The 65,614-nt window shown below is 36.4% G+C and overlaps 4 protein-coding genes and 1 pseudogene across 5 annotated transcripts; all 5 read left to right on the forward strand.

Moving 5' to 3' along the window:
- LOC143619285 (UDP-glucuronate 4-epimerase 5 pseudogene) overlaps positions 1-319 on the forward strand; it is a 968-nt pseudogene extending 649 nt beyond the window's left edge.
- Positions 320-13,256: 12,937 nt separating this feature from the next.
- On the forward strand, positions 13,257-16,706 carry LOC143619286 (uncharacterized). The gene is made up of 8 exons (XM_077091249.1): positions 13,257-13,555; positions 14,224-14,349; positions 14,681-14,779; positions 14,953-15,095; positions 15,197-15,305; positions 15,390-15,497; positions 15,583-15,723; positions 16,082-16,706. The coding sequence occupies exons 1-8, from the start codon at positions 13,484-13,486 to the stop codon at positions 16,526-16,528; spliced, it is 1,245 nt and encodes a 414-aa protein (XP_076947364.1). The 5' UTR covers positions 13,257-13,483; the 3' UTR covers positions 16,529-16,706.
- Positions 16,707-20,004: 3,298 nt separating this feature from the next.
- LOC143619287 (SNARE-interacting protein KEULE-like) lies at positions 20,005-26,316 on the forward strand. Of its 2 annotated transcripts, XM_077091250.1 has the most exons (21): positions 20,005-20,289; positions 22,089-22,147; positions 22,268-22,349; positions 22,471-22,549; positions 22,669-22,719; positions 22,784-22,880; positions 22,963-22,995; positions 23,126-23,251; positions 23,323-23,511; positions 23,643-23,726; positions 24,025-24,123; positions 24,208-24,284; positions 24,483-24,582; positions 24,679-24,804; positions 24,881-24,976; positions 25,102-25,221; positions 25,359-25,439; positions 25,525-25,709; positions 25,780-25,870; positions 25,946-26,035; positions 26,143-26,316. In XM_077091250.1, exons 1-21 carry the CDS (start codon positions 20,211-20,213, stop codon positions 26,200-26,202), a joined length of 2,004 nt encoding a protein of 667 aa, XP_076947365.1. In that variant the 5' UTR covers positions 20,005-20,210; the 3' UTR covers positions 26,203-26,316. The 2 variants fall into 2 exon arrangements, with proteins under 2 accessions (XP_076947365.1, XP_076947366.1); XM_077091251.1 differs by lacking the exon at positions 20,005-20,289 and having other exon boundaries at positions 22,097-22,147; positions 22,268-22,520.
- Positions 26,317-28,101: 1,785 nt separating this feature from the next.
- Positions 28,102-30,698, forward strand: LOC143619288 (protein cornichon homolog 4-like). The gene is made up of 4 exons (XM_077091252.1): positions 28,102-28,228; positions 29,596-29,777; positions 30,291-30,413; positions 30,495-30,698. Exons 1-4 carry the CDS (start codon positions 28,157-28,159, stop codon positions 30,529-30,531), a joined length of 414 nt encoding a protein of 137 aa, XP_076947367.1. The 5' UTR covers positions 28,102-28,156; the 3' UTR covers positions 30,532-30,698.
- Positions 30,699-34,211: 3,513 nt separating this feature from the next.
- On the forward strand, positions 34,212-35,534 carry LOC143619290 (general transcription and DNA repair factor IIH subunit TFB5-like). The gene is made up of 3 exons (XM_077091253.1): positions 34,212-34,281; positions 34,998-35,067; positions 35,160-35,534. The coding sequence occupies exons 2-3, from the start codon at positions 35,033-35,035 to the stop codon at positions 35,335-35,337; spliced, it is 213 nt and encodes a 70-aa protein (XP_076947368.1). The 5' UTR covers positions 34,212-34,281; positions 34,998-35,032; the 3' UTR covers positions 35,338-35,534.
- The last annotated feature ends 30,080 nt before the right edge of the window (positions 35,535-65,614 follow it).

A 65,614-nucleotide genomic window follows, 5' to 3' on the forward strand; every position in this document is an offset into this window, starting at 1 on the left:
CGTCGCCGGTTTCGGTTAATAAGTTGGTTAGGATATTGGAGAAGTTGTTGAAGGTGAAGGCGAAGAAGAAGGTAATGTTAATGCCTCGGAATGGTGACGTGCCTTTGACACATGCAGATATTAGTTTAGCGCGGAGGGAGCTTGGGTATAAGCCGAGTGTCGATTTAGAGACCGGTTTGAGGAGGTTTGTCAAGTGGTATCTTGAGTATTATGGTGTTAAGAAGAAGAGTTCATGGTGAAGATGAATAATAGTTGAAGGAAACTTAAGTTTATGCATGGATTATTTGTTTGTCATAAACTTATAATTGTCATGGTGTTTTAGTTTTTAAACTAAAGTGGTTGTATGGTTGAACTAAAGTTTTATTATCATTGTGTCAAGTTATTTGTTTCATTTTACTTGCACTTTGATTTAAACTATAAAAAAATCAGGAAAGCAATCATTTTGTAGGTTGTACACGTCTAGAGATCTATTTTAAGTATATAGTCATGACTTGCAAGCCAATTTGATGCATCAATTTTGACGCGTGTATTATTTAAGATAAGTTGATGTATTAGTTTTTACTTTTGACACGGGTATTATTTAAAATGGGAAACCAAAAGTTGTGGAGACACCAAACTTATGAAGAACGATGTGGGTTGTTACTTGTTTTCAATGCAATGTTACGTGAATTTGATTTTGATAGAACATTAATCATGGATGGACGAAAATGTATTTTGATAATAGGCTAGTGAAAATATATGGAGTCATGTGTGATGATGAGTAAGAGTAAGACCTTCCTCATGGCTACTTCAATCTAGTAAATATGTATAAAGTTATGTTTCACGAACTCATGTGGCTAGTGTAACTGTGGCTCGTGCCACGTCACGCTCATACCCTCTCTTCACGTATCATAACATCCTATCGGAACAAAAAAAATTTAAGTATTAACTACATGTATAAATTTTTCTAAGACGACGCACACGCACACTAAGAAAAATTTTCTAGAAGTAACATCTCTATTCTTTGTGATAGAGTCTATATCTACCATTCTTAGATCATATTTATAGCTTCTTATTGATGAAATTCAATAGGCATGGTTGTTGTATAGTTTTTATAGCTCATGAAAACGCCTATAGCCTTGTTGACTGACCATTTCCATAATTTGTACTGATTTGTGGTAAACCTATAAAATAGCAACTTACGCTTTCAAATGTTCTTAGTACGACCACTCTAAATAAATCTTAATTTTTTAACATGTCATTAGTTTTTTTTTAATAATGACTTTCTTGTATTTAGGCTACTGCACGCTTTAAATTTAGAGTAATTTTCAAAAAAGAAAAAAACTTATAAATGTTTAACATTCTTTTATCATTATTTTGTCTTCCTAACATTGGTCTTTGGAATCGGAACAACTCAGATATTCGGTATTCATAGAAATATTCAAAATCATTATCAATTATTGTCACATATGTTTGAAAATGTTATAGCCCATGGGCTACGTGTCTACGTGGGCATTTGAAAAGTGGGCTTGAGTTGGTTTAGAGATACGGTGAACGTTGCTATTTCCTAATGTTATATTTCATTACATGTGGCAGTGGTTCACTTTATGCAACTGCTTAACTTAATTACAAAATGCATATAATAATCAATCTTTATGTTATTGTATATATTAGTTTCGGATTTTAGTTATGATATGCATGCGATAGTTATTTCTTATTAGTGATCTTGTATATTATTGTTTGTTCTTGATATAATATACTCGACTTTGTTGAACGTTTAAAAAAAGATTTCCCTTATGTGTCCTTCATGAGTATGTATCCGTTTGGTCATGACGTTGTCAACATTTTCTATAGTAACCCATGTGTGTAAATAAATGAAAAGGACTTGAATAAAAATTATATCAAAACATATAAAAAATCTATACGTGTTCGGTTAATTATGATGGTTCCCCGGCTATGCACACATATAAAAATCTACACATGTTCGGTTTATTATTATTTTTCTTGTTTACTTTTTAACTAAATAGCAAATAAAAAAAACATATAAATTATCAAAAATAGACAAAAGTGAAACATGAAAAAAGTAGAAAGAATTTTTTTTAATAATAATAATAATAATATCATTTCATGGTAGAAATTTAGATATTACATCAACATAGCAGGTAGGCGGGCAACAAGCTGCGCCGTCACCCCTTTCTGAATTGCAAACCCTAACCTGCTAAAGACATACCCCTGCCCCTTTGGAGTCGACACATTGCTATGCACAACCCGTTGGACCCTGGTTAGGAAACGGATAGCTTCCGGTGCCAAGGAGCCAAAGGTATCAAAAGCCAGAGGGACAAAAACATGTTGGTTCTCTTCGCAGGCTTTAGCATGTTTCTCAACCTTCTTCGTTTCAGCCCTTTTCATTGCTTGCCCAGCTACAAACCCATTATCCCTCAAACCAGCTAAAGGAGATACCCCTGTGAGGTCAACACCAGCGTGTTTTCCCCCGGCCCAACCAAAGACGAGCAAATCTGCCGGTCGTAGAGTGGATCTCCCTTCCGTGGGGTCTGTAAGGAAGTTTACGGGGGCTTCCTTTTTAGTTGATATCCCAGCTCGCCTTAAGATGTCTCAAAGAATGTCACGCACCCAATCATGTCGGTATTTGAACCCAGGCATCTCCTTGCAATGAACCGCATGCTCTTCGAATTTATCCAGGCAAGCCTTACGGAAGATCGGACATGTTTCGTCTTCTGGGTACATTGAGACCATCAAACGGTACTTAAGAATGGCCCTATACTCGACCGCAGACATGCTTTGGCCCAAACCACCAATCGGGATAACGGTCAGAAAATCTTGGGCATGAGAACCTTGTAAGCATTCAATAACCGCCTTCTGTCGGGGGGACAATTCAAAAACTTCTCCCAGGCTCTGAGCGATTTTGCCAAAAAGGGTATTCACCAAAGTTTTTTGAGGCTTTGGTGGGGCGGTGTCCTCATTAGAGAAAAAGATATGAAGAAAAGATGAGAGGAAAGGGGGATCAAACTCACAAGTCACAACCCTAGTCATATGATGGTCGTGTGGTTTTTTAGTTGTTAACTTGCTTGTGTGTCACTTTTTATTTAGTTTATGTTTAGAACTTTGGTGCATAAAATATGTTAAATAATTTCATATTTAAAGGCATTAAAGATGCACGTTTTGAGCACTAAAATGAGTTTGGATGAAAACCTCAAGAACGAGACATTAATCGAGCATGATGGGCTGACAAAAAAGAGTCAAAGCTCGACACGGGTATCTCTTGGGCTAGAAAATGAGTCACGAGAAACATAATATATGAATCTTGAGTTTCTTGGTGAGAGAGTTCCAAACATGGGCTTTTTAAAGGATATAAAATTGGCATCTCGTTCCTGACGCCAAAAGTGGTGTCGCTGATGGCGTTTTAAGCAGGTGAATTCTAGCGTCTGGCAGCCAAAGTTGGCGTCCCAAACCTGGTGGTGGCATCCTCGAGGCTGTTGACGTGTTTTAAGTATGGAATAAAGGGAAACAACTACTTTGACCGAAATTAATTAGGGGTTTCAAATCCTATTCAATTATATTCAATTCTAGGGTCTTTTTGGGAGTGTACACACTATTATAGACTGATTTTTGAAAGACCAATTAAAGATCCTAAACCGAAGTTGAAGATGATTTCCACAACCATGAGCGGCTAGTCCATTCATAATCATTCCCGAATGTAGAGTTTTGTAAGTTCTAGGGTTTATTTTATATCTATGAACTGAGACAATATTTTATGTAATCATTGGGTTTGAAAAATACGAATCATGTAATCTTGTATTGTTATGAACTTGTGTTGTTGGGATTTTCTTGGATTATTTACGTCGTAAGATGATATTTATTATGATTCTTGAATTGTGCTAGCGTTTGTGAATGTTCTTAATCTATATTGCATATATTTGTCCATAATTCATATTGTGGAGTATTTTTTGCACCATTTACTTGTGATAAACGAATATTGATGCATTTCGTTATGATTTGTTTTGCTAAACCTAAATGACCATTATGATTATATGAACTCATTTACATAGCATGCTATTACCCAAAGTGCTTACGCAACTTGAAACCCGGGTGTGATTCATTCCTAGTTATTGCTTACAACCTAAATTTATTGGCGGGTTCCATTTATATACCCTACGCGATGGTGATTGTTTATGTCAGTGCCAGATTTGTCTATGTTACAGTAGGCGACGGTGTTGGTGGTGATTGTTTATGGCGGTAACGGATTTGTTTGTGTTGTAATCGGCTCTCTATGGTGGTAGTAGTTGCCTGCTTCGTGGGCAATTGTGAAACGTCTATTGTTGTCGAGTTCCGATTCGTAACACCAGGTGATAATGGAGTTGTGGAATTTGTCTGTTGTGGTTGTTGTTGTTATTATTATTATTATTATCATACAGTTTGATGAATCCACATATAACCGCATGGACATGCTACAATTAATTATCGAAAAGTGCATGTTTTATCTCTAGAGTTGCGTTAAGGATATTGATAATTTGCTTTTAGATCTCGAAGAACTGAGACACAGAAAATATTTATAGTTGTTTTGTTCCAATACAGCCTCCAAAGCAATTATAAGGTGAAATCACGTCCTCATTTGGTCATTTACCATACTAACGTACATGCTATTTGTTTGATTTTGATGAGTAGGAAAGCATATTACTTTATATTGAAGATGTCAAGCAAAGAATTAGAGGAGTCCAAGAAAAGGTTTAGTTATTAAACTTTGTTTTCCTTTATAGTTGTGTTACTAACTTTCACTTTTTCAACTGCATGATGAATGACACGATATGGACTAGGAGTATGAAGGATGCTTAGAGGGTTTTAGTTGACTGTTTGATCATCTTTCATATACAGGATTTGGGCACTAAAGAGTAAAGAAATTTGTGCCTAAATTATCATAAGGGAAGGATAAAGAGAAGAACAGAGCTAAAGCAGTTTTAAGTTTTTAAGCGGGCTGCATGTCGGAAGATTTAATTGAGTGCAACACAAGTTTTGTAAAATGCAAGAAAACAACATATGATGGACATCATGAAGCCTCAAGTTCTAGCTGTTTTTGTCATACAAGAATGCAAGGCTCCAGAAACTAAATATCCGTTAACGACTTGACTGATTTGAAGTTTTATGAATATCAACCTGCTGGCAACGTAGGAATTTTCAAGTTTTTGGTGCATTTTATATCAATGTACTTAACACTATGTCTAAATAGCCATAACTGAAACCTTAACGATTTTTGTGGTAACGTTTCAAAGTTGTTGATTTTGGTTTTATGATTTGAACTCCCTCCAGTTTTCGGTTATGACTTAAAAACCCCACCCCCGTAACGCGGGAGGTTTAAAATAATAGTATATATCTAATAACATGCAAGTAAGAACGCAAACTCCAAAAATGGAAGGTTGACATATTAATGATGTAAATCTAACAAACTCACACCCTAGGTGTTCCTAAAAGATATTATATATATATATATATATATATATATATATATATATATATATATATATATATATATATATTAATTTGTAAGTAATCGTTTTTTTAACAACATATTTCATAAACCACAAACTAGCAAGAAGCTAGCAAACATACAACAAAGAAAGCTTATAGCTTAAATTTACACCAATCTTTCCAAAGCAAATTTTTAAAGGATGACCGATTTTTAATCCAAAGAAAACCCGTAGATTTGATTTCCTCCATCGTTTTGGAGATGCTAGCCGTCTTGTTTTGAAAAATCGCCTCGTTCCGGGTCTTCCATATACACCAACACGCTGTAAGAATTACACCGTAAAGCACCTTATTTTTCTTGAGCCCCAAGTTGCTGTATTCATGAATGGTAAGTAAATCCCGGACCGAGAAAGCGAAAATCAGAGGAATATTACACCAATTACTAACTAATTGCCAAATTAACGTGGCAAAATAACACGAGGTGAGAAGGTGGTCACTAGTCTCCTCGTAATCGCCACAAAGACGACAAGTCGATCCCACGTCAACATTTCTTTTAACGAGAGCCACATAAGTCGGAAGCCTATCCATTTCCGCCTTCCAAGCAAGAATGTTGACCTTAATCGGAACCCAACTATTCCACTTTATAGTAAATGGGACAGACATGTTGGAGTTTTTGAAAAGAATTTGTTTCATGGAAGCAACCGTGAGAACACCCGCTAAATCGTTATCCCAAATCCAACGGTCCGGGGTGTTATTAACAATAACCAACTGCAACATATTTAAACAAACCGACAACTCGTTGGTCTCAGTTTTATTTAGGCTCGAACGTTTCCACCTCCATTTCCAAACTATATTCTCATCAACAACCTCAAAACAAGACTGAATTAAACAAACTTTATCCTTTACGATCAAAAACAGATTTGGGAAGACTTCTCTTAAAGGGACGGGAGTGAGCCACGGGTCTATCCAAAATCTGATTTTATCTCCCATACCCAAAACTCCTTTAATGAGACCGGTCAAATTGAGGTTGGAAAAAGCAAGATGATTTTCCATTTTTGCAATTGTGTTCCAAGTACCTGGCAGTTTGCTTGAGTGCGGTAAAATAGGACAAGACCTATTGGAAGAGTGTAATGAAATGACCACCTTTCTCCATAAAGCAAGCGGTTCGGTCTTGAATCTCCACCACCACTTGGTGAGGAGAGCAATATTAGCGTCTCTAAGCGGGGTAAGACCTAAACCGCCAGCCTTTTTGGGAATAGTAACTCGATTCCAACCAACCCAACAAATTTTATTTTTATCTTCGCTCCCTCCCCAAAAGAATCTTCTTCTTTTCGCTTCTAACAGTTCAATTATCTTACACGGAGCTTTGAAGAGAGAGAAAAATAAGTGGGGAGAGTTTCCATCACCGACTTAAGAAGCGTTAATCTTTCTCCAATAGATAAAACAGAAGCCTTCCAAAGAGAGAGCCTCTTATCAAAAGCTTCAAGAACCGAATTCCAGTTGGAAATTCGATTCATATTAGCACCGATGAGGATACCAAGATAATTACAAGGGAAGGTACTCGGGCTGCATCCAATCAACTTAGAAAAATACGAAACCTCATCTGCGTTCACCTTTATACCCAAAAGATTAGATTTTGAGTAGTTTATTTGAAGGCCGGAAACCAAGTGAAAACATCTTAACAAGCGAGCCATGTTTAAAACATTGTCCTTAGACCACTCACCCACAAGAATGGCGTCATCGGCATAAAGAAGATGCGAAACGGTGGGCCCATTGTTTGGTAAAGACACGCCACGAAAGATACCCAAGTCATTAGCTTTATTTAGCATGCAAGAAAAAGCTTCCATCCCGATTACGAAGAGAAAAGGCGAGAGAAGATCGCCTTGTCTCACACCTCTTTGAAACTGGAATTCAAAAGAGGGTGAGCCATTAACAAGAACCGAGGATCTTGCCGACGCTAGAATACTACTAATCCAGCCCCGCCATTTCACCGGAAAATTCATCTGCTCATGTACAGAAAGTAAGAACGACCAATTGATATGCTCATGTAAGTAATCGTTACTCACATTTTCTTACTGTTCACAAACTGTCCAAATAAGGCTGAGGGGTGTGGGGCTTCAACGGGGGCGCTAGAGCCCCTCCGCTCGCGCCCCCAGGCGCTAACACCACACCACCGGGGCGCTAACGGGGGCGCTAACGGGGCGCTAACGCGAAAAACAATGCAGGCGTGAGCTGGTTAGCGGGAGAAGAGAGAGAGGAGCACACCTTTTGAGGTATTTTGGACCGTTGGGAGCCGAAAAAAACAAAAAAAAAATATATTTTCTATATAGGTTTACGGAAAAGAGCCGTTGAGCTCATATTAAATTAAAAAAAAATATTTTCTTAAACTATAAATATATACCTTTATAAAATATACTTCATTTCACAATTATACACCTTTCCTCCTAAAATCCTCTCAAAACTAACACAAAAAAAATGTCGTGGTACTCGTCTGATTCCGACTCCTCAGAAGAGGATGATTTGCTTCTTCATGTAGGGGGGTTTTGACCGCAACCGTGGTGGATCTCTTGCAAAATCAAGCCCATCAACCTCGAGTCCCGAGAGTTAGAGCACCACCTCGTGATCGTGATCGATCGGGTGCTAACGATACTTTGATTAGGCATTATTTTAGCCCTCAACCAGTATACGAGGAGTCGGATTTTCGAACTCGTTTCCGAATAAGCAGACAATTGTTCATGCGTATAGCAAGTGATTTAGAGGCACAGTATCCCTTTTTTCTAAATTTGAATTTTAGATATTAATGTGTTTTTTTATTAATGTGTGTTTTTTTAATAATTTATGAGTTTTTTTAATAATACGTTGTTTGAATATATTTATAAAAAAATAAAAATAAAAATTTTCGCTAGAGCCCCTCCACACCAGGGGCCAGGGCTCCAACGGGGGCTCCAACAACCCCCTTATCCAGTTTCTCTTTCTGCCACACGTTATAATATTATTGGTTGGAGCCCCACTAAAGCCCCCCACACCCCTCAGCCCCTAATGAAGCTTGGTGTACAACATGCTATCTGACACGTTCGTAACTGAAACGTCTTCACTTTCTACGCGCCTTTCTTCGGCGTGTCTTCCACCTCAAATCTGAACCATCATCACAATCTTTCTTGCCTTCTTCCTCTTAAACCACTATGGCCATCATCTGAATCACAATCATCATTTTGGGACCCTTATGAAATCAGATTTCAAGCACTCTGTAGATACTAACCTTCGTCCCCATAGAGGCTGATCCCGAAATCGACGAAGACGTATGGTAATTTCTTCTCTTTGTTGGTTATTAAATGGGTCAATTAGATTATAATTTCTTATCGTCTTGCCCTAATTCCTTCATTTACTGCTCACTTAGGTTATAAATTCTTGCGGTGCTGCCATTTTTGTCAATAAATTGACTAAATTAGGTGAAAAGTTGTTGCCGTTTACTGCAATTGGTATTTTGCATTTGACTCAGACAAGGTATTTGTTTTCTCTGCACTTTTGGCTATGAAATTATTTATTTGTGTTGACATCTTTTGAGTTTTGGAGGTTAAAAGATATGACACAATAATTGATAATTTGTATTACTTGTGACTTATGTGCACCTGATATGTTGTTATGCAATTAGATGCATAATAGTAGAATGTTTCTTATTAATAGTTAGACATTATATGTGATAAAAGTTTATATCAGTACTTTTGAGTTCAAAATTCAATATGTGTTATCTTGCAGGTCTACCGTGTGTACTCAAATCTACTTGCAAGAATGCCATGTGTCGCACTTATAAGGCCCCGTTACCGGTAGCCCTACTTTCGTGTTGGATTTACTCATAAACACAGTTCTAAATATCAGAGTTAATTAAAACTTTCGCGGAATATAAAAGCTTTCATAAAACATTTCATAACAAAACACTTCTTGTCTTAAAACATCATTTTGTCTTTCAAAATAAACGAAACATTAAACTTAAACGTCTTGAGTCTTCCGATGCCAGCCTCTTATTCAGTGCCACGTGTCTCCTCAAGCGAGCTGCCTCATCCTACTCACCTGCGTGCATACTAAAAGTCAGCTACGCTGAGTGAGTTCTAGTTAATCATACACTATACAATACACATAAACTTATTTTCTTTCAATCATACTTTCATACTTTCTGTTGTATTAACTTACTTTCATATCTTACGTTATAAAAAGCATTACGCCCTACATTCCTCGAGTATTATTAGGGCTCGGTACCCTCCTTCCTCGAGTATTATTAGGGCTCGGTTCCCTAGTTCTCGAATATTAGTAGGGTTCGATTCCCTCTTCGTTACCATACAACCATACATCATACCTCGAGTATTATTAGGGCTTGGTACCCTCTTTCCTCGAATATTAGTAGGGTTCGGTTCCCTAGTTCTCGAATATTAGTAGGGTTCGATTCCCTCTTCGTTACCATACAACCATACATCATACCTCGAGTATTATTAGGGCCCGGTACCCTCTTCGTAACCATACAACCATCCTTTCCTTCTTTTATTAACTTTATCACATTCATACACATAAGCATACATATAATACTTACCTTATACTTAGCGTTACAACCTGACAGTACGTGCAATATCCGAAGATCGTTCACGTACCGTCAAGCCATCATTCATACATATCACATTATTCACATAAGGCATACACTTATCTCTTAGGATAAGCATATTAACAAACATATCGAGTATGCACACAGCCCCGAAAACATAACACATAAATGGGGCTAGAAACTCACCTGAATCCTGTTACGCTCTCCGTTAATAGTTATTCCCTTCTTGAGCTGTGCACGGCTAACTGTATAATATTTACACGTATCAATTAACTACTACTACTCAAGTTGTATTTCTATCTTTATATGACCCACAACGAACGGGGGTCCGGGGGCAGCGCCCCTGGCAGCGGGGTCTAGGGGCGGCAGCCCCTAGCAGGGTCCAAGGGGCAGAGCCCCTGGCTGGGGTCGAGCTGCCAGGTCAGCTTGGAAAAATTTTATTTACATTAACTGTCTTAACACATTTTCCATTAGGTTTTTAATTTATTTTCTAAGCGAACTTAACTTTAGGCGAAGTTAAACCTTAAGCGAACTTAGCTTTAGGCGAAGTTATCAGTTAGGCGAACTTGGCCTTAGGCGAAGTTATCAATTAGGCGAACTTGGCCGTAGGCGAAGTTATCAATTAGGCGAACTTGGCCGTAGGCGAAGTTAAGCTTTGAAGGCGAAGTTAAGCTTTGAAGGCGAAGTTGCCCAGTTCGCAGGCGAAGTTGCCCAGTTCAGCTACGGGTTTGGTTTTTATCAAGCATTTTGGTGATTTTAATACCCTTGTTATGGTTCGACATCACCCACTAATGTTCCCTAACCATTTTCGGTCGTATATATATCCCGTATATACTATAAAGCTTGGATCTTTAAGCTTAAGGACATTCAAAAGGCTAAACGTTAATAAAACGTAAACTTTAAAGGTTAAGAACATACCTTTTATACGTTCGGTGTGGTCGCGGTTTGCTTGGTTATCTCGTATATAGAAGATCTAATAATGGTTGGCTCGATTTTGGTCTTGGACGTCTCTCTCTCTCTCGGCCGAAATATGGTGTGTGTGTGTGTTTGGAGTGTGTTAGAGAATAAGATGGAAATGAAATGAGGGTTTAGGGTTTTAGCTTGGTTTAGGGGATATTTATATCCCTTAAAGCCCATGGACCTAAGGCCCATTCTCATTTAACCCATCTCAATTAATCTAAGTCCATGATCCGTTCTTTACTCGATATTAATTAATTAATAACGCGAAATCACTAAACGTAACTTTCTTTATTCAACATTATAAATTTTAGGATGTTACACATTATATGTGATAAAAGTTTATATCAGTACTTTTGAGTTCAAAATTCAATATGTGTTATCTTGCAGGTCTACCGTGTGTACTCAAATCTACTTGCAGTAGGAGTTCGTCTTTGACAAGGTATCTTGTTTTTGAGGTGTGCTTCCTTTATGTATAACTCTTTCTACTTGCAGTAGGAGTTCGTCTTTGACAAGGTATTTTGTTTTTGAGGTGTGCTTCCTTTATGTTTAACTCTTTCTTAGTCAATTACGTATACTGCTCTTTAGACATTACTTGTTTGCCTGTTAAATTACTTTTACACACAAATCCTTCAGCACTAAAAGTTTTGATTGTTCCTACTTACCATAACAGATTAACAGGGAAAACGAAACTACATTGTTGTCTACGAGACTTCATGGAAATAGACTCTCAATAATTGTGAATATGAAACTGTAACAACAAATTAAAGCACACGCATATATGATTGATTATGCTTATAATATGATGCATGATTTGCTTAAGTGAATCTTCCAAACACTCTAGGGGACTTGAAATATTATGTGGGACTTGAACGAACTTTACGCTTATGAACTTTAATGAATTAACGAACATTAGAACTGACATAAGCGTAAAGTAAGCAAAGCAATTCACATGCGATTAAATTTCTTGTACCACTTGATTTGCTTACTTTACGCTTATGAAAATTTCTGTCTATTTTTTTTCTCATCATGAAAGTGATATCAGTTGAAAGGTAAGGGCTGCAATGGATTTAGGCATTTGGCTCATCAATTCTGCATCAATGGGCTGCAGTGAATTTATGTTTTTTGTTCATCAATTTTGCATCAATACTTAATAGGCTTCAATGACTCGAGGCATATTTTAGATAAGAAGTATGTAGATATCCTTTATGTAAAACCACGTATGTAATTGTTATGACTTATGACTAACATTGCTTATTTTCAACTACAATCTGTATCATTTACCGCTAACAAACAAAATCAATAACTCGCATTTACTTGCCCGCGTCGCGAAGCGCGGGTACACCCCTAGTTTAGTTTAAAGTTCCTTTTTTCTTTATATTTTAGAACACATGCTTACATTAAAACTTAAATTTGTTGAAATGTGAAGGTAAATTTTTTAGAAGACGATCTATAGTATGATTGATTGTCGCAGGTCGGTTTTTGATTGACCTTGATTTGAAACCTTAGAGAGTTTCTCTTAAAAAACATAACCCTTGAAACCCAGGTCCTCTCGGCATCTTCAGAGAAACCTTCTCCACTGATACCACTTGACACCAGTTGTGCCGTCACAAGAATAGAAACCCTTTGGCATTACAAAATTAGGATAAAACTCTTATTTTGGCTCAGATTCGAACTGGTGAACTCCCGAAAAAAAAACCTAGTTCTTATATTCATTGTCGTGACCAACCGAGCTAGCACATAAGATTTAAATGTGTGTGTGAGGGTAAATGGGTTATTTTTTTTAAGTTGGAAAACTGGATCTCAATAATTCAAGCTATAACATATTAGTTGATGATAATCTCTACTTACACTTTAACAAATAAAAATTCATAACTTTTACTTTAGTTACCAATACCAATAATAGTAACATAATAATCATAGATTTATACCCGATATTACAATTCAAGTAATAATTTATATGTTTATACTTAAATAAAAAGTTTAGGTGATTCGAAATGAGTAAACTAATTCTTTTATTGAACAACACTTAATATCACGTGTACGCCTTTTCTTTCGGGGCTATATTCAAGGTTAACTCCTCGACTGTACCCCTGATGTACTAGAATCGGATAGAATCCGTAAACTTTCGCCTCTTGTCAAGTTCAAACCCGAGATTAAAGACTTGATTCTTCTATTCACACATATGTCCTTCGACTTACCCGATACGAACTTTTGAAGAATAAATTAATTAATATTAGAAAAAGAAATATCCAACTAATTATCTGTCAGCTGCATTCATATTCGGGGCCCCGACCACGTGGTTCACCTTTTCCATCCTCAATCATACGATTCGATTCGATTCGATTCGATACAATAAGAAGATTCTCCGACGAAAAACGATGACCAAAACAACCCCTCGATCAACCTTCAATCTCAATCTTTGTTAATGGCCACCAAATCTACTTACACTCTTCACAATCTTCATCAAATTCTGCAATGAAAGGTGGGTTTTCTGCCCCTGGTGATTACATCTACTTCAAGTCTCAGATTCCTCTTCACAAGATCCCTGTAAGTCTATCGGATTCTCAATTCCTTCCATCTTTTACTTAATTGGTCGATTACAGAGACACCCAATTCGCCAGATCACTGGTTTAGTTCGAATCGATTAGTAATTGAGTTATGTCAAAACCCTATGTTAAGATTTGATCAATTGCACACCAGGTGTTTGATGTATTGTCTCAATGAGCTTGATTATATGTGGGTATGTTTTAGATGCTAATTTCACACATCAGATGGGGTAATTTGCGTATTTGAATTGGTTGTAGAGAAACTACAGATGTTAAACCTTATAACATGAGCTGTAGTTATTGCACACCAAGTGTTCTACGGGTTGTGGCAATAAGCTTAATGTTATGTGGGTATGGTTTAGATGTTGATTTTACTCATCAAATCGGCTAATTTGCGTAATTGAATTGGTTGTACGGTAATCATAGATGTTAAACCTAATAACATGAGCTGTAGCTATTGCCCACCAATTGCTTGATTTATTGTCTCAATGAGCCTAATTTTATGTGGGTATGGTTTAGATGTTAATTTTACACATCTTTGATTTGGTTATAGTAATCATAGATGTTAAATCTTATAACATGAGCTGTAATTGTAAAATGTTGGTGTTAGGGTTAGATCAAAATCTATAACACATTATCAATCTTAAATTGGAGAACTTTGTTTTTCAGATTGGTACAAAGCAATGGAGATATTATGATTTTGGTCCTAAAGTCGTGCCTCCGTTAATATGTCTTCCGGGCACCGCTGGTACAGCTGATGTGTATTATAAACAAATCATGGCACTCTCGATCAAGGTCAGGCTCAACTGATTAGTATGATATATAATAATGTTTGTGCTATACATGGTAACTCTTAACAACTGTTATTATCTTTGGTTGTTGAGATTTTGGAGATGTAACGGGGGTGTTTAAAGTTGTAATAATCAGATACGTTGCAGTGTTGTTTGTTTGAAAAATTCTTATTATTTAATAAATCAGTGCATAGAAATATGGAATGACTGAAACAAACATTCTTAAAAAGAAAAGAAATAAATAATCATTTTTAAAGCACAAATTTAAAAACTTGGAAAAACGGGCTCAATATTTAATTCAAGTGTATCATTTTGTTAAAGTTTTTCTTTTTCAGGGTTATCGAGTGATTTCTGTTGATATTCCCCGCGTATGGGACAGCCATGAGTGGGTTCAAGCATTTGAGAAGTTTTTGGATGTTATTGATGTCCACCATGTAAGATTACCACTCACTATATATATGATAAATCTATTTGATTTTTCCACCATAATATTAGAAGTTTTTGCTGTTACTGTTATTATTATTATTATTATTATTGTATTATTATTATTATTATTATTTTAGCATAAATATTATAGCAATATGTTAAACGAGCCTTTTTGTAACAGATACATCTTTACGGTACGTCCCTAGGGGGGTTCTTAGCACTATTATTTGCACAACACCGACCAAGGCGAGTAAAGTCATTGGTACTCTCGAACGCGTTTTTGGAGACCAAATATTTTGCAGCTGCCATGCCTTGGGCTCCAGTGTATGTACTCATATTATCTAAAATATTTAACTAAAGTAATAAGGTCAAATATATTTGTTATTATTATTGTAATAATATAGTTTTTGATTTTTTTGTTGCAGTGTTAGTTGGACCCCTTCATTTTTGCTGAAACGATACGTGTTAACGGGAATCCCGAGCGGTCCACATGAACCGTTTATTGCTGATTCTGTGGACTTTGTGGTTGCACAGGTGACACTATATAACTCTTTTCTAATCCTCCTTCCCCCAACCCCCCTCTCCCTTCAAGTTGTTTTGAAAGTACAAAACATGCAGGTTGAGACCCTTTCAAGGGAGGATTTGGCTTCAAGGTTGACTTTAACGAGTGATGCTGCATCGGTTGGACCACTTTTGATTTCAGATACAATGATCACCATAATTGACGTATGCTTTATGCATCTTTTGTACAAATATATTGATTGTGTTTATCAGTACAAATTCACTTATGTTATTTTTTTTTATTTTGAAGACTAACGACAAATGTGCAATCCCTCAACAACTCAAAGATGAAGTGAGCGAACGGTTTCCCGGTGCAAGAAAAGCTTACATTAAAAGTGGTGGTGATTTTCCATTTCTTTCGCGTCCGGATGAAATAAATCTTCATCTCAAGGTACATACATATTATATTTATTATATTATTATTAGAGTTGGTTATACGGTGGTTCTTGTGGTTCATCCATTCTGCTGGTTTAGTCCCTATTCCCTAACATTAAAAGTTATTATGGTAGGCTAGTCCTTACTGTTTGAAAAAAGTTTCGTTTGAGTGACATTAGGGATCACCAATGTAATTTCTCAAAGTTAGGGATTAAACCTGCAATATGGGTAAACCAAACCAAATCACTATCTGTGTAATTAACTCTAATTATTATTGTTATAATAATAATAATTATTATTATTATTATTTTTATAGCAATAGGATTTGATGATTTACAAAAGGTCTCTAAAACTTGTAATAAACATGGTGACAGTTACACTTGAGACGGGTCGGTGTAGAACCTCGGGAAGATCTAGTTCCAGGAATCCCAAAACCTGCTGACGATGCTGGTGGCAATGGCGGTGGTGGCTCTAGTGAACCAAAAGATGATAAAGAAGATACCGATGATGCTCCTAATGGGGACGGGTCAAAGTCAAACCCTGGCGGCTCTTCCAGTAACAATGGCAAGCCGCCACTTATTCCCGAGAACCACAATTCTCATGGCTTAGACAACCAGCTGCCTGGCGGCACCACCATGGAAGGCGATGACACTTTTGAGCCTCTTCTTCTAGAAGCATTCTGTGAGGAAAAAGTTGTCTTGGTTACAAGTTTTTTGCATATCTTGTTTAAGGTTTTAGGTATTTATTATCAGGTTCCGTTTAGTTTGTTGAATTTGTATATCAGCAATAAGCATCATCCCAAGATTTGGTTGTCCATGTAAATGGCAACCTTTTTTGTTTGTAAAATATTGTTTGGTCATTGTTTTTATACAACCTTTTCATTTAGTTTTGTTGGTTTTGTTTTTGTCAGAGAACATGTTTACTGTATTTTGTTGATTTTATTGGTTTATGATATTTGATTATAATGTTGATTAGATAAGTAAGTTATAATTTTACCAATGCATTATGTCTCACATCATTATATCATTTCATCCTTTTCTTTTTATCATTATTATTTTTATTTTCTTTTTATGTAAAAACTATTGTATCCAACTGACCGTCTGATTTCAGCAATGCCAACTAACGATGGCTAGATGAGTGGATTAGGTAAGTTATGATTTCAGCAATGCCAACTAGCGATGGCTAAATTACTGTGATTCGGTGAAGGAGCTACTCTTATATCCCACCCAGTACACTTCGAACAAGGAGGAACGTCTTGCTATTCAATCCATCTCGGCGGTCACGTGTTGGATGATTTGGATTTCACGAAATGAGGTTATATTTGAGGGTGCCCCATTTTCGGTGTCTAAGGTGGTGCATGATATCAAAGCGGCTTCTTTCCTATGGGTTAAGCATAGAAGTAATCGCTCTAGCTTGGATTGGGAGAAATGGTATAAATTTAATTTTGTGAATTTTCCGCTTTAAGTCTTTTTCTGGATAGCTGTTTTTATTTGTTCTTTCCTTGTACTTTTCGGGCCTTTTGCTTCTCGTAAATGGTCCTCTTTTTTTTCAATGATATTGGCTTTTCAAAAAAAAAAGGGTAAGTCTTCTGTTGTATTTGTGCAAATCCAACCAAAGTCACACGCTAGGGTTTGGGGTGTGACAGTGGATTTCATTCAGGGCTAAGGCGATGCTAGTGCTAATGGCAAGGTATTTAAATATCGAGATTCGAGAAGACCAATTCTAACAAATCGGTAACACCATATTATCTTACACAACATATTCAAAGCCACATTTGCCAAGTTTGGGATATTAAATCCGAAATAAAATAACAAATGAGATTGTCACGCCATTTTTTAACATTAAAAAGATTTATAGAATATCAAATCATTTTTCACCGGCACAACCATATTTACGATACAAGAATAATATTTACGAATATCTGAACTATTAAGGTATTAAAACAGATACGTGTAATCTTGTATCGTCATGATATAAACATACATGTATGATTATGACATTAAGACTTTTATATCTATCCAATTGATCACATTTATGAAATTATGGTTTTATCAACTCAATATATTTTTAGTTCACGACATGACACACAATTAGTTTGTCTAGTTCCTTTTCCTACCTTCTTTAAGCTTATTCTTTGTCATTAAAATAATATTGTATAAATAAGGCAATGTGGGCGACTGGCCGGGCACTTAATTTTCGGGGGTACAATTTTTTATGTATATTTATATGAAAAAGAAATATGTATATTTAATGTTTTACTCTAATTATACAATAATTGGGTTGGTCTAGTGGTAATCAAAATGTTGTAAGTTTGAGTCTCACTTGAGACATTTTTAAGTTTATTTTTATACACAACCTAAATCATAAAAAAGTAAGCTTATTTAAAAATTTAATTGTTTAAACCAAACAAAAAACCCCTTTACATAAGGCCTAATTTTTTTTTTTTGCTTACAATATTTCGTTACTTGTTAGAGTCTACGGGCTTTTTTATTTCGACTCGGCCGAGGCATTTAAATTCTTAGAGAAGGCCTTGTATATATAACATTATTTTCCAATTGTCACATTGAAAGAAACTTCCATAGTAAGTACTAAAGTATACAAATTGATACTTTGATTTAAAATATTAGCTACTGGATTTTTATTTATTTTTGTTTGCGAACCACCAATTAACTTCTAGAATGGCAACATATATAGATGTTGACCAAATTCAGTTTTAAGTCTCCACGCGCAATATACTTTTCTTTTTATGGTATTTCACTTCACTCTTAGAAATAAAAGCATCATTGTATTAACGGATTAACCATTAACAAAAAAATACAAATGATACTTATAGAGACCAATTATTATAAAAAAATATATTTTTCAAGGGTAAGCATAAATATGACAGGATGCCATAACTAGGATAGGGTAGCCTCCATCGTAACAATAATCGTGCCCTCCAAAAGTCCCATAGCATATCTACACCTTATACTGATATGTGTATTCTAAAATTCAGCTTTGCTATTTGATTTCTAACTATCACAAATCATAGAAAATGTGTTATTAGCATAAAACAAGGAAACATAGTAAATGCACACCATAAGGATAAATATCCTTTAAGAATAACATAGTACTTTAAACATACATTATAATTCAAACATTCTAATTTTAATGCTTAGATCTATCAACATAATATTGTGGCCGTTATCGTCTCGTGAAGATCGTCATCACTCCATAGTGTTAAGTCATGGATACCGAATTGTAACTCAATTGTACAACTGTTGGTAAGCCACCAAGGCACTACCGAACCCATGACCGGAACAATAATCACTCGTCCATAGAGGACCGTACATCCTAAAAAGGACCAAGCAGATTTTTGGCAATGTATTAACTTATTAAACCATTACCCTTTTCTTTACCATATCATTTCATACTTCAAACACTAGATTGGTTTTGAAAGCATATCAACGTTTAAGGATTTAGTATTGAGTATGCACACCACCCCAAAGAAGGTTAACGAGTGGTTCCTAGACCTCATCTAAGCAAATAAAGTTTCTAACAAACAAGAGTCTTGATGATCATGTCCCACTTAGAACACTTGGGCAAACCGTTCAAAGTTTCACATGTGAAATAGGTAAACTTTTTCATGTACACATGCTGATCCAAAAGTGTTAACTTTCGATGAAATCCATAGACTCTTGTGTGAGTCCTGGGTACGTCTTTCGTGTTACTCTACATTCGAAAGTTCATAACTTTCTGGTCAAATCTTATATTATCCGGGAGTTCAAGACTTTCATGTGGATATTAATACAAAAGTTTGAGACATTCTTGTGAACTTTTCATGCGAAAGTTAGGAACTTTCGTTCAACCCAAAAGTACGGAAGTTCCGGTGGTCATGAAACTTACCTACAGAACCCTAGCAAGCTTTAACAATGACGATACTTCTTTTTAATCAAAGCACATCAAGAACCTAAGTCTACGGTTCAAAACACATTAATATCTTCGCATAATCATTCCAAGCAAAACCCTTATAAACTAACACGTTAAAAAGAACGTAAAGTTGTCACCCTTTCTTGGGTAAACCGAAAACCGAGCTTGATAACAAATAATATATTAAGCAAAACTAAAAAGTAAAAACATAACTAAGTTGAATTCTTTGCCTTCAAAAACGATTAATGTAACACGAAAATAGCCATTTCATATTTAAGGAAAAAAAATTCAAATTATCTCATATAAATAAATATATTTTTAAAGTAAAACCATGAATTCCTTAAAAAAAAAAAAATAAAAAAATAATCCAATGGATGCCTAATTACCTAGCTGTCGTATCAAACAACTATGACCGTTATTCAAACCGAAGAATAAATATGAAATTTCTGGTAAGATTCGGGTTACCCACTGGTCAGCCATTTACACCCTCTTATAAATTAAATACACCTAGCTAGCTCCTTGTCCTTAATTAATCTTATTCCTTCCACCAAACTCTTGAATTCTGAGGTTTCATTCTCTTCGATCAAATCAAACATGTCGATGTTGGATTCTGACACGTCTTCCCAAAGAGCTGGCAATGATCATAAAAACTTCAAACAAATCACTCGCCATCGTGAGTTTTTCTCTAAAACTCCACTCCTATGCTTTTGTTGTATATCTAAGTTCATGTGCATGCTTATGTTTTTCAATTTATTTTGCCTTGAAAGATGGAGGTGTTTTATAAGTTGGCATATCACCATGATACATTCCTCCTCTTTAGGATGATAAGAAGGTTTAGAATTTTACTTTTAATTACTTGAAAGCCACTTGTCAGCGTAACCTATGATGTACGTGATATTGATTTCAGTTGGTTAACAGGACAGGCCTATGAGTTTTCCGGTAGCGGGTTTTCATGGTTAAAAAAGAAAAATAACCTTGTATACCAAACTGGATTGTGTAGACCATACCCTAATGTTGAAATCAATAGGTTTAGATGTATTAACTAAACATATAATAGTTTTGCTTTCACAATATTCAGTGATCTAGATTGAATATATAGCTAAGAAAGAAAATAGTTAAAGAGAGACTGCGATTGTGACACACGGGTGAAATTATTAAACGAACCGCAACAGCCACTCAATGTGTTTTAGTGGATATAAATGGAATTGTGTATGATTAGTTTTGTGAAAGAAACTAAGAAGGCAAAGAAGTGTACAAAATGGATAGGTGAACCGCATAGAAAGAAGTCAAAAGAATTAAGCATTCCTCTAGTATATATCTTAATCTTAAATACATATATAAACGAAATCGATTTCCTTAAATTCTCTCAAGCAACCGGATTGCTTTATTTGTAAATGAAAGTTTCTCATGCATTTGACCCGAATTCGCGAGTATGGGTCTCATCAAACCAAAATAGCTCTTAAACGGGTTAAGCATCTCATTATATTAAAAATTAATCCATCAAATATCTGATATGAAAATCCATAAAATATGGATATACTAAAAATTAAATACGATTTTTGTTAAAGAAAGATATAATTTATAATTAAGAAATAATTTATAGTAAAAAAAAGCGGGTTATGGGTCTCAACAAACTCATATATCTCTTAAACCATGTTATAACATCATATTTATTTGTGAAACATTTTCATCATCAAATCCTAAGTATATTATTAACTTCCTTACAATAGATAAAATTAAAATTCTAAAAAGTATATAAATATTAAAAACGAATAATGTAAAACAACCCCGTAATACATGAGTTAAAAGCTAGTATAGTATATATAATCTCGGTAAACATAATACTTGAAAAGATCTGTAAGTACATGTATAACATTTCACTTAAATAATAAAATTCACACTGTATATATATGATATTAAGTAAATATTATTTTATTTAAAAATAACTTAAATATAATTCATGTAAGATTACTTGAGATGAACAAGTATATTATTCAACTTACAATATTTTTGGATACTAGCATATTTAAATCACATTTAATTATTGTATGTCTGTTCCTTGTGCATGCAAGAGTACTGTATGTAATGTGTTACGAGCCATATCAAGTTTGAATGCAACCTGTTGGCTACATTCATCATCAATGAAGTTAAACCAACTATCATTTATTAGTATTAGTTCATAACAGTTATCTTAATTTTTAGAATAACTTACTGATCATGAACTTAATCAAAAATGTCCAACTAAGAACTTCTATTTACACTATTGATCGATTTTTAATGAATTTTTTTAAAAAAAGGAAAAGACTTTCTATTTACCAATGCAAATATAAATCAATTTCTTTGCTTTTGAACATCTATAATATACATGGGTTCATAATACAGTTGTTAGTTATACATCTATAATCATACATACATGGGCTCTTTTGTTACTATGCTCATAATTAGCTTTGTTATTTTTCGTACATTGCACAGGATTATTATATGAAATGATCAGATCAGCCAAAAGACCCGACTCAAAATCAAATTGGAAGGTATAACCTTTATGACCATACAATTTTCTTAGATCATTAACTATAATAAAGTGGTCATGTAACAAATTTTTTGATCAAAGGTCCTCTTTATTTTGTTAGTATCTGACATCAGTTCTTTAGGTACTCGTAACGGACAAAGTTACTCGTAAAATTCTGTCACACTCATGCACGATGTCTGAATTAACAGAAGAAGGAGTTTCATGTAAGATAGAAATTAACATCAGTCTCAGAAAATGTCACTATTGTTTATATAATAGTCACATTTTCTGGTCATATTTCTAATTTTTTGGACACACAAAAATGTTATAAAATCTCTTTTTCAGTGGTGGAAGAAATAAACAAGCGAAGACAACCATTGCCAAACTTGGATGCAGTATATTTCATCCAGCCAACAATAGAGAAGTAAATATTATTATTATTATTATTATTATTATTATTATTATTATTAGTTTTATAAAAGGATTAAGTGATATGCAACTAGGAAGTATGTTTATATGATATTTTCATGCTTCTGTTTGCAGTGTTATCATCCTGTTATCCGACATGGCCGGCAAGACTCCGCTATATAGAGAGTATGTCAAAAGTTAAATATATATTTTTCATTTTACTATTGATCAACTGTCTCTTTGATTTCAGGGCTTACATCTTCTTTAGTTCAACAGTTCCAAAAGAACTCGTTGCTCGTATCAAAAGGGAGCCAACCATAAGGTCCCGCTTCCGTGCCATGAAGGAGGTTAAACTATTTTTCCTTGCTCCTTTTTTCGATTTATATAAATAAATTTGTTATTTTATTAACTTCTTATGGGGATTTACAGTTGAACTTGGAGTATGTTGTCATTGATAGCCAGGTATATGATGTTGATTATACAAATTGGACTCATTATATAATAATCTTAAGTTTAGTTCATTGTTTGTCATTATTAAATAATGTAACTATTTAATAACAATATTCTGACTTGTGAAATTAATTCGATACAGTGTTTCATTACTGATTATGATAAGGCCTTGGAAGACCTTTATGTGGATAAAGAGATTAACCAAAAAGGAGATGAATGTCTAACTGCAATGGCCAACCGAATTGCAACTGCTTTTGCTTCAATGTCGGTAGGTAATTCTGCCATATTCACTTATTTCCAAATACATTTGTAGCCTATAAGCGCGCTTTTATGTTTCAGGAGTTCCCATTTGTTCGTTACCGAGCAGCCAAATCCCTTGAACTTACAACAATGACAACATTTAGTGATCTTATCCCAACAAAACTTGCTTCTGAGGTTTGGCATTGTCTTATGACATATAAAACTCTCGACAGCTTTCCACAGACCGAAACATGCGAGTTGCTTATCGTAGATAGATCAATAGATCAGGTTTTTTTTTTCTAAATAAGTTACTTTTGTTTTTTTTTCTTTGCTAATGAAATAAAAAGTTTGAATACAGAGTGGTTTCAACTTTTAATATACACTCTGCAGCCTCTTATATTTAAATTTGTTCTTTGTAGATTGCACCTATCATTCATGAATGGACATATGATGCCATGTGCCATGATTTATTAGAAATGGATGGGAATAAGTATGTTCATGAGGTTAGTCAGACTGCAGGGTAATGTGTCATAATAAGCTCGGGTTAAAACACGTCACTTTTTAGTACCGCTTAGATTTAAGACGACCCGTAAACACTTCTTTCTTCATTTCTACTTCTTTACGAATATTTAATGCATTAAATTTGATTAAAAAAACATCTTATGCATCTTAAATCTAACCTGTTAGACTCATTTGAGCTTTAGAATAACCCAAATCGCGCATTCATAATTAAGTATGTGATTTGAAATTTCCATAAGATTTCTTGACCAAGCTTATGCTAGTTTGCTATTGTATGCTTAGGTTCCAAACGGAACGGGTGGTTTTGAAAGGAAAGAGGTCCTTCTTGATCAGGAACATGATCCAGTATGGCTAGAGCTCCGCCATTCACACATAGCAGATGTAATATGTTATGTCTATACAACATTTTACTTTAGTTTTTAAAATTACAATTATATGGTTTTTAGATTAAGGGTACCTTGACAGGCAACTGATCGGTTACATGACAAATTAACAAATTTCATGTCAAAGAATAAAGCTGCACAGATGCATCAAGGTTCAAGGTATGTTTGCATATTCTTATGGCGAAACCAAACATTTTATGGTTTACAAAATTATAGTTTGTTAATTGTTTTTAAGTGTCCTGTTAACATGAGAAACTTGATAGCGTGAAATTACCCTTCTTTTTATTGCATATAAATCTGACTTGGTTACTATTGTTATTTGCTAATTGTTTTATTCTTTTTTTTTGTCCTCTGCAGAGAAGGCGATCACGAGTTATCTACTCATGATTTGCAAAAGCTTGTTCAATCATTGCCACAATATAGTGAACAAAAGGAGAAACTATCCCTGCATGCTGATGTAAGTCTTGAAACAGCTCATCTTTCCTAACAATGCCATTTTTTATTTTATTTTTTGATTTCTAAGATGACACAAAATCTGGTTCGACTGAAATAGATCGCTGCGAAGATTCACAATATTCGTCGTAAGACAGCACTTATCGATGTGGGGAAACTGGAGCAGGATCTAGTATTTGGAGATGCAGGAACCAAAGATGTCATTAACTTTCTTAAAGAACAAACGGTGGGAAAATGTTATTACTGCGTCTAGTGTTTCAGGGGCTGATGTTCTTACTTGTTTAAGATGCCTATTCATGCAGGATATAACACATGAATGCAAGGTGAGATTATTAATGATCTATGCAGCAACTCGTCCCCGGAAGTTTGAGAGTGAAAAACTTAGAAAGTTAATGGATGTAAGGATTTCTTTCATCATTTTAATTTCATAATCTGGGTACTTTTTGTGTTAAATGTATACAACATTTTCACTTGTATATTTAGTTTTTTTAAAATTTATTTTTGGTCATTTTTTGGTTTTCAGTTAGCAAACCTATCACCTGATGATATGAATGCTGTTTACAATATGAGATTTCTCGCTGCAGCACCCGAATCCAAGATGACAGCCTTCACCAATGCCTTCTCTTTAAAAATTCATCATAAGGTATATACATGACGCAATTCGATGTATCGGTGGTAAAATGGGCTTGGTATTGGGTTTGGGTCAAATAAGCGGGTCAAAACCGCCACCTCTAACTCCACGTGCGGTTTGTTGACTTCCATTTTTTAATATGAATTCAGAAGAAGAAGCATAGTCTTAGAACCGATCGTCCCGGTGAAGAACCAGCTTTGCAATTATCGCGCTTTCGTCCCATGATTGAGGTATGGTGTGACAAACCAATCTCCAAATAAATGAAACAAGTCTTACAAATATTATTAAAAACCATATTAATAATTAACTTTTCAGGAACTGATTGAAAAACTTAGCAAAAATGAACTTCCAATGAATGAATATCCATGCATAAATGACCCAACTCCAACTAACTTGAATGGGGCTCCGCATTCTGCCTCAGCACGTGTACATGATATCCCTGGTCGGTCAATGAGATCGAGACCATCAACATGGGCTAGACCCCGCTCTTCTGATGAAAGGTATACATAGTTTGTATATATGATTTCTTCCATTATTATTGTTACTGAAAGTGAAGTGAGTTTTATGCAGTGATCCAGTCCTGAGTCGCACGACTCGTGAGGTCAAGAAGATGGGTAAACGTATTTTTGTTTTCATTGTTGGTGGTGCAACTAGATCAGAGGTGAGAATTATCATCTTTTTTTTTTGAAAGTAGCAAATGTTTGTATTTTTTTTCTAACATTTTCATTTCTTTCAGCTGCGGGTTTGTCACGAGTTAACAACAAAACTAAGAAGAGAAATCATTTTAGGTTCATCTAGTCTTGATGATCCTGCTCAATTTGTTGAGGTAGCGTGTGATTCTTTATTTACTTATTTATTTAGTTATTAATGGAACTAATAATAATGATGATGGTAATATATACAACATTGCTGGGTCTCTGTTTTTCCTTGCAGAAAGTGAAGTCGCTGACTCCAAACGACAACGAGATCTCGTTGGATGATCTTGGAATCTAGAGATTGAAATTTGAATATATTCAGTTTTGGAACATAAACAGTTGTCATTATTTGATTCTTTTTCCCATCATTTAAGTTAAAAATCATCTATGTAAAGCTGTTTTCTTATGTATATTTGTACTTTGTAGCATATGGACATGGATTCAAATATTTGTATGTGTTTATGGATAATATAATTAAAGATGAACAAAAATTAAAGATAATATGTCTACACGAGGATCACTACGCACGATTAAAAATACACAATTCGAGCCACAATAGGTGAAATGCAACCCTCGTTGTGATCTATGGAGGATGTCTACCAACAATGGCGGATGGCTTTAGGCTCGTTCACTACCCAACACATCTTCATGTAGTTATCTGACTGTTCCCATGACTCCATGAGGGTTATAATTATGGAGAGTGAAATATATATATATATATATATTTTTTGAACGGCCAACTAAGTAACGCCGGGTACTCCGTACGCGGCTTCCATTGGCTAAAGGTAGCTCGAGCCGGCCACTAGTCCGGACGGACAGAGCCCCTAGCGGTCCACCTGTTGAGGGATTCACCGGATAAAACTTGACCCCCACGCCCGCCAAATGGCACGACAACGAGGAGCCGGTAAAACCGAGTGAGATCAGGACTCGAACCCTGGCAAGCCAGGGTCATCCCTCATATCTCCCATATAAATTGGTGATAGTGAGGTTTGAATCCTTTACCTCTCACTAGTAAAGTGAGTGCTCTACCATTGAGCCACATCCAATTTGATAGAGAGAAATATATGAATAAAGCATCTTACACATGTATAAAGATAAAAGAAATATATGCAAAAATAAAGATGATATTATGTAAAGACAATATAAATATATTCTTTCACAACAATTTATAATTAACTTTTATTTGTGTTATTGCTAATTCAACTATAAGAAACAAAGGAGATGATTTGAAAAATGTTTTTGATAAGATTTGTTATTTAAAGGGTACCAAACATGATTAAACAACTATAATAGACATGAGGAATTTATCTTATTCATATGCTTTATATGATAGAATGGGTTTTATTATTATTATTTAACAAATGAGTTGTCTTATCTCCAATAGTTTATTCATAACATTTTATCATCAATGATAATTAAATTAGATGAGTGCCCGCATGATGTAACGGGTCTTTGAACGCAAATCTATTAATCACGTAACAATTATGAGTGTTCATTGTTTGGTTTAAAACCTTGAAACTGGTCATCGGTTGGGTTGTTTACTTTCAGTCGCTTTTTTTTGCTTCTTTTGTCCTTTCAAGTATCATATTTTGACTTAGTTGGAATTGATTATACAATTATATTAATAATTATTTTAAACAAATTTTATTATCAAAGCTTAAACTCTTAAACCAAACAAGAACCAGGCCGTTAATAACAGTTTGGTTACAATTTTTAATGGTTTAGTTTTCGTTTAAAAACAATCAAAACCGGCATTGAACACCCATACGTAACATATTAATTTTTACAATTGAAAAAATTATAATAATATTATATACAAATTAAAGAGAATAAAATACTCGTTTTTAAGGTGCAATATTTTTACAAAAATATTAACATATGAAAAACTTATTGTCGTTTAAAAATCATGGGTGAAAAGTTGGTTTAAAGTTGAAACTAAAAACATGATATGATTAAAGATGAGGGAGCAAACTTGTTAGTTGAGTGAATTGTGTTTAAATGACAAGTTTATCCTTAATTACATATGTACTTAATGATTTAAGTGTCGTAAATTACTTAAAAATGAATGTCTTAATTTGCCTTGTTTGGTATATTATATATATAGTACAGATAAAATAAAATAAAAAGCGCACACAAACAAACTTTGTTAAAACATAGAGCTTTATGAAACATTAACATAGTATAGATCTGTATTTATTTGTATATAGAAAGAAAGAAGCAAGTAAAAGCCAGCCCAGAAGAAGAAGAGAGAGATGGGTGAGATACTGACATGGCTGCTGTTCTTCTTCATCCTCATAGCTCTCCTGGTTGTCGTCATCTATCAGGTTCTTCATTCTCCAAATTACAACTTTACCCTTTCTATTTCTACTCTTAATCATTTAATATGATTGCTGCAATTCGCCATCTATTTTATTTTCATCAATTGAAATCAATCACGCCCCTTGATCTCCTCAATTTTAATCTAATTGGGCAAATTAGGGTTCTTGGTGAATTAATATGATTCAGAATTACCCATCTGTTGTAATTAATTAATTCGATTGAGATTTCGATAATTTGGTTATTATGAAATTTGTTGTTATGTTTATGTTTATGTTTTGTGCTCTAATCATTGGTTGACCTTTTGAACCATTGTTATTGCTTTTATTTCAACATTTTTTGTAAGATAAAATTATGCATTCTTGCAAGCAAGCAAGATGGTTGGTTTGTTGGAAGTCAAAACTGAAATGTCAAGTATCCAAAACAACTGTTCTGTATAAAAACCGGTTCGGTTTGCAGTTTCAGTTGGAACCAATTTTGTATCAAAATATATTTTTTTCAAATATAATAACTATATACAACATAAAATTCATATTAACAAAAGCATAAGTTTATCGCGACCAAACCGCTTCCAATGTAAATGGTTCCAAACCAGTTTAGGTTTGGTCTCTTCTGGTTTTGGTTCGGGATTCGGGAAACTGGTTCCTCTGTGCACCTCTGCACGACATGCTTGATCCATTTATCTGATCAAACGGGTTGGTGGGTTTAAATGGATTGTAAACTTGTAATCAAGTTTTAAACTTGTTAAATGGGTCGTAATCAAGTTTTAAGCTTGTTAAATGGGTTGTAATAAGTGATTAAAACTTAGGTGGTGGGTTGACGTGTTTAAATGGATTGCCTTGTAATCAAGTTATAAACTTGTTAAATGGGTTGTAATAATTGATTTAAACTTGTTGGTGGGTTGACGGGTCAACGTGTCTAATTTAATGTAAAACATGTCAACCCAAACACAACATGTTTAAACCGGTTGTCATAAGCAAAAACCTAATAATTTTCGTATCGTGTCATGAACTGCCACCCCTAAGTTTAACTATTTGGGAAGATGGTAACTCAAAGAACAACCTTTAATAAGGATTAGACATTGAAGAAGATTATATGTTCTTGTCCACTTGAAAGTCAAAACTCTTGCGAAAACGAAAATATAGAAGTAAAATCTTTATATGATGTTTCTTTTAAACAAAGTTGAGGTATTAGAGGTAAAATCTTTATATGATGTTTGTCGTAAACAAAGTTGTGATGTTAGAAATAAATCTCTAGGTTGAGCATATTTCAATTAATCTATAAATCAACATCTATTTTTGTGTTTTGGATCATAATTTTTTAATATTAATGGCTCAAAACAATTGTGACTTTGAATTTTTATTTGTTTATGCAGCTTATGTGCTTAGCAGATTTAGAGTTTGATTACATTAACCCTTATGACTCTGCATCTCGGATAAACTTTGTGATATTACCAGAATTTATAACACACGGCGTGTTATGTTTGATATATCTTATCACGGGTCATTGGGTGATGTTTCTTCTTGCATTACCATACCTTTACTACAACGTGAGATTGTAAGTCTTGTTTACCTTCTACTCATTACAAATGCTAATGAATATAAATACTTTGTGCTCGTTCGTTTTTGTTTATGTTTGTTTATTTACAATATTAACGAACGTAACTGAACATAGATGAAGGAACATAAATGAGCTAAAACCAATTAAAAGCATATGTTAATGTGCTGGGTCTAAAAAGTTACTTAAACTAGACTAGGCTGTAATGAGCCTAACAAATTTAAATGAATATATTAATGAATGTACGCGAATGAACATAAACAGACGTAAATAAACATAAAAAAAAAATAAATGAACTAACAAGACATATGTTCATGTTCATTCGTTTAACTGAATGAAGAAATTTTTTTGTTCATGTTTGTTCGTTTATTAAATAAGCGAACATAAACAAACTTCCCATTGAACAGTTCATTGAGCGATCGGTTCGTTTACAGGCCTAACTGTGTCACCCTGAAAGTTTATGTAAACTTTATTCCGCGTGTGTAATGATCATATCTAAACTTATATTATTAGGTACACTCGAAAACAACACCTTGTGGATGTGACTGAGATCTTTAATCAACTCAACTGGGAAAAGAAGCAACGGCTTTTCAAGCTTGGATATCTTGTGTTTCTTCTCTTTATTACGTTATTTTGGTAATACATTTTTTCATTAATTATTTATAACATGGTTAGTGCTCAATTGGGATTGTTATAACTAGTGTTTGCTGATTGCAGGATGATCTATAATGCGTTGGACGACGATGAAATGTAGGTTTTGAAAGTGAACTAAGGCATTGAAGTTTGAATTATTGATACTTAGGTTTAGATTGTTTGGGTAGATTCTAAGTTATAAAATCATTTGTTGTTGTATCATTTTCTTTTTACTTGTGTTTCAGATTTATAATGGTATTCATTTCTCATGGTTTTTCACTTTTTTGTATTGCAAGTTTGCAACACTTGATTTTTGATTTTATGTTCATCTTAGTTATTTCATTTTTATATACTTTTATGCAGACTTTTGGTCATATTTTTGCAGTACTGTTTTCTTTATGTAAATTCACTTTCTTTAAGATGTAATTTCTTATTAATTATTTTACATGAATCAAAAGTAATAGCATCGGTGCTTCTGAGAGTCGAGTTTTGATATCTAATATTCTTTTGTTTACTGTACCCAAAGGTAAGTTAGTTGTTTCAGTATATGTTGGTGTTTGTTTGGATTTCTTTCAGTGTGTTGTCATTTTTTTGGGGTCTAACTTTAATTCAGATGTAAAAAAAATTAGAATTTTCTTCTATGATATATTATTTTCCTCTCTAGATTTTTTAACACACCCTTACATTTTGATGTTATTAGTAACATTGAAAACAAAAACAATTTTGTAACTGTTTAATGTAACTGGTTTAACAACCCATTTTTCTTCTCTACTAACAAACATTTTTTAGATGAACATGTGTGTAATATATAACCTCTAGATCTTGCATAAAAAACAAGAATAAAGCCGAAACAACAAAATATAACCCAGTGCAAAAAAATGAAGCATTCGAGCCAGTTATTCAGGCTTGGAGCAAGTTTACAATTTCATACAGTTTATTTCGACATGATATTGTGTAATACTAAGTAACTAACCCAATGGCCAGAACCATCATAAACCCAAATGTATTAATATATTATTAAGGGAAAATTCTCAAAATAATTTAAAGTATGAGAGAGAATAAAAAAAGATTCTAAATTTGTCCACATTCCAAAACTAACCCATTAAATATGTACTGAAACGACGCTTTGGTAAAATAAACGACGTGATTTTTAAACCAATCAAAATTTAACATGTGGAAAGCATCTGACACATCCGACGAGATTTTTAAAAATCTCGTGGTTGCCGTCCATATTTTAAAGGGAAAATTCTCTAAATGACCTTTTTGAAGAGAGAGAAAAATAAAAAGATCCAAAAATTCATAACTTTCCCAAAATGACTCAAGTTTTTGTACCGAGGAGACACATTGGAAATATAACCGACGAGATTGATGAACCATTTAAAAGCTGACACGTGGCAAAAAGCTGACAATTCCGATCGTATTTTTGAAAATCTTGGGGGGGTCGTCCAAATTTTTTCTTTAAATCTTTTGGTAAAAAACAGTCTCTCCAGACGGTTTTTTTTATGTTTCCTACCTTATCCGTTCAAATTATGATTATCCCTAACTTCTTCATCTTCATCTTCATTATGTACGTAAAATTACAGTAAAATGACTCCAATAAAACCAAGAATTATAATATCCTGGCAATAACCAAAAAAACTAAGATGTATCATTTTGTTCTAAAATATCCATAATTTGAACACGGGTATGTGAGAAATCAGGATGCAGTTCATGAATACTAAAAATCCACATCATGAAACCACTGATCCAATAATCTAACCATGAACAATAATTAGTTATAGACGGAGGTGGAGGTGCCGGCGCCCTGTGTGTGTGACATATTTGGCTTACATTACATTAATAAATTAAGGGAAAATTCCCAAAATGACCCAAAAGTAGAGAGAGAAAAAAGGATCCTATTTAAGTCAAGATTCTCAAAACAACCCAACAAATATGAACTGAGGCGACGGGTTGGAAAAATAAACGACGAGATTTTTTAACCAATCAAAAGTTGACAAGTGTAAAGGTTCTGACACACCAGACGAGATTTTTAAAAATCTCGTCTGTTCCGTCCCTATTTTTAACTTAATTAACTTTTTAAAAAACCGTCTTTCCAGACGGTTTTTTATGTTTCTCGTCTGGTCCGTTCATATTATTATTATTCCCAACTTCATCTTCATCATCTTCATCTTCTTCATTTTCATCTATATCTTCTTCATCTTCTTCTCGTCTGATAACAATGATGATCAAAATGTTTATAAAAATCAAAGCTTTATCAAGAATCTTGAAACAGAGTGTTGTTTTCTTGATTTTCCTGTGCAAAGTGATGAGTGTTTGGGCTTATTGATTGAAAAAGAATGTCAGCAGTTTGTGGGGTTTCATTATTTGGAGAAAATAAGAAATGGGAACTTGGATTTGGCTGCAAGACAGCAAGCTGTTGACTGGTTTAGAAAGGTTTGCTCATTCTTGAAGATATAGATGAATATGAAGAAGATGAAGATGAAGATGAAGAAGACAGAAGATGAAGTTGGGAATAATAATAATTTGAACGGACCAAACGAGAGAAACATAAAAAAACTGTCTGGAGGGATGGTTTTTTAAAAAGTTAATTAAGTTAAAAATATGGACGGAACAGACGAGATTTTTAAAAATCTTGTATGGTGTGTCAGAACCTTTACACTTGTCAACTTTTGATTGGTTAAAAAATCTCGTCGTTTATTTTCCCAACCCATCGCTTCAGTACAATATTTGTTGGGTTGTTTTGGGAATCTTGACTTAAATAAGATCTTTTTTTTTTCTCTCTCTACTTTTGGGTCATTTTGGGAATTTTCCCATAAATTAAAGATATAGATGATGAAGATGAAGATGAAGATGAAGATGAAGATGAAGATGAAGATGAAGATGAAGAATGTAAAGTTAAGAATAATAATAATTTGAACGGACCGGACAAGAAACATAAAAAACCGTCTGGATAGACTGTTTTTTAAAAAGTGAGTTAACTTTAAAATATGGACGGAAACCACGAGATTTTTAAAAATCTCGTCGGATGTGTCAGATGCTTTCCACATGTCAAATTTTGATTGGTTTAAAAATCCCGTCGTTTATTTTACCAAAGCGTCGTCTCAATACATATTTAATGAGTTAGTTTGAGAATGTGAAAAAATTTAGAATCTTTTTTTTATTCTCTCATACTTTGGATCATTTGGGAATTTTCCCTATTACTAATCTTACTTATATAAAAAAATAGTATGTTAAAGTTTTCGGTAACTTCAAATCATCAAACTTTAAATATTTGATATTTCAATGAGTCTACTTTCAAACCAGATGAATTATGACAACAGGTACCCGACGTCGTGAGACTAGATATAAGACACGGTTATATAATCAAGTATGAAACTGAAGTTATCACAAACGGAGCCCTAATAAAAAACAACAATTCTTAGTGCTGCGAACGGACCGAACGAACACGAACAAGACCGTGTTCGTGTTCGTTTGTTAAGGAAATAATGTGTTCACGAACACTTACCGAACGAGATTTTATGTTCATGTTCGTTCATTAAGAAAATGAATGTGTTCGTGAAGGGTTCACGAACATAAATAAATGATGTATTCATCAACGTGAATAACGATAAAGGAAATAAGAACAATAAAAAAAACAATGTGGGAATGTGATTGACTGGTTTCTTATTTTATGTTAGAAGTAATTTATGTTAGAAGTAATAAAGTAACGTTCATAAAATATTTAAATAAAATAAATAAATATAAAAAAACTTTTATACATGTATACAAACACAACTAAACGAGCAGGAGCAATGTTCATATTGTTCATATAACGGAGAATCGCCAGAACGTACGTACCATCGTCACCTTCAACCCTCAGACAAAAAACGCAGTAAGTTTTGCTTATTAGATACTATCCGTTGAGTTGATTCAAGCATATGAGGTCTCTCTTTCGATCTCGATTCGTAAATTTGGGTGATTGATTTATTTAATTGCTGTTAATTGTTAATCAGTAATATCACTGTCAATTCTTAATTTCTTATAGTAATCAGTAATTTAGAAATCTAGGGTTTCTAATTGAGCACAGTCAATTTTTTGTTATTTGCTCTTGCTTTGAATCTGGCATCAACTTCTTCCATTTTTGATATCAAATTTATAGAATTAGTTGCTACCTACCTTGTTCATTTTAATTCATTTAGCCATTCTTCAGTAAATCCAAAACAAATTCAGGTTTTGCTACTCATTTCTAATCCGTTTAATAAACTGCCGTGTTCGTGTTTGACTTGTTTTGCCTGTTTAATCAAGCGCGTCACCTGTCAACCCATTTAAAATAAAAAGGTATGCATTTTTTTACATGGTCAATGATGTATTAGTTAAACGTTTGGTTGGTTACAAGACGATTTTTAAGTTTGTCCAGTTTTGGGCTGATGTCTTTGGCATGGGTAAATATACGGGTTATGTTTTAATTCATCAATGAATAAATTGTACCATCAAATTATCAAACCTTTATAGGTTGATGATTTTGACTAATTTCTTTATTTATTATTTATACAACAATGTTCGTGTGTTAATCTTATTAAACCGAGTTTGCATACGTTGTTATTGCAGTTAACTACTAAAACATTGTTTCTGCCTTCAGCATCATGGTACATGCAGCCAAAGGAATCTTTATTTCATGGTAAGCCACTTTATTGTCCAAATCTATGTTTTAATTACAATTTTGTACGAATCGTAAGAGAGCCCGTCTGTTTCTTTGTTTTCTCGATGCAGCGACATACCAATGGCGCAATTCATAATTAATTACAACGCTTCGTTACCGCAATCACAGAAGTTCATTATACACATTTTGGATGGTACGCATCTTTTTGTTAGTAGCAATGTAGAGGGTATGATAAGAAGTGCCATTCAAGAGTTTAGAGAGAAGAACACCTATGAGAAACCTGCTTGATTTGCAGTCCAAATGAGTAAAACTTTTGGCATTTAAAAGTGAATTCTGATATTGTTTTTGTGTTTTGTGCTTCTACATGTGGTTATGACCTTTCAGTTCTAATTTACATGTGTGAATTTGAATCTTATGTTTATGTGATTTGTGCTTCTACATCGCCACATTTACGGATTTCATCTATCAACGTCTCATAGATGATGCTGTCAATCATTTGTGATTTTAGCTTCACGCTGATCTCAAATTTAGATTTAACTGGATCAATCCTCAGTCAGAATCTGTTTTGGTTGGTCAGTAACATCGATGTGCTCTGATCGGAAACAACCGCTCCGTCTCCGCCGCCCAGTTCAGCCATCTCTAACTAACCTTCAAACCACATCAGGTACTTTCGTATCTCCGGTTTTATGTTGTAATTTGTTAGTTGATTGCCAGAGATTTCTATGTGGTACACTGTAACCGATCATATTAGCATGTCTAAGTGTTCGTGAAAATGTCTAGGTGAGTTTTTGTTTCTTTATAGACAAAACTTTTTCTGAAGTGTTAAATCGATTTGGTTTTAGCATGGCAGTGCTCTTAGTGATAAAATTGTAGAAGTGGAAGTTCACGCTATTATTATAATATATAATAATTAAGAAATTTGGCGACGCAATCATGTGATTTGTCGTCAAACTTCTTATTTGCTTTAGTTTATTTATATTTTCAAATTCGTGTCGGTTTGCTACCAGAAAATGTGGGGTTTTATTTTATCGTTGATACCGTCAAATGATTCCGGTCAAATTCACGTCAGCTCGCGGTCGCAAATCAAGGTTTTTTCCCTGTGAGTTATTTTTAGTCCATCGATTCTAGAGTCTGGGTGAATCCGCGTCAGGTTAAGGCCATAACGCTCCTATATTTTGGTTTACGCCATGGTCTTTTTTATGTAAATATATGTTAATCTGTTGTATTTTGAGTGTGGACGAATTAACTTATTGCTTTAATTTCGGGAGTCATAACCTGATACCAACCGAACCCGTGTCGGTTCACCAGCACAACACATGGTTTTCTATTTATGATTTAGTCTTGACAACGTCGATTCTGACTGAATTCGCGTTAGTTCGCAAACGCAATGCGTGGGGTTTTTTCATAATTTTTTTTATCGCTCGATTCCATAATCAACGAATTCGTATCAGTTCGCAACTGCAACAGGCATGTTTTTTTTCCGCCACATTTTTTAAAATTTTTAAATATGTTAAATTGTTGTATATAGAGTGGACGAATTTATGGTTTGCTTTATTTTTTGGGTCGTAACCAGATACCAATCGAAGTGTCATCGGTTCGTAACCGCAACACATGTTTTGTTAGGTTAATTTGTTGTATTTTTGCGTTAACAAAGTTTTTTTTTTTTTTTTTTTGGTGGGGGGTTTAATTACTGGTTTCGTAACCTGACACCGATCGAATTCATATCGACTTGCAAACGCACTGCACGATTTGATAAGTTGTACGAGTACGACTATAAATATCATTAACCCGGCGCAACGCGCCGAGAATCTTCCTAGTTGATTATATAGAGTACTTTTAATGACATAAATATGCATACAGAGATATGCCTTACAACAGCTCAAACATATATCATATGAATCACTAAATAAATTCTCTTTCTGTCACCCGAAATGTGCACACAGAGATATCAAGATATTAAAAATCAGAACATTAAAGGGTTTGCCTTGAGAGTCTAATAACAACAATTTATCATTAAAAGTAAATCACAACCTATAACGTGAGCAAATTGCAGCACTCTTCAAACCTGTGTGCATTTAATCGAACTGTTAGCGCGCAACTCAGTTCATACAATTCCAAATTGAAATCAACTTACGAACCATGAAATAGTGCACCGAGAATATGCATTGCCAACTTTAGCCCGCGGAAACATGTTTACTTTATCTAAGTTTTAGTAATAATAAATTCCGATACCGATCTATTTTCTATCGCTTTTACACGTCAACACACTACTTACTGATACGACACGGGCCTGGCGCAATGGCGGGTCTACAATTCTAGTTTTCATATAAAGTGTTGAAATAAAAGTATATAAAGTGTGTTGAAGTGGGTGTGAATTCAATTTTTTGCATTCTCAACTTGATCAGCAAAGTTCTCAACTTGAAAGCGTTACTGGCTAAGCATCCCAATTTGCCCCCGCCGGTTATGCCTGCTTCATTGCTTTCTGAGCCTCCTCTTGTTGTTGATGAGGATTGTGTGCTTGGATGCATTAAATCCTTCCCTAAAGGGACGTCATGCGGACGAGAAAGATTGAGGGCACAACATATTTTGGATGCATTTTGTGGAGAGGGGTCTCCGATCGCTGTTGGGTTATTAAAGGCTACTACTGCGATGGTTAATTTATGTTTGGGGGGGAGATGCCCAAGGGTTTTGGCAGAGTTCATTGCGTCGGCTCCTCTCACACCGTTGCTCAAACCGGACAATGGGATTAGACCCATTGCCGTAGGTGCCATTTGGAGAAGATTGATATCTAAGGTGGCTATGAGGGGTGTTGGGAAAGACATTACTAAATACCTGTGCGACTTTCAGTTTGGGGTGGGAGTCCCTAGTGGTGCAGAGGCCGTTCTTCATAGCGCGAACAGGTTTTTAAGTAAGTTCCAATCTGATGGGTCATTGGCTATGCTTACTATTGATTTTTGTAATGCCTTCAACTTGGTGGACAGGACTGCCCTTCTGAATGAGGTTCGAGCCCGATGCCCATCTATTTCCTTATGGGTAAACTTTTTATATGGGCAACCAGCCAGGCTATATGTGGGGGATGGCCACATTTGGTCCACCACTGGGGTTCAGCAGGGGGACCCTTTGGAACCTCTTCTTTTCGCCTTAGTTCTGCACCCACTTATTCATCTAGTCCAGAGTTCCTGTAAGCTTCTCTTTCATGCTTGGTACCTAGATGATGGTACAATTATTGGGGACTCTAAAGAGGTTGCTAAAGCTTTAGATATTATCAGGTCGGAGGGTCCCCGCCTGGGCCTTGAACTTAATATTAAGAAAACCGAAGTATTTTGGCCGTCATGCAATGGGGTTAAAGTGCAGGAGGGGGTGTTTCCCTGTGAGATTGGAAGACCGGTACTAGGTGTGAAACTCCTCGGGGGAGCCGTTAGCCGGGATGCCGAGTTCATCAGTGAACTTGCTATGAAAAGGGCTTCGCGAGCTGTGGAGTTGATGAGCTATCTCCCGCGTTTGCGGGACCCTCAATGCGAGCTCCTTTTGCTCCGCTCATGTATGGGAGTTGGAAAGTTGTTGTTTGGTCTCAGAACATGCCAACCTGTGTATGTAGGGGAAGCAGTTTCTGTGTTTGACAATGGCCTTCGGGGGGCGATTGAGGACATCGTGGTTTGTGGTGGTCCCTTCTTTGGAGATTTTCAATGGAGGTTGGCATCACTTCCGACTCGTTTTGGAGGTTTGGGTTTATGTTCTGCTTCAGACGTTTCTACTTATGCGTTTGTGGCCTCGAGGGCGCAATCTTGGGAATTGCAAGACCACATTCTTCGAGGTTGTGGTATTGATGGGTTTGACTCCGATTATGGGAGTGCGATAGATCGGTTGCACATTTCACTTCCCGATTTTGACATTAGCGGTTTCTCTAATAAAGACACCCCCCCTTAAAGCCCAACATTCTTTGGCGAGTGCCCTTTATAGTGGAATCATCAAGAGTTTGGAAATGAAGTTTGTTTTATCCCCTCGTCAGAAAGCGGTGTTTGAGTGTCTTCGGGCTCCTCGAGCTCAAGATTTCTTAAGTGTTCTCCCTATTGAAGGATTGGGCCAACATATGTCGGCTTTGGAGTACCGGGCAATCCTGAAGTATTGGTTAATGATCCCTTTGTTTCCGGTAGATGAGCCGTCCCCAGTTTTCCTTAAGGTTTGTTTGGATTCTTTTGGCGAGCATGCGGTTCACTGCAAAGAGTTGTCTGGGTTTAAGTACAGGCATGATTTGGTGAGGGATGTTCTATGCGATGTTCTTAAACGAGCCGGAATTTCGGCTAAAAAGGAAGCCCCCGTAAACTTTCTTAAGAATCCTCAAGAAGGAAGATCTACATTACGACCGGCCGATATTCTTGTTTTTGGGTGGGTAGGGGGAAAACACACTTGTGTCGACCTCACAGGAGTGTCCCCTCTTGTTGGGATTAGGGACACTGGATTTGTAGCAGGCCAGACAGCATTGAAGGCGGCATCGGGCAAGGTTGCTAAACACGAGAGAGCTTGTTTGGAGAATCAACACGTGTTTATCCCTTTCGCCTTTGACACTTTTGGTTTCTTAGCTCCGGATGCCTTGGACCTTTTGAATATGGTTCAGAAAGTTGTGTATAATAACGTATCAGCCCATAAGAATCAAAACTTTGTTTTTAGTCGGATTGAGTTTGCTATCCAAAAGGGGGTTGTGGCACAGCTAGTTGTCCGCTTACCTGCCACTTCATTGTAAATCGTTTGGATCTTTCTATGAAGTCACTAATAGTTTTACTAAAAAAAAAAAAATCGCTTATTTAAGCATTAAGCCAAGAACATTCTATTTCATCAAAGCAAGTACGTGGACTAACACATCCAATTACTTCAGATATGTTTTGTCCAGCCCTTTAAATAGAGTTATGTGTATTGTTTTGTATTATAAACGTAATTTGTTATTCAATATAAACTCTATATTCAAAGCTCGTATATAGAAATTAAGCTTTTATCTTTAATATTTAGCACATTTTTTTAACTTATAACTATTATTACTCAATAGTTATTAATTCTTGTTTTATAATTAATTACAATTTTTGTAAGAGTATCTAGCGGTAAACAAGGTTATATGAAAAATATGTTTGGAGCCCCCCCCCCCCCCCCCGTCTTTTTTTTTTTTTTTTTGCTTTTTTTTCTGTATATATATTTTAGTAGATTGATTTTAAATGATCAAATGCTATTACTAATTCATATGTCTACTATCAAACAATTTCTTATGAGTTATACTAGGTTATATCGAAACTTCATAAATAATTAGTTCAACTAAATACCCTTAGAGAATACATAAGAATTTAGTCATTTATTCCATAGAAATATAAATAATTTGTGATTGTACAAACGAAAATAAATATATATATTACTTAATAATTAAGTTTATATACATGTCATGTTTTTATGTAACTAGTTTAACAACCCATTTTCTACTCTACTAACTGTTAGGATCATTTTATCCCTGTCATTATTCTGGCAATTATCCCGGTCACTTGGATTCCCAGCTAGTTGTAGGATCCTGAACTAACAGACTATATATTATACTTATGTTATGTTTGCAGGTTACTCCAAGAGTCAAAGCTATAACGGCCTACAACGGCTATATGACTAATTGTCACCTAAAAGCTCGGAGTACCAGTTGAAATGCATGTGGACTAAAGAATAAGTCTTCAAACGGTCATGGTGGCTAGGGTTCCCAGATTTATGGGACTTATACCAAAACTAGTCTTATACAGAGCCATTGACATCTCTGAGAATAAGCGGAGTGCCCTTAGGGGTTGGCTCGGTTAGGTTTCGGGAATGTCGGGAATACCACCTAATATCCCTCGGGCACAATAAAAAAACATCATGGCTCGTGTCACCACACCAATTCAGGATTGAGACAAAGAAGAAAAAGGGTGGAAAGCAAATTGGGGCCGAATGGCTTGGGTGTGGGCAGGAACATCCCCAAGCAAATCAAATCATATCAAGATGATTACGTTCACCCTGAGGGTGTTTAGGATTCCTTATCATGCCTCCTTATAACTTATTCAAAAAGCTGATAAGTCACAAAAAGTATAACTTTTCCTCTTCATGCAAAAAGCAATCACAAACACCCCTAATTTTACACCATCTTACAATTTACCACCGTCACCTCTGATACGTCCAAATCTGTAATACTGAATCCATCATCGGTCCAGGAAGTGCAGGCCAAACTCATGTATCATCAGCCCAAGTCATACAATGTAACACCCTAACCAGGAACAGGCTGGCGTGTCACCAAAGATATAATAAACCAAACACAATCCATTTAAAAGAAAGGGGCAATTTCATATATACCATTGTAAAAATTGAAAATATCATGTATACCCTTACAAAAACAAATATATCATGTATACCCTTACAAAATAATTAAAATATCATATATGACCAACCTAATAAAAATAAATTCTTAAATTACCATTCTATCCTTGGTTTTAATTAAAATCTTTTCTTTTCCAATTGGATCAAGCCAGACCAAAATTTAGTCTCCATAATCTCTGATTGATTCGAATCAGTTCAAATGAGAAGCATTTCTGTTAGAGACAAACTAAGTGATTGTAATTTACAGTAGTGCCTAATTTAGCAAAAATAATATTTGATTTATGGTTACAAATCATTGTCTGCCCTCCGTCGTTCTACCGAAATTGTGTTCGAACGACGTAGATTTGAACCAGATTTTGGGGCGAATCTTTCAAGTCCGATGTTATAAATCAGACACTAAGGTGGGTTTGGATCAAGATTGGGTTTTTTTAAGAGGCGAAATAGATTCAGATGCGTTCATCCATGGTGTTATGGTGAAACATGAAGGAGATGAGATCGATGGTGGTTTCCTGATTGGATGAAGTGAGCAAACATGAAGGGGGTGTAAAATAGTTTTTTCTTAAAATAATATAATGGATGGGGCCATGGGGGTAAAATGGTCAGTTTATTGAAAATGGGCATATATGATACTTTTAATTTTGATCGGGTATATATGATATTTCTAATGTTTGTAGGGGTATATATGAAATTAATCCTAAAAGAAAAGGAATCCAAAGACAACCAACGAGTTCAAACAAACTGAAGGAAAATCCTAAGTCTTATTTATTAAATGCTAAAAGAAAATCAATAAAAGTCTTTAATCTTGAACTTCATTTTACTCTCATCATTGATTTCCCTGACTTCCCGAATTACCTACTAACAAAATAAGGCAAACACAAACAAGAAAATACTGTTGAGCCATAAATTTCCTAGTATCCAAAAGAACAATAGTAATGTGAAGACAAACATACGAAAAGCAAAAGAAACAGATTGACACTAAAACCATAACCAAACTGTCTGAAACTTATACATATACTAAATACAATACCGATACAAATGCTGATATAACCCAATCTACTACATGACATAATCGGATACTGAACAAAAATCATAAGCATATACGGAAACAGATGCGGAAACAGATATCAAACAACACGATAATGATATATCCACAAAATAAGCCGTGTACACAGAAGCACCCAGAGCCAGAAACAAAGGGGTACACAGTTTAGCTAATTCATGCACCAATGAGACGGTGCGTATGGTCTATTGCATGCAACAAAATCATTATAAAACATAATATACCAAAAAGCCAAACTCAAACGGTAACTAAAATTTAACAAAAGGTCCACACTACAAAGTGACGGACACCGAGTATAAAATGGAACATGACCAATACTATGAGTAAACAAAAACAGAAACCATATTACTGTCACACCCACAAAATCCACTAACGGAGTTTTACCGTCAGAGGGTGTGAACTAACAGGATCGAAATCATTAGTTATATCAAACACCACAGTTAAAGTTTTAAAAACAATCAAGACATCAAGTCTTAAGTAAAAATGCGGAAGCGTAAACTGTAAAGCAAATAGTTGCGTCACACAGGACGACTTAAAGCAACAGTTATCATGACAAAATTTAAAGAAAGTTTAAAACAATAGAGTTCAGTGAATGCATTATACCGCTCGCCCGCCTCGGCTACCTGAGATAAACATACTAAAAGTGTCAACATAGGGTTGGTGAGTTCACAGGTTTAAGTAAAATTAAGCGTTGCGTTTTAGCGTTACCAGATAGTGTTATGTCAATATATATCAATAGGTAGCTAACCTATCAAGCATTTATTACTAAGTGTTCGACACCGAAGCTGACTGTTTATACGATTTCCTTGCCACCATGTCAACCACGACCATGGTAATGTGTTAGCCAAAATTACACCCACTCGACTGTAGGAAGAAGTTGGGGATGCAAGAGGCCATGCAGTGGTAGCTCTAGCTCCCTGCGACACACTAGAGGAGCAAATTGCTCTGAACGCAGCAGAACCGGAGGAGGCTCCTGAAGAAGATCCTGAGGAGGAACCTGAAAAAGAGCCAGAGACGGATGAGGAGGAGGCACACTCGGACGTGTCCTCAGACGACGACATCTCAGGATGATAACACCTAGATGGTGGGCTCTAAAATCGAAGCCTACACCACCCGTTCTCACGAACTGGCGGTGATGTGCCCGCGAATGGTAGATCTGCCGAGAAAAAGAATTGAGATGTTCATCGATGGTTTAGTGCCATAGATTCAGGGTATGGTGACGTCTTCCAAACTGACCACTATTCAGCAAGCGATCCGAATAGCCCACAAGCTGACAGATCAAGCAGTGGCCCAATGTGCGTTACCACCTAGAGGTTCCACCTCTAAAACCCTTGACAACTCGGGTAACGACAACAACAAACAGCTCTGGGAATGGAGAGAGGAAGTTTGACAACACAAGGTCCTTATCATCGAACCCCCCCATAGCAACAACACCATCGTAAACCCGAACCCACTCGAAACTTCAACGATCAGGGTTCCAACAACAACACCAGTGGCGGACATGGTTCGATTAACTATGCTGGGAAGTATCCAAGGTGCAACAAATGTAACTACCACCACTCTGGCCCATGCGACCGTATCAAGTGTCTACGATGCGGTAAATTGGGTCATCAAGCCAAGGAATGTAGAGATGAACTCACGAGTAAGGGTGCCCCTAAACAGCATGCAACCACAAAAGGGTGATTTGAGTGTGGCCAGGAGGGTCATTTCAGGAAGGACTGCCCTAAACTGAAACAAAACGAGGGCAACTGAGGCAGCAACAACAACAACGGAGGCGGTACTAAGGGTAGAGCCTTTGTCATTGGATCGGGCCAGGCCCGCAGTGATCTGAACGTGGTTACCGGTTGTAAACGACTGTTTTGCTTCTATTTTGTTTGACACTGGAGCTGATAGGAGTTTTGTGTCGAAAGCCTTTAGTAAACTGTTAGACTTAACCCCGACACCGTTAGATGCTAAGTTTCCTGTTGAATTAGCTGTCGGTAAGTCTGTAGAAACAACACACGTACTAGCGGGATGTAAGTTGAAACTGTCGGGTCATACCTTCGATATCGACCTCATACCCTTTACACTTGGTAGTTTCGACGTTGTTGTCGGCATGGACTGGCTATCAGGGAATAGGGCTGAGATTATATGCCACGACAAGATAGTTCATATCACTACCCCTTCTGAAGAAATCATCTCAATACAGGATGAGAAAAACGACATAACTACTAGCATCATCACACTTATGAAGGCGCATAAATATTTATGAAAGGGTCATCCGACGATTTTAGCTCATGTTATTGAGAAACCCGCGGAGGAGAAGCGGACCGAAGACATACAGATTGTGCGAGATTTTTCGGAAGTCTTCCCGGAAGATTTGCCAGGACTCTCACCCACTCGACAAGTCGAGTTCCAAATCGACTTAGCCCCCGGTGCGGCACCCATAGCACGAGCCCCGTATCGGCTCGCACCGGCGGAGCTTCAGGAGTTGTCCACTCAATACAGGGGAGCTCCTGTCCTATTTGTTCCGACCCAGCTCATCACCATGGGGAGCTCCTGTCCTATTTGTTCAAAAGAAAGACGGGACTTTCCGCATGTGCATCGACTACCGGGAGCTGAACAAGGTGACGGTCAAGAACCGTTATCCCCTACCCCGAATTGATGATCTTTTCGACCAGCTTCAAGGATCGAGTTATTACTCGAAGATCGATCTGAGATCTGGTTAACATCAATTAAGAGTACGCGAAGAAGACATTTCGAAGATGGCATTCAGAACTCGGTACAGTCACTATGAGTTTTCGGTTATGCCTTTTGGCTTAACCAATGCACCAGCCGTGTTTATGGACCTCATGAACAGAGTATACAAGGCGTCTCTCGACAAGTTTGTTATTGTTTTTATTGACGACATCCTCGTCTACTCCAAGAACAAGACCGATCATGAAGAACACTTAAGGCTAATCCTGGAATTACTAAAGAAGGAAAAATTATACGCTAAGCTCTCTACATGTGAATTTTGGCTTCACGAGGTTCACTTCTTAGGACATCTGATCAATAAGAGCGGTATCCATGTTGATCCAGGCAAGGAATAGGCCATCAAAAACTGGAAAGCACTTAAGACTCCGACTGAGGTGAGGCAATTCCTAGGACTGGCTGGCTACTACCGACGTTTCATCGAGGGATTTTCAAAGATTGCTCAACCCCTCACCGCACTGACACACAAGGGTACTAAGTACAATTGGGGTGACGCGCAAGAGTCTTCCTTCCAACTTTTGAAAACAAAACTCTGTAGCGCGCCTATCCTAGCCCTACCCGAGGGAACATAAAATTTTGCAGTACATTGTGACGCTTCGATACAGGTTCTCGGCTGCGTGTTAATGCCACTTGAGAAGGTTATAGCCTATGACTCTCGATAACTACGGGTACACGAGAAGAACTATACTACCCATGACTTGGAACTCGGAGCTGTGGTGTTTGCCATCTGTAACACCCTGGCTAAAGCGGAATACGCCCGAGTGTGACGTACAGATTGCCCAAAACACATGTGACACTATTAAGTGACAATATTATCATTAATTCATTTCAAAGCATCAAGTACACAAGTTATTTCAAATGAACAAACACAAGGGAAAAGGAACAAAATAAACATCTTCTTGTTTATTATCTAGATAACCTAACTTATAGTATCCTCGTCATTTTCATCCTCTAATGAAAGTACCTGTAGCATATATATAAAATAAAGTCAACTAAATGAATAGTTGGTGAGTTTCTCACACCCCCGTTTTACTCTTTTACTACTTTTGGGGGTAGCATATATATATCTTATCCAAATTACAATTTCGTTTATTCATTATTTACAAACTACAATTCGCTACATGGACTTGTGTGTTTACTTGTTAGATATGGAGACATTACTTGTACGGTACCAAGTATACCATTTACACCGACCACAAGAGTCTCCAACATATCTATGATTAAAAGGAGTTGAACATGCGACAGCGTCGTTGGATCGAGCTACTTAAGGATTATGATTGTGCCATCAAATACCACACGGGCAAGGCCAATGTGGTGTCCGATGCTCTCAGCAGAAAGGAAACCCTTAAGCCTAGACATGTGCGAGCATTACAACTCACGATTCATGCCAACTTACCTGATCAGATTCGTGATGCTCAACTCAAAGCTTTGAAAGACGAAAACCTCCCATCAGAACTCATGCGGTGTAAGGCCCCGAACCCGGTGACCCTACTTTAGCGTCGGATTTACTCATAAACACAGTTCTTCAAATCAGAGTTTATTAAAACTTTTCGCGGAATATAAAACATCAATCATTTGTTACAAAACATTAAATCTTTTCTTTGATACCATAACACAAAACTTTATATTTAAAACATCTTTACTTCTTTCTTCAGATGCCAGCCGTTCAATCCATGCCGTGTGTCATCCTCATGCTAACTCTATAATCAGCTCACCTGCGTGCATACTAAAAGTCAGCTACGCTGAGTGAGTTCTAGTTAATCGAACGCCATACAATACATACACATACATACATATCCGTAGATACATATCCATACTTCACTAGTTACCCTTCTGTTCTACATACATACTTGCTACCATACATACATACATATCTACAATCACTAACCTCAGTCTACCGAGAGTACGTTCATAGTTCACCGTCTATACCTGTACTCAAGGTCGTGAACACGTACAAGGTTCGCAGTCCTTACCTATGTTCACCATTTATGGTACGTACAAGGATCGCGGTCCTTCCCTATACCATAGTACATCCACAACACGTACAAGGTTCGCAGTCCTTCCCTATGTTGCAACCTAATTCATAGCACGTACGAGGTTCGCAGTCCTCCCCTATGCTACAAAATCAGCACGTATAAGGTTCACAGTCCTTTCCTATGCTGAAATACATCCACAACACGTACAAGGTTCGCAGTCCTTCCTTATGTTGCAACCTAATTCATAGCACGTACGAGGTTCGCAGTCCTCCCCTATGCTACAAATACAGCACGTATAAGGTTCACAGTCCTTTCCTATGCTGACGCCTATCTACATTACGTATAAGGTTCGCAGTCCTTATCTACGTTTACATATATCATCTACTTCACGTATAAGGCTCGCAGTCCTTAACTACGCCATCACCAGCCGAGTCTATGTCCGACAGAAGCTAGAGGGATTTGCCATCCTAACTTACTATGTCGAACGTAGAACTCACATGCCATTCGTGTACCTATATACACATACTTACATTATAACATAAGAACACTCTAGGCATTCTTTACCTCATTCATTTAACAACCATACCCCTTGTCGTTACGTGCAATATCCGAAGATCTTTCACGCCCCGACAAGTATTCATTTGAAATATTCATACATCTTCGATATATAATATTCGTACCTTTATTTTTAACCTGACAGTACGCGCAATATCCGAAGATCGTTCGCGTACCGACAAACAATCATTCATATCTATCACACATATCACATATGACATACACTTATCACTTAGGATAAATGTATTAACAACACATCGAGTATGCACACAGCCCCGAAAACATAACAAGGAATGGGGCTAGAAACTCACCTGAACACGGTTACGTTCACCGTTGATCGTAATCCCTTTCTTCAGTTGTGCACGGCTGACTTTTTGAGCTTGTTTGGATCTCGTTTAACTTGTTAACACAACTAATCGCTCTCTCTCTCTCTCTCGGATCTGCCCGTTCCTCTCCTCGGCCCGGCGGCGGTGTAGATGGTGTGTGTGTTGAAAGTAAGGAAATGAAGATATTTTTGGGTTTAGGGGATATTTATATCCCTGAAATCCCATGGACCTAAGGCCCATTCTCATTTAACCCGTCTCCATTAATCCAACACTAGCCCGACTCATACCAACTCCTACTCTATTATTTATTTCCCGAACCCGAGTCAACTTTCCCTCTATTATTAAGTAATATAATTAATATCATTTTGGAAATTTCGGGATGTTACATGCGGGGCATGGATAAGCAACTTGAAACCAAGTCGGATGGGGTCCGATATTTCGAAAACCGGATTTGGTCCCTCATTACGGAGACTTGAGAAATCTGGTGATGGATGAGGCACACAAATCCCGATATTCCATTCACCCTAGCTCAGACAAAATGTACCATGACCTGAAGGTACTTTACTGGTGGACAAACATGAAAGCCGACATTGCCACCTACGTGAGCAAATGTTTAACCTGTGAAAGAGTCTAGGTGTTATCATCCTGAGATGTCGTCGTCTGAGGACACGTCCAAGTGTGCCTCCTCCTCAGCCGGCTCTTCCTTCGGTTCTTCTTCAGGTTCCTCCTCAGGATCCTCCTCCGGTTATGCTGCGTTCGGAGCAATTTGCGCCTCTAGTGTATTGCAGCGAGCTAGAGCAGCCGCTGCAAGGCCTCTTACATTCCAAACTTCTTCCTGCAAGTCTATCATCTCTGATTGCATTTTGGTCACTATCTTCATTTGCTGAACATGAGCATCCTGAACTTCCTTCATGGCTTCAGTCAAGTCAGGTAGGAAATTCTCCTCCTAGCCTCAGATCCATCCTCTATCATTCCAGTAACCTTTACTCTCTTCGAGTGCATGATGTCGATTTCACGATCCAAACAGGAGGCGAAAGCTGCGAAAACGCGCTTCATCGGGAGGGTTAGAGGTGGTAGTGTGTTGAAGGACATAGGACAGCCCGGGAGAGGTAGTGGGGGAACTTGCTCACGGTAAACAATCCGTTCAATCAAACTTGGGTACCAATCACAGTTATCGTTACACTCGTAAACTTCTCCAGATGGGCGGTGCCTCTTCGGTGCAGGGGCTGCTAGTGTTGGGACTACTTGAGGTGGTGATGGGTTAGGAAGCTACGGTTCCTTTCATGGGGCGTGGGACACTGGGTCGGATGATGACGATGGCGTTGCATCCCTACAGGATAAGTCGTGCATGGGTTACGCGCGTATGAGTCAATGAGGAAAAAGAAGTAAAGAAAGTGAACGGTAAAATATATATCATATATATATATATATATATAAAAATACTTATATGCAGCGCGTAAGATCATAACTAATGGGTCGTTGTGGTTATAGTCTGGTATGAATGTAATACTAGTTCGCTATAACCAATGGCTCTGATACCAATCTGTCACATCCTCAAAATCCACTAACGGAGTTTTACCGTCAGAGGGTGTTAACTAACAGGATCGGAATCATTAGTTATATCAAACACCAAAATTAAAGTTTTCAAAAACAACCAAGACATACAAGTCTTAAGTAAAAATGCGGAAGCGTAAATTGTAAAGCAAATAGTTGCGCCACACAGGACGACTCAAAAACACAGTTATCATGATAAAATTTAAAGAAAAGTTAAAGCAATAGAGTTCAGAGTATGCATGTCCTATACCGCTCGCCCGCCTCGGCTACCTGAGATAAACATACGAAAAGTTTCAACACAGGGTTGGTGAGTTCACAGGTTTAAGTAATTTAAGCGTTGCGTTTAAGCATTACCAGATAGTGTTAAGTCAATTATATATCAATAGGTAGCTAACCTATCAAGCATGTATTACTAAGTGTTCGACACCTAAGCTGACTGTTTATACGATTTCCTTGCCACCATGTCAACCACGACCATGGTAATGTGTTAGCCAAAATTACACCCACTCGACCTACAGTCGAGTTTAGAGTTGGGTGGGGTTTGTCAAACCCAGTAGTACTACTCAAAGGTGACTCGCTAATATCCAAATATTAACCGGTTCGATGTTCAGAAGGACTTAGTTGGTTTGTTTCCACTTAGCCTTACAAGTGATATACAATGAGTAACAAAATATAAATCGTTGGAGTATGTTATCTCCCCCTAATAAAATCGTTAAAAGAGTAAAAGGGGCCATGAAACTCACTGTTTGCGAAGTTAACAAAAAGATCCGAGAAAAGTGTGGGTCACAGAAATCCTCACTAGTGCTCTAAAAACAAGAATGATATTTCTAAGTGTTTAAACTACGAGTGAGTCTCTAGACTCGACACATAAAAGTTATGCATGAGATGTGTTCGTTTGTGAGACAAGTGCGACTCGACAAACACGTTGGTGATAAGTTACATATGTGAACAAGTATAGTATTAAGTGTTACCATGGTAAATTACCTATAAATTATCTCCCACAAGGGCAAATATGTCAAACACATAGTAAACATCGATTAATTAATCACTTTTCATGTTAACTCAATGAATACATCAGCTAAGTTACCGAGACAGATTTTAACACGTCAAGAATTCTCTATTTCATAAATCATAACATGTAAATAAAATCACCAAAAATCATCACAGAAGCAAAACTAAGTTAGGTTTCTAAATATATTTTTATTATATACGGTTTTCTCACAATGATCAAAACAAACATTAAGCACACAACAGTCATTATCATGCGCAACAAAACGTTATTTCCTATTCCCGTTACATGGTTAATCCAATTAATTCAAGGGCAATTGGGTTGGATTCCCCACTCAAATTATTAACTTCCAGAAGTGGAATCAACTCAATTGGTCTTGTCGTTTGTGAGATACACTAACAACAAAACAGCCTACAAGAAGGCTTCCTGAAACAGACTCGCGCTAAATTAATAAAAACTAACTTTCACACGTCCAAAAATTACAAACTCAGACTCTTTAGAAACTAGACTCGACCTACGACATCAAAGAATCAATAATCACTTCAGAACACATCATTAACATCAAGTTATAGTCGTTTTGACATGCAATTATGAATCTGTCCAGCAACAGTTTTCATCAAAAACTCAACAAACTATTAACCTATGAACTAACAATCACGAACGCAACCCTAACTCATCAACAATCAACATATTTACATTTAGGTTTATGATTAGTATGCTCAATGATGTAATTAAATCAATAGAAAGTCTAGATATGGTGTTAGTTACCTAGTTAGCACCTTGGATTCTTCAATAAGTTTGAAAATAACTTGCATGTATGTGTGTGTGCTTGTGGGTTTTCGGTCGAACAAGGAGAGAGGTGAGAGGGGGCTGCCGATCATACAAGGGAGAGGGAGAGGGAGAAGTGGGTTAGGTTTTATGGTTAAGGTCATATATATATATATTAATTAAATAAATTACAAGTTACAACTTGCACCCTCAACTTCTATTTTGTGTAATTATAGCATGACTAGTTTGTTTTCTTCATGATATGAGGTTATACATGTAATCACCAAATTACACATAAACGTAACACGTAATTGTATCAAGTACTAGTTTATAATATTTATTGTTTGTTCACCAACGGTTTGAGTCGACTCGTGTGTGTTTCGGTGAACTCCAAAAGACTACTTGTGTAATGATTGTCATGTGTCATTTAACCCTAATTAAATGTAATGAGATATGCGTTAACTAGAATGACATAGTTCGTGTGATTTTGCGTTTGAATTAACGAAGTTCGGATTAACGGAGTTAACCTGAAATTGACGAGTGTCACAGAAAGTCTCACCTTAGAAAGGTGTAGTTCGTTTTGGGAAACGAAATAAACTAAATCCACGATACGTGTCCATTTTAAATAACTGAACGTATCGGCCCGGTAGCGTACCGATTGGATTTACCAGCGGAACTCAGTGGCGTACATAATGTTTTTCATGTATCCAACCTGAAGAAATTCCTTTCTGACGAAACACTAGCAGTTCCTTTGGGCGAATTACAAGTTGATGAACAGTTACGCTTCATCGAAGAACCAGTCGAAGTTTTGGATTGGGAAACCAAAACACTCAAACACAGCAAGATTCCTATCGTTAAAGTTCGTTGGAACTCGAGACGTGGACTAGAGTTCACGTGGGAACGCGAGGATCAAATGATGAAAAAGTATCCTCACCTTTTCAAAGGGTTGAACAAGCACCAAAAACTGCGAAAACCGACAAACCGTCAGAAAGCACCGAAGGTATGAATTGAATTTCAGGACGAAATTTCTTTCAACAGAGGGATGATGTGACAAACTGAAACTTTTCGCCTTTTTTCAGACCGCCATCGCGACGTGACACAAATTTTCGGGACGGAAATTCTTTCAACATGGGAATGATGTGACACTCGTCAATTTCAGGTTAACTCCATTAATTCAAACGCAAGATCACACGAACTATGTCATTCCAGTTAACTCATTTCGCATTGCATTTAATTAGAGTTTAAAATTAAATATGACAATCATTACACAAGTAGTCTTTCGGAGTTTCACCGAAACACACACGAGTCGAATCAAACTGTTGGTAAAGAAACAATAAATAATATTAACAAGTGCTTGGTATAAATACGTGTTATGTTTATATATGACTGTGTGCTTGCATTGTGTAACATTATTTCATGGAGAAAATAAACTAGTTGTGCTAGAATTAAACTAATTAGGAGTGGAGGGTGCAAAGTGTAATATGTATTATAAGTAATAATATTTAAACATGTTATTAACACAAAACCCTAATTCCCTCTCCCCTCACTTGCGATCGGCACCCCCCCTCCTTGGATCGGCCGAACAAACAACACACACACACATATACACTACATCTACAAGCTTGAATGAAGGGTTAAAGTATTAACTAGGTAACTAAGCACTCCCTTAATCCATTACATTATTGTGTTTGCATGATTTAACATGATGATCATAAACCCGAAATGTTAAATATATTGATTATTGATGAGTTAGGGTTATATGTATGGTTATTTGTTCATAGATTAGTATTTTGTTTGAATTTTTGGTGAAAACTGATGCTAGACAGAATCATAATTGCATATTAAAATGACTGTAACTTGATGTTAATGATATGTTTTGAAGTGATTATTGATTCTATGATGTAGTAGGTCGAGTCTAGTTTCTAAATAATCTGAGTTTGTAATTTTTGGACATGTGGAAATCAGTTTTTATTAATTTACAAATCTGTTGCGCAAGTCTGATTCGGGAAGCCTTCTTATAGGCTGTGTTGTAAATAGTGTATCTCACAAACGACAAGACCAATTGAGTTGATTCCACTTATGGAAGTTAATAATTTGAGTTTGGAATCTAACCCAATTGGTCCTGCATTAATTGAATTAACCATGTAACGGGAATAGTAAAGAAGGTTTTGTTGCGCATGATAATGACTGATGTGTGCTTACCGTGTTGTTTTGATTATTGTGATAAAACCGTATGTAATAAAAATATTTTTAGAAACCTAACTCACGAGTGCTTCTGTGATAAATTTTGGTGATTTTATATACATGTTATGATTAGTTAAATAGAGTAATCTTGACGTGTTAAAATCTGTCTCAGTAACTTAGCTGCTGAATTCTTTAATTAAACATGAAAAGTGACTATTTGACCGATGTTTGGAATGTGTTTGACATATTTGCCCTTGTGGTAGATATTTTACTGATGATGTACCATAGTAACACTTAACACTATACTTGTTCACACCTGTAACTTATCACCAACGTGTTTGTCGAGTGGCACTTGTTTCACAAACATAACACGAACACATCTCATGCATAACTTTTATGTGTCGATTTTAGAGACTCACTCGTAGTTCAAACACTTAAAAATCTCATTTTTGTTTTTAGAGCACTAGTGAGGATTTCTTTGACGCACGCTTTTCTCGGATTTTTGATAACTTCGCAAAAAAGTGAGTTTCACGGCCCCTTTTACTCTTTAACGCTTTTATTAGGGGGAGATAACATACCCCAACGCTTTAGATTTTGTTTTATACTTTATATATCACTTGTAAGGCTAAGTGGCAACAAACCAACTAAGTCCTTCTGAACAATCGAACCGGTTAATATTGGATAATAGCGAGTCACCTTTGAGTAGTACTACTGGGTTTGACAAACCCCACCCAACTCCTTATGAACCACTAACGGAGTTTTACCGTCAGAGGGTGTGAACTAACAGGATCGGAATCATTAGTTATATCAAACACCACAATTATTTTTTTTAAAAACAACCATGACATCAAGTCTTAAGTAAAAATGGGGAAGCGTAAACTGTAAAGCTAATAGTTGCGCCACACCGGACGACTTAAAGCCACAGTTATCATGACAAAATTTAAAGAAAGTTTAAAACAATAGAGTTCAGTGAATGCATGTCCTATACCGCTCGCCCGTCTCGGCTACCTGAGATAAACATACTAAAAGTGTCAACATAGGGTTGGTGAGTTCACAGGTTTAAGTAAATTTAAGCGATGCGTTTTAGAGTTACAAGATAGTGCTATGTCAATATATATCAATAGGTAGCTAACCTATTAAGCATGTATTACTAAGTGTTCGACACCGAAGCTGACTGTTTATACGATTGCCTTGCGACCATGTCAACCACGACCATGGTAATGTGTTAGCCAAAATTACACTCACTCGACCTACAGTCGAGTTTAGAGTTGGGTGGGGTTTGTCAAACCCAGTAGTACTACTCAAAGGTGACTCGCTATTATCCAATATTAACCGGTTCGATTGTTCAGAAGGACTTAGTTGTTTTGTTGCCACTTAGCCTTACAAGTGATATATAAAGTATAAAACAAAATCTAAAGCGTTGGGGTATGTTATCTCCCCCTAATAAAAGCGTTAAAGAGTAACAGGGGCCGTGAAACTCACTTTTTTGCGAAGTTATCAAAAATCCGAGAAAAGCGTGCGTCAAAGAAATCCTCACTAGTGCTCTAAAAACAAAAATGATATTTCTAAGTGTTTAAACTACGAGTGAGTCTCTAAAATCGACACATAAAAGTTATGCATGAGATGTGTTCGTGTTACGTTTGTGAAACAAGTGCCACTCGACAAACACGTTGGTGATAAGTTACAGGTGTGAACAAGTATAGTGTTAAGTGTTACTACGGTACATCATCAGTAAAATATCTACCACAAGGGCAAATATGTCAAACACATTGCAAACATCGGTCAAATAGTCACTTTTCATGTTTAATTAAAGAATTCGGCAGCTAAGTTACTGAGACAGATTTTAACACGTCAAGATTACTCTATTTAACTAATCATAACATGTAGATAAAATCACCAAAATTTATCACAGAAGCACTCGTGAGTTAGGTTTCTAAAAATATTTTTATTACATACGGTTTTATCACAATAATCAAAACAACACGGTAAGCACACATCAGTCATTATCATGCGCAACAAAACCTTCTTTACTATTCCCGTTACATGGTTAATCCAACAAATGACAAGACCAATTGAGTCTTGTAAGGCTAAGTGGCAACAAACCAACTTTATTATTAACTTCCAGAAGTGGAATCAACTCAATTAGTCTTGTCGTTTGTGAGATACACTATTTACATCACAGCCTATAAGAAAGCTTCCCGAATCAGAATTGCGCAACAGATTTGTAAATTAATAAAAACTGACTTCCACACATCCAAAAATTACAAACTCATATTATTTATAAACTAGACTCGACCTACTACATCATAGAATCAATAATCACTTCAAACCATATCATTAACATCAAGTTACAGTTGTTTTAACATGCAATTATGATTCTGTCCAGCATCAGTTTTCACCAAAAATTCAAACAAACTACTAATCTATGAACAATTAGCCATGCATATGACCTTAACTCATCAATAATCAATATATTTAACATTTAGGGTTTATGATCATCATGTTAAATCATGCAAACACATCAACGGAATGGATTAAGGGAGTGCTTAGTTACCTAGTTAATATTTTAACCCTTCAATCAAGCTTGTAGATGTAGTGTGTGTGTGTGTGTGTGTGTTGTTTGTTCTGCCGATCCAGGGAGGGGGGGGGCTGCCGATCTCAAGTGAGGGGAGAGGGAATTAGGGTTTTGTGTTAATAACATGTTTAAATATTATTACTTATAATACATATTACACTTTTCACCCTCCACTCCTAATTAGTTTAATTCTAGCACAACTAGTTTATTTTCTCCATGAAATAGTGTTACACAATGCAAGCACACAGTCATATATAAACATAACACGTATTTATACCAAGCACTTGTTTATATTATTTATTGTTTGTTCACCAACGGTTTGAGTCAACTCGTGTGTGTTTCGGTGAAACTCCGAAAGACTACTTGTGTAATGATTGTCATATTTAATTTTAAACTCTAATAAAATGCAATGAGGAATGCGTTAACTGGAATGACATTATTCGTGTGATCTTGCGTTTGAATTAACAGAGTTCGGATTAACGGAGTTAACCTGAAATTGACGAGTGTCACATCATTCCCATGTTGAAAGAATTTTCGTTCCGAAAATCTGTGTCACGTCGCGATGGCTGTCTGAAAAAAGGCGAAAATTTTCATTTTGTCACAATTACGAAGTAACGGAAAAATAATTACTACTATGAATAAAAAAAACCATAAACCGTATCTTAAATTAGCAAGCAAAGCAAGGTCGAGCCACGTTAAACTGTACTAACACCTACATTTTATTTATATTTTGATTTAAAGTTACAAAACTTAACTTAGTTGTTTTATTCGTTGGCACCTTCTGGTCCGGCGACGGAGGCGTTTAAAATCTTTATTATACCATACTCAATGGTGGAAAGTTTCACAATTTAATTCATCTAACACTAATATACATTAAGTACCAGTTATGAAGTATGTTGACCGAAGTGTAAAAAACCATTTATAATTTAAAGTTCATTAAAAGATCTTACTTTAATTATTGTATCAATATTAACAAGAGAATCAAGTCTATTTAGACACACTTTTGGCAACACAAATGTATACGATTTTAATTGAAAAGGTGTTAAACAACTTATTAAGTTTATAAAATTATATTCACATTATTTGACAAAATAAACCATTTGATCATTATTTAATTTGTTTATCAGCATAGGAACCCAAAACATACAATCAACACACACTTAGACACCACTCCATACACATTCAATCACCACGCACACAACCCCTGTAACATCCTAAATATTCTAATAATAAATAGAGAATGTTGCGTTAAATTGTCGTGCGTTTAATGTTACTAATTAACGTCTAATGAGGAAAAGATCATGGACTTGGACTAATTAAGATGGATTAAAGGAAATGGGCCTTAGGTCCATGGGCCTTGGGGAATATAAATATCCTCCTAAACCACCATAAAACCCTAAACCTCATTTCATTCCATCTAAATCTCTACACACTCCAAAACACACACACCACACACCACCGTGTACACGGCCGAGAGAGACGAGAGGGGCTTGAGGCCAAACGAACGTTAGTTGGTATTAGATCTTTATTACACGAGATCTAGAGTGCATAAACAAGTTAAACGAGATCCAAACGAGCACTAAAGGTATGTTCTTGACCCTTTAAAGTTTACGTTTTATTAGAAGTCCCCCCGGGGCGTCGCTGATCGATACGAGATCCGCACGAGGTCTAGGAGTGCGGAATCCTCCTAGACTCGTTAATGGTGTACAAGATGAAGAACACAAACACGTACACGAACAAATACATAAACAAATACAAGAACGGGATAAACAAATCTGCAGATTCTTTATAATAATAATTAAAACACGTTACATACCGTAACATAAACAGAAACACGTCCGACCCGAGGTGAGCTCTACCTCGGGTCGTCTCTCACGACACTTCCTCTCTTTTACTCTCTAGACAAATGAACTATAACACAATACTCTTATTTTCTGGATACAAAACCTAAACAAGACACACATATATATAGACAAAACATCTTCTCGGGCTTGGGCTTGGGCCAGTAGGCGAAGTTGTTCATAACTTCGCCTATGGCGAAGTTGTGATAACTTCGCCTAAGGCAGAAGTTGTTACAACTTCGCCGTTGGCGAAGTTGTTCTAACTTCGCCTAAGGCGAAGTTGTGCTAACTTCGCCTGTGGCGTTCCGCTGGTCTGAATTGCATAGCGACGGTCACAAAATGCACCAACAGTCTCCCCTTTGACCGTTGCTCTCAATTCTAACAAACACAAAAGATCATCTGTTACAAAACATGCATTAACAGCGTTTAGCATTGAAACTTAAAACGAGAGTAGATCGGGTATAAACGAAACATAAAGTTGTAAACTTGATGATAAATACGAGTGTAATGAACACGAAAATGGAAACGGCTCGGTTAATGAACCCTTAACACTAGTATTGAACGTTTTTGAACTTAAAGGTCCAAACTTTACGTCTTTTCGGGTCAAACCATATCCAAAAACGACCATAGGAATGACCGCGGGTTAGTAAAATACCATACCCATGGATTTCTCGGTAAAACGATGATGATTTTGGGGATTAAGATTGAACAGAGACGGCAGCTGGGCAACTTCGCCTGCAAGCTTAACTTCGCCTGCAAGGTCAACTTCGCTTGTTAACTTCGCCTGCAAGCTTAAATTCGCCTAAATAAAGAAAAGATCATGGATTGGGATTAAATAAGATGGGTTAAAGGGTAATGGGCTTTAGGTCCATGGGCCTTGGGGAATATAAATATCCTCCTAAACCACCATAAAACCCTAAACCTCATTTCATTCTATCTAAATCTCTACACACTCCAAAACACACACACCACACACCACCATATACGGCCGGCAAGATCCGAGAGAGATTAAACGTTAGTTGGTATTAGATCTTTATTACACGAGATCTAGAGTGCATAAACAAGTTAAACGAGATCCAAACGAGCACTAAAGGTATGTTCTTGACCCTTTAAAGTTTACATTTTTATACACGTTTAATCTTGAAACTTGAACCTAGAATAGATCAAGTATAAACGAAAGATAAAGTTGTAAACTTGATAGTAAATATGAGTGAAATGGACCCGGAAATGGAAACGGCTCGATTAAATGAACCCTTAAACTAGTATTGAATGTTTCGAGCTTAAAGGTCCAAAATTTACGTGTTTTCGGGTCAAACCATATCCAAAAACGACCATAGGATTGATCGCGAGTTGGTTAAATATCGAATCCAAGAGTTTCACGTTAAAACAGATATGATTGTGGGGGATTAAGATTGAACAGAGACGGCAGCTGGGCAACTTCGCCTGCAAGCTTAACTTCGCCTGCAAGGTTAACTTCGCCTAAGGCCAAGTTCGCCAAACTGATAACTTCGCCTAAGGCCAAGTTCGCCCATGATAACTTCGCCTAAGGCTAAGTTCGCTAATGCTCAACTTCGCCTAGCATATGTTCGCCTAGGGTTAACTTCGCCGATCACTAACTTCGCCTATGCTTAAGTTCGCTTAATGTTAAATTCGCTTATTGTTAAGTTCGCTTAATGATAAGTTCGCTGGAGTTAGCAAATTAGAAAATAAATTGAAAACCTAATGCTAGGGGCTCGACCCTAGTAAGCTCGACCCCAGCCAGGGGCTCTGCCCCTTGGACCCTGCTAGGGGCTGCCGCCCCTAGACCCCGCTGCCAGGGGCTCTGCCCCCGGACCCCCGTTCGTTGTGGGTTATATAAAGATAGAAATACAACATGAGTAGTAGTAGTAGTTAACTGATACATGTAAATATTATACAGTTAGCCGTGCACAGCTCAAGAAGGGAATAACGATTAACGGAGAGCGTAACAGAATCCAGGTGAGTTTCTAGCCCACTTCCTTGTTATGTTTTCGGGGCTGTGTGCATACTCGATGTGATAGTTAATACACTTATCTTAAGTGGTAAGTGTATGCCTTGTATGATTTATGTATGATGATTGTTTGACGGTGCGTGAACGATCTTCGGATATTGCATGTACCGTCAGGTGGTAGTTAAGATATGATTGATAAGTATGATGAAAGATATGATGTATGTATGAATATATGATGTATGCATAATGTATGTATGTTATGATGATGGTACGTGAACGCTCTTCGGAGATTGCACGTATTGTCAAGGAAAGTATGTATGAACAGGTACGATACAGTTACATGAAACAAAGGGACCAGACCCTAATAATATCTGTGATGTTAGGGACCAGACCCTAATAATATCTGTGATGTTAGGGACCAAACCCTAATAATATCTGTGATGTTAGGGACCAGACCCTAATAATATCTGTGATGTTAGGGACCAGACCCTTATAATATCTGTGATGTCAGGGACCAGACCCTTATAATATCTGTGAGGTTATAGGGTGAAAGGCTCTTTAAAACGTATGATTATGTATGTAAAGAAAGTATGAAGGTAAGAATGAAAGTATATGCACTTATGTGTGTATGAAAGAAAGTTAAGAGGTTAAGTATGAAATGTAAGAAGGTATTGTATGAGTATGTGATTAACTAGAACTCACTCAGCGTAGCTGACTTTTAGTATGCACGCAGGTGAGTAGAATGAGGCAGGTAGCTTGAGGAGGACACATGGCAGAGTTGGACGAAGCTGGCATCTGAAGATTTTGCTATGATGTTTTATTCTAAAAGACTATGTTTTGTTTTTAAATGACTATGAATGCTCGATAAGACAAGAATTATGGTTATGGAATGTAATGGTTTGAATGTTTTTAATGTTCCGCGAATGTTTTAATTAACTCTGATATTTAGAACTGCGTTTATGAGTAAATCCAACACGAAAGTAGGGCTACCGGTAACGGGGTCTTACAACCCCACACTTTTGAACACACACCATGCACACATAGTATACACTCATGCACCTACACACTTGCAAACACACTTACACTCATCACCATACACACACAATACATAAATACGACATACGCATGCATCACACGCCGCACACACATACGAGTAGACTATTCTTTGTCGAACCAAAACTAAACGAATCGCGGTCGCCTGAACCAATAAAAACGATACCAAAATTTCTATCTTTAAGTTTAAATCAGACGGAGGTTTCTATTCGGTACCTTTAGACTAACCAAACAATCAGACGACAATCGGTGGCTCAAGGCAACAGCAGGTGGTGGCGCCTCGGCTAAACACAGTGAAATTGAAGATTGAGGAACGGTTCAAAATAAATCTTCAATCATGCATTCTAGGGTTTAAAAGGGCTTAATGATTTGTGCTAATCGTCTAATCTTTGGTTAGTTTAATTGGAATGAAATCAAAAATTGAATTTATTTGGTGATAAGTTGATAACGAATGGAATTGGGATAATGATCGAAAAGTCAAGATACTTGGACATTCTTATAAATCCTTTTATTTTATTATTATTTCCTTTTAAAAAAAACCATCAAGAAGAATGAATATCGACATAAGATCTTATTAATTGTTAGAAAATAAAAACATTTCTTGATGAAAAATAATAGGATGGGGATCACATCATTCCCTATTTAAAAAGATCGTGCCTTGATCTTGTGACCGTTGGTGAATTTCCAACCATAAAGACTTGATTGTATTTCCTTGTTTAAGCATATTGTATTTCCTATTTATTGTAGCTTTCCTCATCCCTGTAAACAACTCAGAAAAAGCAATATACAGTTATTAATATCCATCCACAATTCTTCATATTTCACTTTGAAACATGGTATCAAAGCAGTGTTAAGGTTCTCAAACCTAAGTTGTTCATCACCGATCAATACCATTTTTTTTTTCAAACTCAAGCCACCATGTCCAATAACGAGAATTCAGATTTGTCTATACAACTCGCAAATCTGATCAGAAATTCCCAGCCTCAAAACCCCAAACTATCCGACAGTTTACAAATCAACCTCAAACTCAATAACCAGAACTACGCACTATGGACCCGAATAATTCGAGTCGCTATAGGCGGAAAAGCAAAAGCCTTATTAAACCACTTGACCTCAAATCCTCCATAATAGAATGATGAAAGTTTCGAGCAGTGGGAACAAGACGATTTGGTCATGTTTTCATGGCTCATACAAAATATAGAACCAGAAATTGCCGCCAACCTAACCGAGTTTCCCACAGTGAAATCGCTATGGGATGCCTTGATGGTTACTTACAGTAGTGGAAGAGATAAATTGCAAGCGTTCAATCTCCATGTCAAAGCTAATGAGATTAAACAAAACGGTACATCTCTTGAAGCATTCTGGATTTCACTACAGGGGATATGGGGAGAAATCGAAAGAATCGATCCCAACCCCATGAAATGTCCAGAAGATATTAAAGCTTATGCAAAAATAAGGTCAGAACACAAATTGTTTCAGTTTTTAAATGCACTGGACCGGAAATATGATCCCATAAAACGGGAAATACTCCGCTGGGATCCACTCCCATCTGCAGAGGCGGCTTATGCTGTTGTCCGAAAAGAAGCCGCTCACCAGACAATTTTAGGAGCAGTTCCGATTGATACACAAGGCATTGCAGCAGGGTTAGTAGCCACTGATTCAGACAGATTAGGGCTTGTGACCAAAGGGCATCGCCGATTAGAAGCATTTGGGAAGAAAAGCGGGCCAGCCAATGAAGATAAATCTAACCTGAAGTGAACCCACTGTGGTATGACAAAGCATACTAAAGAACAATGCTTTAGAATCATTGGGTATCCCGACTGGTGGAATGATGGCCACAAAAAGAAGAACAATAAAGAAGGGGGAAAGGTCGGCGGCAACCCAGGTACCTCCGGTGGCGGCGCCGCTAACCATATCGAAGAAAGGGGTGCCGAATTTGGTGGCGTGGCATCTGCCGGAGATGAAGGCATAAACAAGAGTTCTGACAGAGATGGAGGTAACGGGTTTGAGAATATTATCTCAAACCCTTTATGTTTTAACCCTATTTATTTAAACCCTATAATATTAGAAATGTTAAATCAAACTTCTAAGGAATCTGTTAATTATAATACTGGTCAAAACATGTTAAAAAAACCTCCCACATAGTTCAATTTTATCAAATAAAACCTCTCAAGATTCTGATTGTTACGAAAACAACCAATCAAAATTTATAGACGTGTCTAGAATCGAAAAAGAAAAAGGCATATTCAAATCTGCTGGGCAAGTAAATATATCTAAAACATGTGAAAGTGTAGATAAATCTTGGATATTTGATTGTGGTGCTACCGACACCATGACGTTTGAACTATCAGACATAATTTCAACATCGAAACCCAAGATTAATCATATTAAAACCGCAAACGGGGGAATAGTTCCCGTAAAGGGAGGGGGAACTATTGAGATTTCCCCCACATTAAAACTTTCAAATTGTCTTTATATCCCGTCATTGTCACATAAACTGTTATCTATTAGTCATGTAACAAAGGAACTAATTGCTCCGTATTAATGCACCCCACGTTTTGTATTTTACAGGACACCAGGACGGGAGCGATTATTGGGTGTCGCACTGAACGTCAAGGGTTGTATTATGTGGACGAAGTGACTCAACATGGTACTGTGATGTTAGCTCATGGAACTACTGATCGAGAAGCTTGGTTATGGCATAAACGATTAGGACACTCATCTATCGGTTATTTACATCTTTTATTTCCAAAATTATTTCCTTTAAATGCAACATTAAACTGTGAAGCTTGTGTTTTGGCTAAAAGTCATAGACATACCTTTAAACTGAATAACACAAAAGTTAATTTACCTTTTTCCCTTATCCATTCGGATGTATGGGGACCAGCAGAGGCTATTGGGGGGCAAAATTTTCGTTTTTTTCATTCTTTTTGATTATTGCACTCGTATGACATGGATTTATTTTCTAAAACATAAATCTAAAGTATATGATAAATTTATTAATTTTTATGCCATGATACAAACACAGTTTAAAACTAACATTCAAGTTCTTCGGTCTGATAACGGGGGGGAGTTCGTTAACACATCAATGACACAGTTTTGTCAAGAAAAAGGAATAATTCACCAAACATCTTGTTCCCACACCCCCGAATAGAATGGCACAGTCGAACGAAAAAAGCGAATTCTTTTAGAAATAACACGAGCTCTTCTAATTGAATCTTAAACCCCCCAAATCATTTTGGCCTGATGCTCTTGCCACTGCCACTTATCTTCTTAATCGTTTACCAACCAAAGCCCTCGACCTAAAAAACCCTCTTCAAACTCTTTCTGAATTTACTAAACTTCCACCCGAACTTGCGTTACAACCACGAATATTTGGGTGTTCCGTTTTTGTCAACATACCCAAAATAAATCGAACCAAACTCGATCCTTGTGCGGAAAAATGTGTTTTTGTGGGTTATGGTGTTAACCAAAAAGGTTATCGGTGCTATAGCCCAAAAAGGCGTCATATGTATACTACAATGAACTGTGACTTTCTTGAAACCGAATTTTTCTATGCATCCCAACAAAGTGGTCAGGTGTCACACCCTCAAAATCCACTAACGGAGTTTTACCGTCAGAGGGTGTGAACTAACAGGATCGGATTCATTAGTTATAATCAAACCATAAAACAAAGTTTCAAAACCATGAAAACGTTTACGAGTATTTAAATGCGGAAGCGTAAAAACCATAAAAAAAATGTTGCGTCACACAGGACGACTTAAACCCAATGATAACAGTTTTAAAATAGTTTGAATAACAAAAGCGTTTTCAAGCAATGCATGATCCTATACCGCGCGCCCGCCTCGGCTACCTGAGAATAACATACTAAAAGTGTCAACACGGGGTTGGTGAGTTCACAAGCTTATATCAATAAAGCGTTACGTTTGCGTTTAGCGTTCAGCGTTTTGCGTTTAGCGTTCAGCGTTTTGCGTTACCAGATAGTGTTATGTCAATTATATATCTATAGGTAGCTAGCCTATAAAACAAGTATTACTAAGTGTTCGACACCGAAGCTGACTGTTTATCATTTGCCTTGCCACCAGGTCTATCCCGACCATGGTATGTGTTTAGCCAAGATTACACCCACTCGACCTCCTGTCGAGTTTAGCGTTGGGTGGGGTTTGTCAAACCCAGTAGTACTACTCAACAATGACTCGCTATTATCCAATATTAAACGGTTCGATGTGAATGAAGTACTTTAGTTATTGCGTTTGCCACTTAGTCTTTACAAGTGATATATAATTTATATTAACAAAACCTTAAATGCGTTTTCGGAGTATGTTACCTCCCCAAGTGAAAAGCGTTTGAAAATAGTTTAGAGGGGTAAGTGAACTCACTGTTTGCGAAGAATTCCCAAAATAAATCACCAAAGGATGCGCGTCACAGAAAAACTCTCTCTAGCGTTCTAAAACAACAAAGAGATTTTTCTAAGTGTCGGAACTATTATCAAGTCTCTAGACTCGGCACATAATACCTATGCACACAATGTGTTTCGTGTTTCGTTTGTGAATAGCGTGTGACTTTAACAAGTACATTCGTGATACATTA

This window comes from Bidens hawaiensis, unplaced genomic scaffold, assembly GCF_021521415.1.
Source record: "Bidens hawaiensis isolate Kalapana, Puna unplaced genomic scaffold, B.hawaiensis_p1.1 tig00002423_1, whole genome shotgun sequence".
NCBI classification, from domain to species: domain Eukaryota; kingdom Viridiplantae; phylum Streptophyta; class Magnoliopsida; order Asterales; family Asteraceae; genus Bidens; species Bidens hawaiensis.

Bases quoted from the DNA above. Each gene is read 5' to 3' on its own strand.
- LOC143619287 (XM_077091250.1), top strand. From the start codon at position 20,211: ATGTCGATGTTGGATTCTGACACGTCTTCCCAAAGAGCTGGCAATGAT. The intron at 22,550-22,668 runs GTAAATATTATT...TTCTGTTTGCAG, and splicing joins ATCCAGCCAACAATAGAGAA to TGTTATCATCCTGTTATCCG. The intron at 25,222-25,358 runs GTATATACATGA...ATATGAATTCAG, and splicing joins CTTTAAAAATTCATCATAAG to AAGAAGAAGCATAGTCTTAG.
- LOC143619290 (XM_077091253.1), top strand. From the start codon at position 35,033: ATGGTACATGCAGCCAAAGGAATCTTTATTTCATG. The intron at 35,068-35,159 runs GTAAGCCACTTT...TTCTCGATGCAG, and splicing joins AAAGGAATCTTTATTTCATG to CGACATACCAATGGCGCAAT.
- LOC143619288 (XM_077091252.1), top strand. From the start codon at position 28,157: ATGGGTGAGATACTGACATGGCTGCTGTTCTTCTTCATCCTCATAGCT. The intron at 28,229-29,595 runs GTTCTTCATTCT...TTGTTTATGCAG, and splicing joins TGGTTGTCGTCATCTATCAG to CTTATGTGCTTAGCAGATTT. The intron at 30,414-30,494 runs GTAATACATTTT...TGCTGATTGCAG, and splicing joins CTCTTTATTACGTTATTTTG to GATGATCTATAATGCGTTGG.
- LOC143619286 (XM_077091249.1), top strand. From the start codon at position 13,484: ATGAAAGGTGGGTTTTCTGCCCCTGGTGATTACATCTACTTCAAGTCT. The intron at 15,096-15,196 runs GTATGTACTCAT...TTTTTGTTGCAG, and splicing joins GCCATGCCTTGGGCTCCAGT to TGTTAGTTGGACCCCTTCAT. The intron at 15,498-15,582 runs GTATGCTTTATG...TTTATTTTGAAG, and splicing joins CAATGATCACCATAATTGAC to ACTAACGACAAATGTGCAAT.